The 68,001-nt window shown below is 39.8% G+C and overlaps 1 protein-coding gene and 1 long non-coding RNA gene across 2 annotated transcripts; one reads left to right on the top strand and one right to left on the bottom strand.

Annotated features, from left to right (window-relative positions):
- Positions 1–18,258: 18,258 nt before the first annotated feature.
- LOC309809038 lies at positions 18,259–20,725 on the bottom strand. The gene is made up of 3 exons (XR_014294796.1): positions 20,479–20,725; positions 18,446–18,573; positions 18,259–18,327 (listed from the first exon to the last, which is right to left on the bottom strand). It is a non-coding gene; the product is annotated as an uncharacterized lncRNA (long non-coding RNA).
- Positions 20,726–23,118: 2,393 nt separating this feature from the next.
- CCDC83 (coiled-coil domain containing 83) lies at positions 23,119–63,570 on the top strand (the record flags this gene model as incomplete). Its single annotated transcript, XM_082627745.1, is given in 12 exon segments — positions 23,119–23,213; positions 28,309–28,393; positions 34,588–34,729; positions 34,732–34,749; positions 37,941–37,996; positions 38,000–38,117; positions 46,189–46,280; positions 49,025–49,093; positions 54,489–54,610; positions 58,126–58,205; positions 58,869–59,068; positions 63,409–63,570. Coding segments are annotated over 12 exon segments (1,239 nt in total).
- Between the last annotated feature and the right edge of the window lie 4,431 nt (positions 63,571–68,001).

Raw genomic sequence — 68,001 nt, 5'->3', positions numbered from 1 at the left:
GCATCTTAGATTTTGTATATTAAGTATCACAGGTGTTCAAGGATATGTAGATCTATAAGCATTCCAGGAGTCAAAAAGGGTTTCAAGAAAGAAATCAGATTTGTGGTTCCCAGAGGTGGGAGGTGGAGTGAGGGGAATTGGATGAAGGAGTCAAAAGGTACAAACTTCCGGTTATAAGATAAATAAGTACTAGGGATGTAATGTACAACATGATTAGTATAATTAACACTGCTGAATGTTACATGTAAACGTTGTTAAAAGAGTAAATCCTAAGAGTTTTCACAAGGAAATAACATTTTCTTTCTCTTCTTTTGTATGTATATGAGATGTTGGATGTTCATTAAAGTAATTGTGGTAATTGTTTCACAATGTATGTAAAACAAATCATTATGCTGTACACCTTAAACTTACAATACAGTGTGGTATGTCAATTATATCTCAATAAAACTGGAAGAAAACAACAAGAACTAGAAAAAGGGCTTCAAGGGCAAGGAGACTTGAGCCTGGTTGAAGGAAGAGTAGGATTTTAGAGAGAGGAGGAACAGGAGGGGCAGCTGGAGGTGAAGCACCCAAGGGGGAAGGAGAAGCTGTGATGAGAGACACAGCTCTGGGTGAGACAGAAAGGGGGAGTGTTAGGAAGCAGAGGGAGCTCAGTGGCTAAGAAAGTGAAGTCAGATTCTGAAAGGCCTAGAAAACTGAACAGATGATGCAGTTAAAAATAAGGAGCAACTAGGCTTCCCTGGTGGCACAGTGGTTGAGAGTCTGCCTGCCGATGCAGGGGACGCAGGTTCGTGCCCCGGTCCGGGAAGATCCCACATGCCACGCAGCGGCTGGGCCCATGAGCCATGGTCGCTGAGCCTGCGCATCCAGAGCCTGTGCTCCACAACAGGAGAGGCCACAGCAATGAGAGGCCCGCATACGGCAAAAAAAAAAAAAAAAAAAAAGATACACACACCTCAATGTTCACAGCAGCACCATTTACATGGAATACTACTCAGCCATAAAAAAAGAATGAAATAATGCCATCTGTGGCAACATGGATTGACCTAGAGATTATCACACTAAGTGAAGTAAGTCAGTCAGACAAAGACAAATACCATATGATATCACTTATAAGTGGAATCTAAAATATGGTATGAAAGAACTTATTTATAAAATAGAAACAGACTCACAGACCTAGAAAACAAACTTATGGTTACTAAAGGGGAAAGGTGGGGGCGCGGATAAATTAGGAGTTTGGGATTAGCAGATACAAACTACTATATAAAATAGATAAACAACAAGGTCCTCCTGTATAGCACAGGGAACTATATTCAATATCTTGTAATAAACTAGAATGGAAAAGAATATATATATATATACATAAAACTGAATCACTTTGCTGTACACCATAAACTAACAAAACACTGTAAATTAACTAGACGTCAATAAGATAAAAAAGGAAAAAAAACCTAAAAAAAAAACCCCAAAAGATTATAAGCTTCCTGAAAGCAAAGAATGAATCTTAGCAGCACAGCAATGGCTACATAGAAAGAATGTTTAATAAGTGTTTACTAATAAACGAAAAAAAATCCAACATATTCCAGAGCCTATCCCCAGGTAAGGCTGAAGTTATAGTCTATACACATTCTCATTCTTACTACTCAAAGGGAAGTTCATGAACCATTGACATCACCTGGGCTCTTCTTAGAAACACAGGATATCTAACCCCCGCCGAGGCCTAATGAAGCAGAAGACCCATTTAGGCCTGATCCCCAGAAGAGTTGTTTACACGTTACACTTTGAGCAGCACTGCTTAGTCAGGAGTAACGGGAGGGATGAGCAGGCCTGAGTCTCCTGTTGGAAGACATCTAGTGGCTCCAGCTGGGAGGGACTGGGGGAGGTAGGATCTGTCAGGTAGCATCCAAAGTGATTTCTTAAATTGTGACCTCTGTCCGTCAGGACCTGCGCAGATGGCCAGGCTGCTCTGCATCAGAGGAGCTGGGACCTCAGGCTGGCTGGGCAGGGGCGGTCTGCAGGTTGCATGAAGGTGTGAGCAAAGGTGGAGTTTCCGAGCCTCAGCCCGGGCTCGAAGGCAATGAATGTCCAGAGGTCAAAGAGACAAGAAGTCAAGGCCAGGGGTATCAGGTGAGAGAAGCTAAAACCAGTTATGCTGGTCCAGAGAGCCAGAGTCTAGAGAACAGAAACAGACGGTTCTACTAATACTTACTGAGCTGCTGATGGGTAAGACGGCTGATGGGTGAGCTCTCCTTTTAGGAAAGGCTGCTCTTTGCTCAGGTTTGTAGCTCACCCCCTTCAGTGAGTAGTAAGTGGGTGTGTCTTTGTAGCTCTGTGTCTGTAGTCCATCTGAGGGGGCTCAGCACTACAATGGAGGCAGGGATGAGGCTTGCTGGAAGGTTCCTGTCCTGCCGACTTAAAGAGACAACAGTGTGGGAAAGTAAGAATTCCAGAGACTATTTCTGAAATTTTTGTGAGAAAATGGGCAGAAATTCCCAGGACCTTTTGCTCACACCATAACCCTGTGTGTTTCCCATCAGAAGTGGGCTGCTTTTCAGGAGATAATAAGCCGATGCCCCCAGCCACCCAGACAGCATTCTCTCAGGGGGAACAACATGGAATCCTATTATCGGAGGAGAGGACCTGGTAGTTTTCAATCACTTTTTTAATCCCTGTCTTCTAACACTATCTTACTCAGATCCCTAACATTTGAAATGGATGCTAGCAAAGGTGCTCTCACTGAAGCAGAAGTTGGAGCCCAGAGCCATTCCCTTCCACCCCGTACTCCACAAGGCCCTCTGAGTTCCCTTGGTAGAATGCCTGGGCTCCGTGGGGCAGTTTGAGAAGCTCCACTTGCTCTGTACTGGTGCTGTCATTATACAAATGGGAAGGAGGCCCATGCAGACAACGTCTTCCATGACCTGGCATTAGTTCACCTCGCCATGGCCACTGTGGACTTTTCTTCACATACTCTCTCTTCGGGGCCTTTCTATGCGCTATTCTCTCCATCTGAAATACTCTCTGCTCCCTTCGTTGCTTCGTTGTCTTCCCAGCCCTACTTTTGCCTGCCTGACTCCTCTGGAACCTGAGGATCTGTGCAGAGGCTTGTCTGTTCTGTCTGCTGTGCCCAGCACAGTGTCTCACCAATAGTAAACGCTGTGTGTCTCCTTTTAGAATGAATGAAGGAGACCACTTACAAGAGCCTTGCTCCACAGCTGCTTCGCCAGCTCCAAGGCTCAGAAATGCTGATGGCCCCCTCTACCTGAATATGGGCTGGTCGTGAGAAAATGCTTGTCCGGTCTGTGCTGATTCCCTCTCTGGGAGTTCTGATTGGTGTACAATAGTGTCAGGTTGAAGATCCAGGTAACTGGAAAACTGTGTGTAGGAAAAGCAGAGTGAGACACCCTTAGAAAATGTTGGTAGGTCCATGTGGTAGCTGCCTTCAAAGGGGCTGTAGGGATTGGCAGATTTGGCAGATTGGCAGGTTTTTATGATGACAGTTTTCAGACATCATCCTGACCTTCTGCTACACTGAGGGTTTAGAAATAAAGAGGTCTTAAATCAGACTACCTTCTAACCCCAGTAACCATATGTGACATTCGCAGTAGGTAATCTTCCAAAAGTTCCACAAGGAATTATTCACTACTTCCCTGGTGACAAAATACAGCCGTAAAACATAGTGTTGGATATTTCTCAGGCATCTCTGTGGTAGATGAATAAATCTCTCCCAAAAGACCCATCTGACAGAAAAAACAAAAAAAAAGCCAAATAAATATGAATTAATGTTGTGCTAAAATTTTTCTGAATATGCAAGAAATCAGAAATGCTAAATCAGCCTAGTCTAAAATTGGCTCTCCCTATTAGTATGTGGTCAGTAAATTATTAAGGAAAACTAATTATCTTTTGATAGTATTACCTTAAACATTACTTTTACAAGCATTGTAAAATGATTCAACAGGCTAACTCAAGTCTGCTTAAGTGTCATTTTATTTAAACTAACACTTCCTGGTAAACAAGTTTTTAATTAAAAAGAAAAATTATATTTGCATCCCTTGAAGATAAAGAAGAAACTACATTTTTTACATCATTACTAATGATGTAATCATACATTACATCATTAGTAATATTTAACTATCTACAGTTTCTGTCTATCTCTACTTATATTTGGCACCAGTTACAAAGGAAAACTACCTGGAAGGATAATTTCTCGCACAATAATCCCTTCCAGTGAGACAGGACTTAGCAATTTATAGTGTTGACATACATGATTTCATTTGATCCTCTCAACAGCCCTGTAAGTCAGGTATAACAAGAATTAGTGTTAACTTCACTTTATAAATGAGGATGCTAGCCCGTGGAAACTACATGACTTGTTCATGGTCACCCTGGTAGCAGGGTTCAGCTAGGTCTTGAACCCAAGGTTTGTGATCCCAGGTCTATCTCAGTGTTCTTTTTTTTTTTTGCTGTACGCGGGCCTCTCACTGTTGTGGCCTCTCCCGTTGCAGAGCACAGGCTCCAGACGCGCAGGCTCAGCGGCCATGGCTCACGGGCCCAGCCGCTCCACCGCATGTGGGATCCTCCCGGACCGGGGCACGAACTTGCGTCCCCTGCACCGGCAGGCGGACTCTCAACCACTGCGCCATCAGGGAAGCCCAATCTCAGTGCTCTTATCACGAGGTAAACTATGGCTAAGTCTGCCTGATGTCTTAGATCATATTCCAGAAGGACCTTGAGGGTCTTCTAGAGCAGTGGTTCTCAAACTTTATTTCTTAGAAACCTAAAGGTCCATGGTACTTAAGAAGCCACCATAGGGAAGTGAGAAGACAGGGTCCTGTGTTACTATCCCAACTGAGCAACTTTGTTTATGTCCCATATACTGGTGTTTCAGGTAAAATTTCTTTGGAATTCCACAGCTTTAAAAAGAAATCTGAAACTCCAGAATACTAATCTAAACTACGCATTTGACCGATTGGAAAAGATCCATAAATATCACATAATTTACCCAACTAAGACTAGAAACCAGTCCACTACTCTGTGATTGGGATAAAAGTTAATTCTCTCAGTACACTATTTTGTCTACATTCAAAGTTGTCCAACTTCAGTGTGTTATCAGGAACATCTGCAGGGCTGGTCACAGAGTTCTGGGCCCCACCTCCAGAGGTTCTATTCAATAGGGCTGGGGTGGGGCCTGAGAACCTGCATTCCAGGTGATGCCGAGGCTGCTGAACCAGAGAACACATTTTGAGAATCACTTGTCTACAGGATATAAAACAACAGAGAAGTCAACTGAATTGACCAGCTAATTGTACATTTCATCAATTTTATTTCATGCTGAGAAAATGGTAAAAGGAAATTCCTCCTTCAGAATTTATAAACCCATTGCTTTAACCACACTTCTACACATGCCTCAACAGCTAGCACTGATATTCTATCACATCAAAGATCCTAAACTAACCATGTAGCAGATGGCATTGGTGTTCCAGCCCATACCTGCTCATCCAGCTTCTGAGTTTACCTGCAATTGCAGTGGGCGGTTTCCATACACACTGCCAGCTTCCCATTTCAATGGCTGACATCTCTTTGTGTCTCTGAGGACTTTCTTTAGCCAATAAGAGCTTGCTCAGCCCACAGGCAGTGTGTGTGTGTGTGTGTGTGTGTGTGTGTGTGTGTGTGTGTGTGTGTGTGTGAGAGTAATTCATGTCCCCACTTTCCTTCAAACAATGAGGCCATGACTCTGCTGAAAAATACTCCAGAGTCACTATCCCTCTGTGGGACAACTGTGAAGCTTGTTCAAATGACTCCTCAGAGGGTCCCTAGTGAGACTGAACCCCAGTCTCCCACAGCACCAACTTGCTCATTTTTTAAAAAAATAATTATTTTATTTATTTATTATTATTATTTTTTGGCTGTGCCAGGTCTTAGTTGCGGTACGCGGGATCTTTTAGTTGCGGCATGAATGCGGGATCTAGTACCCTGACCAGGGATCAAACCCAGGCCCCCTGCATTAGGAGTGTGGAGTCTTACCCGCTGGACCACCAGGGAAGTCCCCTCAACTTGCTCATTAATGCACCTTTTATTGGTATTTCTCCCTTTCCTGTTCACTTCTCTCACTTCCTTATTTGTGCTTCCAGGGATCACTTCTTAAATAAACTATCCGAATCTCAGGCTCTTGTCTCAGAGTCTGCTTTTGGGGGAACACAAACTAAGACACTCCATCTCCAAGTTCTTCATCAAATTCATGGAAGCATCACCTGCTGGCTGACCCACATCTTCTCTTTTTCACCTTTCAATTCTATGCCCTGGGGCTTTATTCGCAGGTCTTTCGGTTGGCTAATCCAAGTTAGGTGTACTCAATGGGTGTTAAATAAATAATACAATGATTGTTGCTGCCATAACAGTAGCAAAAATACAGACTGTTGCATCATGTGCAGATACTCATGATTTATTAATTGTGTACTTAAGTAGTCACTCTTCAGAAAGAGGCCCAAGTTCATTTAGTATCAGATCTGTGAAGGACAACAGCAGAAAAAAACTGGCATTATGGGGCTTCCCTGGTGGCGCAGTGGTTGAGAGTCCGCCTGCCGATGCAGGGGACAAGGGTTCGTGCCCCGGTCCAGGAAGATCCCACATGCCGCGGAGCAGCTAGGCCCGTGAGCCATGGCCGCTGAGCCTGTGCGTCCAGAGCCTGTGCTCCGCAACGGGAGAGGCCACAACGGTGAGAGGCCCGCGTACCGCAAAAAAAAAAAAAAAACACTGGCATTATGCATATTTTTCAGGCATCACTATAAAAAGCAACCATCAATTCTGAAATGGATATAAGTTTCCTTTTGTACTGTCAAAGCAAGATTAACTTTCAGCAAATATTTACATTTAAGGAGTGCAGTTTCAGCAGTGATGTCATTGACATTTGTCAAACTGCAGTTCAAATCTCAATTAAAAAAAGAACTGTCTGAGAAACAATTAAATTGTCCTCAGATTGAAGCCAAATAATGGAGACAGATCCCTTTGGTTAAAAAAATAATTAAATTAATCAAACTTCATCCTAAATAATAGAGCTATTTCATGTATTTAATTCCACTCATTGGTGGCTTAATTTTTTAAAGAAAACAGCCTGATTGTAATATAACTGACATATAATAAACTGCATAAATTTTGACATATGTATGCACCCATGAAACCACTGTGCTGGCTTATTTTTGAAAGCAATTCTACCTAGTTTCAAGTCTATATCATTTTAAAATCCACTTTCTGGAATAATCCATTAATTATCACACTTATGCAGTGATCCATTATGGGCTAAAGCTCTTTACATTACTCCTTATTTGAAATGGCTATATGAGAATGTTCCAAAGTGCATCCATGCAAAATAATAAATATATTCTAATCCCCAGAAATTATGAGGCATGTCTTACAAATAGTAATAAAAGCTACCACTTATTTAGCATCTATCATTGCCAAGGTCTATTTTGTAACTTTTTAGATACATCATTTGTAACCCTCACAACAATCCTATGAGATCAATATTATTAACTCTATTTCACCAGTGAGCAAATTGAGGTTAGAGACATTGAGTGATTTAGAGACATTTACATAGTTAGAACATGACGGAGCTGGGAACTAGATTCATCCCACTATGCTAATATTTTCCAAACTGTTAATTTATTCAACAAATATACACCAGGCTCTAGGTTAGATGTTGGAGATACAGTAGTGAAGGTCATGGCTTCCAACATCATAAACTTTACAGGCAGGGGTAAAGAGATATGCCATTTCATTGAAATATGTCTGACATATGTATACACCTTTGAAACTGACAGCACGCTGAAGATTATGAACGTACCCATTACTACCATAAGAGTCTTCATGATCCTGTGTAATTCCTGCCTCCTGACCCTACCCTGCCCACGACAAAGCAACCATTGATCTTTCTCACGCTATACATTAGCTTGCATTTTCTGGGGTTTTACGTAGATGGAATCATACATATGTATTATTTGCCTGGATTAATCTCTGGGTATATTTGAACTTTATTCAATTTTTAAAAATCAGCTTTATTGAGGCATAACTTACAAACTCACCAATTTTAAATGTAGAACTTGATGAGTTTTGATACATGAATATCAGCAAGTAATCACCACTACAATCAAGATACAGAGCATTTGACGAGGAATATTTCAAGTTTAGACAAAGTTTTACCCTTAAAAGCACAGAGTTTATTAGTTTCAGAGAAAGTCAAGTGCGGTACACATGGAACATTCGTGCATTATCCCAGGAACACACCAAAATCAATGCCACTTTGCCTCCTTTTTAAACCTACACAGCTATGGGAACTTGCATTCTTGATTGTTTACAGGGAACTTTTATGATTGCCTATTACTCTTCTTACAAACACCCCTTTGGTGCTTTAGGAAATAACTTCAAAGAGAACATAACAGGAAGGGGTATACTTTGATTCATTCACCACAGTGATTTCTCTGTCCCCAATCAGCCTAGTGACCCACAGTGGAAAGTTTCACACAGCTCAAAAGTTTCTGTCAGCCACGCTGTCTCAGGCTTATTTCCTCTCTTTTCGTTCCCCAGTCTCTTCCAGTCTCTTCCAGTCTCTTCCCATTCCATCCCTGCCTAAATATCACTGTTCCATTCATTTTTCTAAAGTCTTGCTTTTGGCATGCTGGGAAATATTCCGCGGCTCTACAGTGCTCACAGGATTAAGTCCAAGCTCTATAAGGCCACCTTTGTATGCTCCACCTGTTTGCACTCATACTGATGAGCAGCTGGGAGCCAGCTCCCAGGGCTGAGCCAAGCTGCTGCCCAGCCCCAGCAAAACGTGTGGAGCGTCACATCTTCCCTGGACCCAGCACAACGTGTGGAGAGGACCTGGGTCTAGAAAAAAGATATCGGGACTGTATTTGCTGCAAAGGGATAAAAATGAACATCCTAAGCTTTATTTAGAAAGCCTAGTAAGGCCCTTAATTGGCATTGTTAAGAAATTTCAGTGATTTATGTGAATATAGGGATTCAAATGTAACAATAACTTAGAGGTTTTTTTTGCTGCATGTGTAATTTCTCTGTCAAATACAAAGCATGCCGTGACTGGGTTACTTTCTGAAAGGATCACCACATTTCATTTATCCACACATTCACTAAATACCTCTTGAGCACCTATTACATATCAGGCTCTGTGCTTAGCCCTGGTGGTATATTGGTGAAGCAGAGAGGTATCATCTGCACCCTTATAGAACTAACAGATTAGCTGATGGGTCACTACAGGGTAAAGAGAGCCACAAAGCAGAGATAAACTGCTTTCTGGGAGCTATGGTAGACACTATTGCCCTGCCCATATCCCTTAGCACTCACCAGGCAAGCCAGAGCCTTCTTCCCACCGGGGATTCTCAGGTTGAGTGAGAACTTTTCTGGCCCAGGGGAACAGAAGCTCAGCCCTTGCGCACAGTGCAGGCTGTGATTGCTGGGGAATCAGTGCCTTCAGGTGCAGCCTAAACTAATGGCAAATGAGGATTGAGAGTTAACTACCCGGCTTCCACCCAGAGCACCCTGGCAACTCTGAGGTTGTTCCATGCTGTCTTAGCTTGAGCTGCCATTAACAAAATGCCATAGACTGAGTGGCTTAAACAACAGGAAATTTTTTTCACACAGTTCTTAGAGGCTGGACGGCTGAGATTAGGGTGCCAGCATGCTTGGTTTCCGGTGAAGTGTCTCTTCCTGGTTTGTGGGCTCACGTGACCTCTTGTGTGCCGAGACAGAGACAGAGAGACAGAGAGACAGAGAGACAGAGACAGAGAGGCAAAGAGACAGAGAGACAGAGACAGAGAGACAGAGACAGAGAGAGACAGAGAGACAGAGAGATAGAGAGAGAACTCTCTGGTGCCTCTTTTTGAAGACTCTAATCCTATTGCATCAGGCCCCACCCTCACCATCTCACTGTAGGGCCTGCTTGATGTTTAATTACCTCCCTATAGGCTCTATCTCCAGACACAGTCACATTTGGGGTTAGAGCTTCAACATACATGTTTTGGGGGAACACAGTTCAGTCCATAGCATACACTGTCTCCCAGAGTTCTCCACTGAGGCTGAGCCCCAGTTAGCCATCTCCCAGTAACTTGTTCATCAATGCATGCTGAATTGGCTTCTTTTTCTTCCCTCCTCATTTCCCCATCCTCCTACCAGAGCTCCCTGAGACTACCTCCCAAATTAACAACTTGCACTCAAATCTCAGTCTCAGGGTGTGTTTCTGGGGGAACCCAACCAGTGACTGGAGCACATAGCAGGGAACCTGCCCTAGACCTGGGGGGCCTGGATTTTAGAAAGCCTTACCAGCTGTGTCAGTAATTCTTTCCTGAGGGCTCTGTGGGAAGCCACTTAAGGTCTTAAGCAAAGGAATGAATCTCTGGAAGAACGTGGAGAAAGGATTAGAGGAAATAAACAGTAGATTCAGGGCAACTAGTTGGGAACCTATTTCTTCAGTCAATAGGAGAAAACTGTGACCCAGATTAAGGAGAAGGCAATGAAGACGGAACCTGACATGGTGCTTAGTTCAAAGCGAGCTGCTCAACAAATATTTTTGATTAAAATTAGTGAATGGGTTCAATCTACCGAATTTCTAGGTAGACTGACAGAACTCGAAGGTTGATTAGGTCTAGGGTCTGGGGAAAGGAAAGAGTTGAGAATAACTCCCCATCTTCAGGCTTGAACAGCAAAGTAGATGCTGGTGCTACTGACTGAATATGGACACAGCCTCGAGGAGAAGGGGCAGGTTAGAGGGGGTAGGAGATAATGAGTTTGGGGCATGATGTGCCTGTGATACCTCTAACTGATGTTGAGTAGGCAGCTGGGTGTACAGGTTTGCAGCTGGGTCAGAGATGCATATTTGGGTCCCACCAGACCAGCCACATGGGAAACATGACCCAGAAGAGCTCCACTTTTCCTACTTTCTGGCATTCCCTCTAAGATAATATTTTAGAAGGAGTATGATGGAGAATGAATATTTATTGAGAACCTCCTATGTGCCAGGAATTGTACCAGGCATTTATTTAATCTTCCGAACAGCCCAGAGAGGTACGCAATATTATCTCCATTTACAGATGAGGAATTGCGGTGCAGAAAAGAGAAGTAACTTATCCAAGGTCACACAGCTGGTAAGCAGCTTCAGAAAAACTCTGGACTTACTCCAAATTTCATGTTCTTAAAGAAAATAAGCATCAACAAAGCGTGATTCCGTATCCTATGTCTCTCAGTCTCTCTAGACACCACAATGAGCAATTCGCAAAGTCAAGTGCGTTCACTAGAAGGATCTTTCAATTTCAGCACCCAAAGACTTCTCTCCGCAGCGCCCTGTTGAGGTACACATCCCTCATTTGGACAGTTCTCTCTCCAAGTGGTCCCCCTGCTGGTGACCCTACTGTGTACAGCCCTAACTGAAGTCTCTCAATTTTCTTTTCTTTTCTTTTTTTTTTTGCTGTACGCGGGCCTCTCACTGTTGTGGCCTCTCCCGTTGCGGAGCACGGGCTCCGGACGCGCAGGCTCAGCGGCCATGGCTCACGGGCCCAGCCGCTCCGCGGCATGTGGGATCTTCCCGGACCAGGGCACAAACCTGTGTCCCCTGCATCGGCAGGCGGACTCTCAACCGCTGCGCCACCAGGGAAGCCCCCTCTCTCAATTTTTGTCTCTGGAGATTTGCTTTTTCTGGAAATATCTTCTGAAAGGAATCACATAATGTGGTCTTTTGCAATGGTTTTCTTAGCTAGTGTGCTGTATAAAAGGTAAAATATTTAGTATTTTTCAACACCATACGAAGTTGTAGGGAGTAACCCAAAACCTCATTATTTCTTTTCATTTAAAAATACAGCACACTACCTTGGATGTGCTAATATTGATTTATAGTCCTGAAAATGTCCCAATTATTTTCCCTTCTGCAAACAAATACTTTTTTTGTAGATCTGCATTAAACTTATACATCTCTTTGGAAAGAATTGACATTCTTCAATGTTACATATTTTCTCTTCAGGCACGCATTTCCTTTCCAATGCAATAGCTAAGTCAAAACTTTTGAGAACTTTAAAAAAATTATTATTTAGGTTTTGAACATATGCTAGCAGTATGTAGTTAAACCCTTTGTTCTTTTTGTGATATTTTTATATGACACATTTTCCCATAGTCTATTCTAAATCAGTGTTTCTGATAGACAGGAAATCTACTGAATTGTGAATTTAAAATTTGGAAAAAAAAAGTATGGAGGTTTTTCAAAAAATTTAAAATAGAGCTACCATAGGATCCAGCAATCCCATTTCTGGGTATTTATCCAAAAGAATTGAAATCAGGATCTCAAAGAGATATCTGCACTCCTGTGTTCACTGCAGTATTAGTCACAATAACCAAAATATGGAAACAACTTCAATGTCCATTGATAAATGAATGGATAAACAAAACATGGTACATTCATATAATGGAATATTATGTATCTTTAATGGAAGAAGAAAATACTACTATTTGCAACAACATGGATAAACTGGAAGACGTTATGCTAAGGGAAATAAGCCAGTCACAGAAGGACAAATACTACATGATTCCACTTATATGGAATATCTAAAATAATCAAGCTCATAGTAGGGGGAAATGGGGAGCTGCTATTCAACAAAGTTTCATTTATGCCAGATGCATAAATTTTAGAGATCTGCTGTTAAATATAGTGCCTATAGCTAACAATATTGTATTATACACTTAAGATTTTGTTAAGAGGGCAGATCTCATGTGTTTTTACCACAATAATAAAAAAATCAAGGGAAAAAAATGATATGAATACAGTTCTTAAAAGGTAGAAATTATTATCTATACTGCCCTATTCTCCAGATATGAGGTAGTGTTACTCCATGAGAGAGTGGCACGGACATCTATACACTACCAAGTGTAAAATAGATCGCGAGTGGGAAGTAGCCGCATAGCACAGGGAGATCAGCTCAGTGCTTTGTGACCACCTAGAGGGGTGGGATAGGGAGGGTGGGAGGGAGATGCAAGAGGGAGGAGATATGGGGATATATGTATACATATAGCTGATTCACTTTGTTATACAGCAGAAACTAACACAACATTGTAAAGCAATTATACTCCAATAAGGATGTTAAATAATAATAATAATTCCTTTCATATGTTTGCTGGAGGCAGAGCTTCATAGACTACTTCCTGGTGTGGAGGTAGGCATCTCACCTGAGTCATAGAAGGCTCCAGAGATTAGGCAAGCTGATAACTTGAGCCAGGAAGATGAGGTCATTCTTTTTGCCTGTCGCTGCAATCTGGCAAAAGGCAGATCCTGAGACATGTTTCTTGGACCAGAAACTAGACCTAAGGGAGAGGCTCTTAGGCAGAAAAAGATTAGAACTGTGGTCAGTGGAGTTCATCCTGGAAACTGTCCCCATCCTGACCTCTCCCAACGTCCTCCACACTGTGGCCAGAGTGAATATTTGTTACATAAAAGAGCGTGGTTCAGAGGACCCATCAGGACCTGCCCCTGCTTGCTTCTCCAGCCTCCCCTCTCACCCCTTTCTTCTCTCTGGGACCCTATGATCTAACGTAGTAAATTTATTTCAGCTCCATGAGAAACTCGTCATGTTCATTTTCACCCCTAGGCCTTTGTACATGCCCATGCCTCTGTCCCAGCCCCTCTCACACCCTCCAAACTGACTCATTCCTGCTCATCGTCAAGACTCAGTTTAGACCTCACTTCCTCTAGGAATTTTTCCTTGACCCTCAAGGCTGGGCTCGGTTTTCCCTTAGCACTCTGCTTTTACCCCTGTTCCAGGGGTTATCCAGCTCTGTTGTGGTTGCCTATTAATTTGTCTGCCCCTCCCTCTTCCTAGACTGAAAGCTCCTTCAGGCAGAGACAGAATCTGTCCAACATCTGCCCTCATGAGATACCCCAAGTTAGAACTGCCCAGTCAACTTGCTCCTAAATTCCTGATGCATAGAAACCGTGAGATAATAAGTGATTATTGTTGTCTTGAATCACTAAACGTTGGGGTAATTTGTCATATACCGATGGACAACTAATGCACTATCAAAGCTCAGTGGCTTAAAACAACCGAATCTCAGATTCTGTAGGTTAGTAACTGGTGATCTCTTGCTCCTTGTGGCATCAACTGAGATCAACTCAGCAATACTCAGCTGATGCATGGGCCGGTTGGGAGGATCCAAGGTGGTTTCACTCACAGGCCTGGCACTTTGTGGGCTGGAAGGCAGGACTCATTTGGTTAACCACAGAGCCTACACGTGCTCTCTCTAGCATGGTCGTCTCAAAGTAGACTTTTTACGTGGCAGCTGGCCTCTCTCAGAGCAAGTATCCCAAAAGAACCTGGAAGAAGCTGCATGAGCTTTTATGACCTAGCCTTGGAAGTAACATAGAGTCATTTCTGCCATACTCTCTTGGTTGAAGCAGTCATAAAGACCACCCAGATTCAAGAAGAGGAAACAGAGACCCCATCTCTTGATGAGAGGAGTTGTCAAATAACTTTAGCTATTTTTAAAATTAACTTTTAAACATATAATTTATATACAACAGAATGCACCCATTTAAAGATAATTTGATGAGTTTTAACAAATACATACACCCTGTAACCACCACTGCAATCAAGTTATAGAACATTTCCTTCATCCTAAAAAGTTCCCTCCTGCCCCCTTGTAGTCAATCCCCTCATTCCCCCCATCAGCACTAGGCAACCAGTGATCTGCTTTCAGGATTTTCTACAATTTCATGTGACATAGTATATAATTTCTCACACTCGGCTTTTTCACTTAGCTAAGTTCTTCTGAGACTCATCATGCTGTTGATGATGGGTCAAAACATAATCTCCTCTATGAGTTTGTCACCATGCCTGCTTAAAGGTGATGTAAACTTTTCCCCTCAAGCGAATATTTTACTTTATGACTTTTTTTTTTTTGGCAAAACACCAATTTAACTGTTTCAAATTTGTCAGGAACAAAGTTTTTGGATAAGAAGTTATAGCAGGGCTTTTATATTTCTCAAAAGTAACTTTGGGGCTTCCCTGGTGGCGCAGTGGTTGAAAGTCTGCCTGCCGATGCAGGGTACGCGGGTTTGTGCCCCGGTCTGGGAGGATCCCATGTGCCACGGAGCGGCTGGGCCCGTGAGCCATGGCCGCTGAACCTGTGTGTCCCGAGCCTGTGCTCTGCAGCGGGAGAGGCCACAACAGTGAGAGGTCAGCGTACCGCAAAAAAAAAAAAAAAAGTAACTTTGCTGTCAGTAAAAGCTCTGATTTACTAGAAGTTTGAACTGGTTTACAAAGCCAATGGGTTAATCACTAGCTTGTGTTCCTAAAAATTATTGTGAGATTTAATATTAATACATTTAGTTGATTGCCTTATGGTCTATTTGCAGAGGTAATGAAAATAGGTTTTAAAGTATAAAATGCTTAGCAACAGAACATACCAAACAAGTTCTTTGTGTGTTTGCCAAAATCAGACAACATATTTGGCTTTTTCTACCACAGAAACTCTCCTGCCTCTATTTCTGCCTCATTCAACATGGCAAGGCTAACAGAAAATCAAGGTCAAATGAGGAAACTCAGCAAATGGTTTTTATCTGGCTTTACTGTTTGACCACAAGCTGGCAAACACCATAAGAAAAACTGCACAAGAGATAAATGATAGGGTAAAAGTACATTTTTGACCATGGGCCCAGGCTCTAGCAAAAGAAGCTGGCCTAAGATTTATAGAAAGTGATTTAGGAATGAATTCAAAGTACTGAAGAATCACAAAATTGTTTTTCCATTGAACAGCAACAAAAAAAATCCCCATGCTTTAAAAAATTCGTGTGATAGCTTTTTTGGTCCCTCTTGCATTGAACTCTATTTAATAATTTTACCCCATATCCCCACCTGTTGTTATTATAATTGACACTAAAGAAATATATAACACTAATAGAATAAAGGGCGGTTCGAATGAGGTAGGAGACATAAATGACCTCAAACTGGCTAGGTTTTGGACGACTTTTTATTGATGAGAAAAACTACCTTAACCAAAGGTAATTAATATTTTTATTCACTGCTTCAGTTCCCTTCCTTAAGTTCTTAATATGTATTAATGTAACAGCATTAATCATAAAACATATGAAAATGTATTTTTTTAAATCAAATTCAAGAATGCCAAACAGGAGACTTATGCAGAGAGTGGAGGCCCAAGAGAGCAGCTAATTTTTGTCTACTGGGGACAAAAGGATGAATAATTGACTCTAAGTGCTCTCAGGATGTAAGAAATTGTCTTGAGGCAGAGAATGAGAACGAACGCAGATGAGGAAAAGAGGAACGTTAAAGGTTGTAGGTGTGTGATATTTTTTCCTCCTGAATTAGGAGAGAGCTGCCAAAAGTAGAAAGAGAGGGAGAGACAAAATCCATACTGGTTTTCTTAAGGTTTAGAAGCAAAAAAGTAAAACGAGAAAGAAAACAAGCCGGATCAAGGACTTTTAAAGCTGTAAGTTACCTGACAAGCATTTAGTCCAGGGGTTTGCACTTCTGTTTGGAGTTAAAAGAACTCTTACACAAAACGAAAGTAGACAGGAGAAAAGCTGCCCAGGTGGAAGGGTCGGGTAGGGGTGGCGGGGGCGCGCTGAATCCCCGTTACGCGCACACGTCCCAACATCGTAGGATGCTACGCGCTGCTTGAAAACCACAGACCAGTCCTGACGTCTCATTTTACAGGGGAAGAAACAAGTGAGCCGCTTACGGTCACAACAGAGCCCGGACGTCAAGTCTCTACACTTCTCACCACTTCCCGGTTTGCCACTAGAGGGAGGCAAGGTGGGCGAGCGCGTCTTGTGGAGTAAACTGGGTGGCTTGCGGCGGTGACAACCTCGCGGAAAGAAAGTGGGAGGGCGCGGTACCCGCAGGGAGGCTGCGCGGGACCTCGGCCTGATTGTTCCCCTTGCTGCCACCAGGTGGCGCGCCTGGCCCGCCGCTCGCGGATGTTTGGTGGTGGGCGGGGGAGGCCCTAGCTCGCCGGTCGCCTTGGAAACGGAGGGCGCCGCGGCGACGGCTGTGGAGTGAGTGGGCCTGGTCCGCCGGCCTGACGCGAGTGCTACCTCCGGACCCGTTACTGTGTATCCGCACCTGGAAGCCGTCGAGGGGAGGTCAGAAGGCTGCCTAGCCTCCTCGCTCTGCCCCGACTCCTTCCAGTCTGACACTTAAGACTTTACGAGCATCTCCGCCCCACCCCAACGGCCCTGATGCTTACTCGGCCACAAAATGGTCCTGGGGTCCCAACCTTCTGGGGTCCCGCCCCGGGCGAAGTTCTGGGCGGTTAGGAGCCGCTGAGAAGGATTCTCATAGGCCGACCCCCTCCTTTTCACCCAGGAGACACAGAGGGAGGAAGAACTTTTGATCTGATCGGAATATTAACCCATCTCTTTTTCCGCTTTGCCATAGAACCCCTGGATACATTGCTTATTTGCCTTTCTAGATTTTCAGATCTGAATTTGATTCAGGTTTGCCCTCACAGTCTCTAGCACACAGTAGATGCTCAGTAAACTAATGCCTTCCATTTGTATGGGGCTTTATCACTTAACAATCTTCCCAAAGCATTAGAGCCTCATTAATAACTCCGACAGGAAGTAGGAAAAATGGAAGAGAAACTGAGGGTCAGAGGGGGTTAGAGACCTGTCCGAGGTTATAAAACTCACTGGTGGAGGAACCAGGTCTAGACTCATCTTCTTAGTGCTCTTCTCACTGAATTCCCCGTCTGAATGCCTTTTTTTTTTTTTTTTTTTTTTGCGGTACGCGGGCCTCTCACTGCTGTGGCCTCTCCCGTTGTGGAGCACAGGCTCCGGACGCGCAGGCTCAGCGGCCATGGCTCACGGGCCCAGCCGCTCCGCGGCATGTGGGATCTTCCCAGACCGGGGAACGAACCCGTGTCCCCTGCATCGGCAGGCGGACTCTCAACCACTGCGCCACCAGGGAAGCCCTGGTGAATGCCTTTAGAATGAGTACCCCGCAAACCCTGGAACCCTTCTCCATACCAGCACAGAACCCCTCCCACTAAAGGTACCCTATAAGTGCTCCGTGTGGGCTTGATGGCCTTTCACCCTCACCCACCCAATGCATAGGCTGGTTTCGGCTTTTTGCCCTGGCTGCTGGCAGCATCCTTCTAAACAGGACACTTGGTTTCTTTCTTTTATTAACTTGCTAGATTTGTATAGCGGCCTATTTGTTTCCTCATTCCCCTTCTTACCCCATAATGCTCTTCTGGGTGGAGAGACTTGAGGAAACCGTTAGGAGGTGGGAGGAGATGTCCCATCTGAGACGGAAGAAAAGGTTTCTGTGAAGGCAGAGAAGGAAAATAATAAGACTGGGTGTTTATCAGTGTGTAATAATTGCTCATGGATTTCCTTTCCACCAGCCCCAAGACCCAGCCCCAGTTGGTCGTCTTTATTCACCGCTGCTCTTTGAAGGAGAGAAGGCTTTTTGTTCTCCTCCACCAACAGAGTGTAAAGGTACTGCATGTATTTCCATTATCCTTACAATCTTCTCTTCACAGTTATGTTTCTTTTGTTTTTTGACACTTCTAAAATTGAAGGACAGTAGGAGTTGAAAAAAATGTAGTTCTGGTTGCTAGAAAAGTTAGTATAATATACTGCATTTCCAACTATTTGTTATTAGCAATTCTGGATCAAAAGACACCAATTTTTAAGCTAAGAATCCAATATAATTTGAGATCTGTAGTTCAAAAATGTGCCACTAACCAAAGGATTTGTATTGGTAAAGAAAATACATGCTAATGTAATGCACATTGTCAGTCGTGCAAGTGAAAGTTGAAAATGTCATCCATCTAGATATTTTTAAATACCTTGATTTGAATGTATAGTTATTTATCATATCTCCAAACTGGCTCTATCTTACATTTTAAAGCTGTTTGGGGCTATATATACATAATCTATACAAAAAGAGACGGGTCTGAAATTTTGTAAAACTAACTGTTAGGTGATATCACTACTAAGAGGCTTTAAATGCATTCAGGTTTTTTTTTGTTTTTGTTTTTTTTAACATGTGCTGGAGAGCATTTCTAAAATGTTTTCAATTGTATTGAAAATATGTTCTAGCCGAATTGAGAATTTGAGTTTAAAAGTTATTTTACTTTCCAAATTCAGGGTCTATACAATGTTATGAGCAAATAAATAGGGCCACTAGGAAAGAGAGTGAGTATGCATTATTTGCCAGTCAGTCATTCACATCAGACATTTATTGAACATCTAGTTTGTGCCCATGGGAGATGCTGACCTATGTGCCAACATCTGTGTTTGAATTCCCAAAGATATGAGTTGCTGAAATAGTTACTATTCAGTATTTAAGGAGTTATGTTTTGTTGAAGATGAGTGCCTTGATAGTTAGATGTGTGCCTTTTAAGTTAGATTGCTCTTTAACAAAGGCTCTTGGAAGTACTGCATTATTATTTTTGTTGTTGTTAGATTTACATAACGTTATAGCTTGTTAATGACAAAGCCATGACTAGACTTTAAGACTTCCGGCACCCATACAGAGACCTTTTAACTAAATCGTGCTGTCAACCCCTGATGGAATCTTATTCAGAACTTTTGTCATTACTAATGCTATTAAGTAAACATCTTCCATTTTAATCTACATTTATATAAAACATTAGCTAACAAACATCAGGATCCATTTCAAACGTCTGGAAAGGTATTAGGGCAGAATTGCCATCCCTCCCAGCCTCCACAAAATTTGAAAGGAGTCATTAGGAGGCTTCTGGATCTTCATGGCTCCACAAAGTCATGAAAAAAGTCATTAGGAGCTTTCTAGGTATTGAGCCAGGATCCTGAGACTGTGCAGGAAGAAACACACTCCTTGTTTTTTGGGTAATTTTGCAAAGTCAAGTAAAGCATTATGGGATAACAGCTCATTTGAAGAAGATGGCTACTATATGTCCCTTTTTACTAAATAGACTTCTTACTTTTCACTGAGAAGCATTTGGGGAATATTTTTTGAAACATTTTCTGACAGAAAATGATTATGAAATAGTCTTTGAAAAGGCTGGATACCTGAGTCCTTCAAACCCACCCTCCTCACCTGCCCTCACTATATAGTGTGTGTTATTGATGCCCAAACAGAGTTGGGAGAGGAAAAACAGACACGCACAAAAGGTCATGCCCTGGGCGAAGATCTCTCTAGCATTCATTACTTGTATGGTTTTCTCAAGCCTTTTTAAGTTGCTCTTTTTTTTTTTTTAGGTTCTGCTGGAGTATGCTTCTTTCTTCCTATCAGTCTGAGTAGAGATCTCACCTCTTCTACGTTTTATAACCAAGGGCCAGGAAAATTGGCACACAGAGAACAGGCACTAAATAGATGTTTGAAATTACTGACAAAGCCGATTAGGTGTCTGTCAGGAATTATTTTAAGTGAAATCTTCCTGGAAGATAATTACGTTACTTTGTGACTATTTTTCTAGAATTCTCACCTTTTACTGAGATAGAAATCCGGGACTTCCCTGGAAATCCAGTGGTTAAGACTTCGCCTTCCATTGCAGAGGGTGAGGGTTCAATCCCTGGTTGGGGAGCTAAGATCCCACATGCCTCAGGGCCAGAAAACCAAAACATAAAACAGAAGCAATATTGTAACAAATTCAATAAAGTCTTTAAAAAAATGGCCCACATCAAAAAAAAAAAAAAAGAAGACATGCTGAGATAGAACTCCTCTAGGTGGTCAGGAACTGTAAATCCTTGTAAATGTTTATTAAAATCCCCATTGTTTGTAGTACATTAATGCAAAAGTACATTTTGAGGTAATGTCATTAGCTCATTGTAAAAAGGCAGCTATTAAGCAGGCAATCCAATTGGCTTACTAATTTTCTGTAAAGTGTGTGAAACAATGAATCTTAATATAGTTTATACACAAATCATTTGTGCTTAATGGATCTACATTTTCACTCATATTTTATTAAAATCGTCTGCCGTGAGCTGCAGTTAGGTAACTAATTGTACATTGGTCAGAGAGTTGAAAACATTAGAGCCAGGTAACTGAAGTAATTGAGCAAGATGAGGTCATTTTTCCTCCAGCACCAGATGGGTACCATAGGTGGGAACCATAACTCTTGATCTCTTCTATATGACTCAGAAAGAAAATTAGAAATTAATGTTGCTTTAGCTTTTAAATAAAATATTTTATTGCAAAAGTTTTTGTTAAATACTAAGTTATTATAAAATGAAACACTTGACAACATGCTATGTTTTTGTGCAACAGTCAATTTAAACATTCTAATTCTAAAATAGAAAATAATATAAAAATTCAATTCTGCATCTGAAACAAAAGAAAGCAAATTTTTTTCCTAGCTGATAAGTTTCTGTGACCTGTGATGGTATAATGAAATATTTTGGTATGTAGCATATAGAATTATTCTCAATACTTTCATATCTGAGAAGATATCACTTAATATATTACCGTGTCTTAATATATTAAATCTTTTTGATGTGTCACCTTTGTGATTTTCAGTTAAAAAGTATTGTAGTATATTTGCATGCATGAATACTAGAATCTATTAGGATGCAGAGATGAACATGCTTGGCTAGAAAAGAAAAGTCTCAGCCACAAAGACTGAGCCTTGCTGGAGGTCTGGTTATGTAAGCAGCATGTCTGCAGGGGAAAAGTATGTTTTCATTTCAGAGAGTTTCTCCACTTTGGATCTGAATGACCTATGTAGATTGCCTATTCAGTGATCCAAATCAATGATGAAGGCTGACAGTAGCAAACCACATGGATTAGTCTTTACACCTCTCATCATACTTGGCAGCAGGCAGACATCCTCTGCTTTAGTTACCTGAAATTTAAAGAAGCATAATCTGGAGCCATAACTAAAGGGGCAGAATGCTTATTAAGCTCTTTCTATGTCAGACACTATGCTAGGTGCTTTAATAAATATTAACTTATTTAATCCTTACTACAGCGTTTAGAATAAGATTTTTGTTCTCACTTTAGGAATGATGGAACTGAAGCTCAAAAAGATTCAGTAACCTACTCAAGGCCACAGAGGTAAAAGATGGTGGATCTAGGATTAAAATATGTCTGCCTGATTCATCCACCTGTCCATTCATTCATTTGACAAGGACTGCATCTACTGTGCTAGGTGGGGAAATACAGTAATGCACAAGAATTACATCATCCCCACTCTCGTGGAGTTTCCAGCCATTTTAACAAATAATTACAAAGGTTATGTTCTTTCTACCACACCCAACTACTAACACACTGATTGAAGGTTAGGCACTTATTTTCTTGAGATTAATAAAAATCAAAAGATAAAAATCTGTCAAGGAAGACTGATCTTAAAAGATGTGCATTAGTATCCATACCAAATCCACAAAGTTATTTCTGCTTACCATAAAAATCTAAGAACCTTGGGCCTGATTTTCTCGTTTAAAAAAATATTAGTTTTGATAGTTTTTATTATTAGTTACAAAAGCAATTAGTAGCTGATGAACAGTTACTGTTAATGATAACATTATTATTATCATTCTTCTTCTTATTTTGCATTTGTAAACCTCTTAACCATTTAAAAAACACTTTAATGTGTCCTTTTATTTGTTCTTTATAACAATCCTGGCCAAACCTAATTCTTTTGGATCCCAGTTCTAATTCTTTTGGAGCCTAGTCATAGAAAGCTGTGCTTTTGTTTTGTCTTACTTTTTAAAAACTAGAAGACATATATCGAGCTGCTGTTACATGTGGTGCGCTCTACCAAACATTGTGGAGCCATTAAATATTGAAAAAGTTTAGCCCTTGCTCTTAAAGAAGCTTGACAGGGGCAACAGTTGTTGATGGATAATATAAGAGAGTGAGTCTCAGACAGTTTTGGGTGGGGGAATGCTGCACCTGGGCTAAGCATGGAACTCACCAGACTCAAGAATCCAGTTGATTCATGAGGTCCCAGCATTGTGGTGGATGTTAGCTCTTGGGACGTGGAAGCAATCTGGATGGAAGAGCCAGTTTTAAATTAAGTCCCAGCAGTGCTTTATCTCATAAACACAAGTAGAGGGACAAAGAATTTATTTATTCTTCCTATGTCTCTTTTTTAAACAGGTATTCTTCTTTCTAGTTAAGCAACACAATGGAAAACACGTCGAAAACAAATAAAAAGGATATTCAAGATGGACTGCCAAAAGAAGTCAAATTGCCTATCGGTGAAGCACTTCTCGACTATCAGTAAGCTTAGATTATGAAATCCCAAAGTTCCCATACATAAGTGGCAATCATTGCTGCTAAGACTCATATGACTCCAATGGAAAATGAAGTGCTCAAAAGGTATCAGATAAGCTGGACTGGAGGTGGATTGGAGGTATAATTGCACTCTTGTGCTATGTGCATATTTTTTAAAGTTTTTGCACGTTGACTATAACACAAGCCAAGCAGTAGCTATGAAACAGCATTCATAAATGGGTTTTGGCTCCCTCCCTCCCTTCATTGTATTATTGGTCACTCCTCCACATATATACAGCGGCTTGCAGGCTTACCTCTTCAAATACAGCATAGGATAGTTAGTGTACATTTGTAGAAGAGTAAAAGAGGACATTTCTTTATTTTTTTATTTCTAGACATTCCAATTTGCATTATCCCCAAATACCTGTAGATCAAACCCAAGTGATTTAGAGAGAATTTTTTTTTTTTTTTTTTTTTTTGCGGTAGGCGGGCCTCTCACTGCTGTGGCCTCTCCCGTTGCGGAGCACAGGCTCCAGACGCGCAGGCTCAGCGGCCATGGCTCACGGGCCCAGCCGCTCTGCGGCATGTGGGATCTTCCCGGACCGGGGCACAAACCCGTGTCCCCTGCATCGGCAGGCGGACTCTCAACCACTGCGCCACCAGGGAAGCCCCGAGAGAATTATTTTTAATAAGAATATTTCTTAATGTCTCTGTCCCAGGAGATGGAGACAAAAGTAGGGGTGATACATATCCTGTATTTATGTTTTATCCAACTAACAGAGAGGAAGCCCCTTGAGAGCTTTTGAACCTCAACTTTGGGCCCAGGGTAGGTGTTTTAATGTGTAACGCTTAGGGAGTGAGTGAATAAGTGTCAGTCTTTTTTCAAATAAGAATGTACTTCATGCATATTGAACAAGTATTTGAATGTTTACCAAATACAAGGCAAGTGCTGGGCACTGGAGGACACAGTGAACAGGACCACATGGTCCCTGCCCTAACGAAGCATGGGAGATGGACATTAAATACCTAGTCCAGTCTTTTTTAAAAATTACACAGCTCTAAATAAGATTCTATGAAAGAAAAGTGTAGGGTGCTGGGTAACAGTGTAACTGAAGGACTTGAAATAGATCAGGAAAAGCTTGCTTGAGGAAGCGATGTTGAGCTAACCTCTGAAAGAGGAACAGGTGTTAAGCAGACATAGAGTGATGGACAGAAGGCTTATGGAAAAGAGGCTGGGGAAGGGAGAAATGGCAGAGTGAGGGAGAGAGGGCAGAGCAGACTCTGGGGGTTTAGGCAAGGGTCAGAGACGCAGACCCCTGTGGAACACTTGGGCTTTGGAAATGGGAAGCCATTTATTGGAGGGCAACAAGGTTGAAAGTCAGGAGTCCACACTGCTGGTGACTAGGCCTTTGTTTAAGAGAATTGTTTTTAACAACGTTCAGGGAAAATCCATCTCCCTGCAAGACTCCAAATCTATTCATAGGTTCTTTTTAGAAGATAGTGAGTGAAAGGGTCAGAACACTGAGAGGGGAACATCCATGGGAAGGGACTTCTAACGAAGTTCCCTTTATTTTCTAGATAACAATTAAGTGATGACCAGATTGTACCTGTACTCATTTCTCAGCATAATTGAAAACTTCGCTCATCTTGTCTTAGCAGAGGTGGACAAAAAGTCCAGCTCTGTGATTACAATCTGGTCTCTAATCTGCTTTCACGGCTCACAGTGATGACATCCAATTACAGCTCCTTCTCTCTCTTCTGGGTCAACCAGAGGGCAGTCTTTCTCTTCTTTTTTTTTTTTTTTTTTTTTTGCTGTACGCGGGCCTCTCACTGTTGTGGCCTCTCCCGTTGCGGAGCACAGGCTCCGGACGCACAGGCTCAGCAGCCATGGCTCACGGGCCCAGCCGCTCCGCGGCATATGGGATCCTCCCAGACCGGGGCACGAACCCGTATCCCCTGCATCGGCAGGCGGACTCTCAACCACTGCGCCACCAGGGAGGCCCCAGTCTTTCTCTTCTTTAACAGAGGTTTACAAAGAGGCACACGTTTAAAAATTCTCATGATCTAGCGAGAGACACAAGTTGAACATTCCCATGCTTTTGTTCTCTTTCCTTCGTTAAAACTAAATAAATAATCTCATGGACTGGAACAGCCTAGGCCTTACTGTGCTCTTCTGGTGACGCTTTACTCATTCCATGTGTTCTGAGGTGGTGACAGGACTTTTGTCACATGACAAATAGCCAGGACACCTCCCTCCACCATCTGAGGAAGGATTATTCAAGGGTCCCCTGGCAGCATCTTATATTTCTCTTATACAATCTCAGCTCCTGACAAAGAGCTGAGGGCACACAGTAGGTAGTCAATTCCAAACAGTTAATTTAAAAAAAAAATCTATCTCAAGAAAATAAAGTCATGAACCTATATGGTTGTTTGTGAAAAGCTGAGACTGCCAATGTCAAACCTATAGATCATCTCTTAGTCTCCCCCAACCCCTTATCCTCAGGGATTACGGTCCTAGACTCCCAGTGGGTGCCTGAAATCACAGATAGTACTGAACCCTTTATATACTATGTTTTTTCCTATACATATATACTTAAGATAAAGTTTAATTTATTAATTAGGCACAGTAAGAGATTAACAATAATAAGTAATAATACAGTAGAACAATTATAACAATATACTGTATTAAAATTGATGTGAATGTGGTCTTTCTCTCCCTCTCTCAAAATATCTTATTACATAATGCTAAATCTATAAAGTGATCATCTCTAGGTAATGGTGGTTTTAATTTTTTCCTTTATACTTATTCCCCCAAACCCAGTTTTCTACAATGAGTATGGACATAGATATAGAAATAGGTGTGGATATAGTTGTGGGTTTAAAAAGTAGATAAAATTACAGATTCTTTTTTGGAATCCAAATTTGTTTTCTTGCTCAGAATTTTCAATGAAATTGCATGGAAGAAGGAAGCTGACACATTACTATGTTGACGCAAATACTCAATAAACAACCTGTAATAAAAATAGAAAAGAGTTTTATTCAAGCCAAACTGAGGACTATAGCCCAGGAGACACAGATTCAAGAAGCACTTGAATTGTGTTCCACTGACTATGAAACGGGGAGGCTTATATAGGCAAAAAACCACAGTTACACGTTGTTTGTCAAGAATTAGGATTGGAGCTTGCAAGAAGTAAGGGTGCTTGTTAAGCAAGGATAGGTTGGGGTCCAAAATCATCACATAGTTATAAGGGGAGACCTTGAGACCATAAGGTTGCAGCTGGCAGCTGCTGGCAGATATCGTTTTGAAAACATCTGGTGGTGTCTTTGAGTTTGATACAGTTCAGAAAATTCAGGTTGTCAGGAATGTATGTGAAACCACATCCACAACGACCACCCAACTCCGTTTTGAATGCCTGAACCACGGTTACTTCATTTTGATTTTTAAATGCATTCTTTTCTGTCATGGTTAAAGCAGATGTACAATGCATGTTTGACAGGCCACAGGCTGTTCTAGTTAGCATAAAGTTCAAGCCAAAGCATGTATAAGCCAGGATGACTTCCCCGTACCTCAATATGTGAACATTTCTTCCATCAACTAACAATTTAATAAGGAGGGAAGGGGCAAGGTGACACATTGCATTACTATTAATTTCATATCACTGTTCTTTAGAACAGTGTGATACCCTTTTCAAAGCACTTTATTGTATATTACCTCACTGGTTTATCATCCCATTTGCGTCAGCATTTAGTGTGACGTGTGGGTTACTAGGGCACTGAATAGATAAGGGAGATGTGAAAAGGAAAAATTATATGGAGAGCAGTGAGGCTTGAATCCCCACAGTAGCTAATGGTGTGGAGCTCTGAGGTTCAGCTTCATCTGCGTCCTGGTCAACCCGTCTCTGAGGCCTGAGGAAGCTGAAATGAATTCCAAGGGGAGGCTAGGTGAAGTTACACCTGCAACTACCATATGCTCCAGAGGGGGCCTGATGAAGCAGCCAAAGCCTTTAGGGCCTCTCAGAATCCACCCCACCTCCAGACTTGCTGATGCCACTCAGACCTTTCTGAACTGCTTCCTGCAGGGGGAACACAAGACAAAGCCATTGCTTGCTTCTAACTTCTCATAGGGGAAAGGGTGGCAGGCTGAGGGTAGGGTTGCCAGACCTAGCAAATAAAAATACAGGATGCCCAATTTAATTTTAATTTTGGATAAACAACAAATGACTTTTTAGTATAAGTGTGTCCCCTGCAATAGCTGGGCCTGATACTGGATGTAGTCTCCAGCCTGGTCTTTGCACACTTAGGCATCCATCACCAAGGCAGGCTCTTGGCTGAAGCCAGGGAATCACTCTGTGAACCAGCCTGTTCAAAGATTCAGTTTCAACCAATGGAGACCACACACTTGTGATTCATTTATCTGCTTCCCCCAACCCATGCAGAAAATTGGGATCACTGTATTTATAATTACAGAAATTATGTAAGTAATTAGCATGCATCTGCATAGGCTCTTTTCAGATAATTTTCATTTATAACATTTTATTTTTCCCCTTAAAAATGGGAAGTAGAGAAGGCTTGTTGGGTGTTAAAGAAATGTATTTGTGTCAAGAAAGAAGCTTTGAAAAATGAAAGAAAGAAAGAAAGAAGCTTTTACTATTTATAGAAGAGATGGTATACTAATGAACTTGAACCAGTAGGTCAGCCTGGTTTACCTTACTGTTTCAAGAAGCTGTGCTTGCCCCTGTAAGTTCTTTGTTTTGTCATTTTTGTATGAATGTTTTTGGAATTCTAGAAAACATGTTTTCTGGATGCCCTTTCCCTTTAAGCTGAATTATTTATAATGAGAAAGTATAAAAATTATAACTATAAAATACAAATGGGGATTGATTTTTTTAAAACTTGAAGTTATCTCTCTAATACATATTTTAGTGAGTAAAATGTACTCAGAAACACAAAATCACTTAAGATTCTTATCCCTAAATGGGTCTTTATAATATGTTTGATACTTTATTTCAATTCTAATTAATTTAGATTAATTTTTAAATTTTATCTCATTAGTTTTTCCTAAGGCAAATAATCGTAAAATACATCTTGTCTTTGTTATCAGCTGTCAAATAAAGGAAAATGCAGTAGAACGATTCATGGCTCAAATAAAGAAAATTAGAGAAAAGAACCAAAAATATCATGAAAGAGTAAGTATAAAATTTAAAGCCACTATCTAGTCATTAAACATTTACACAAATGCTTTAAAAAATTGTGAGTTATGATGAAATGAACTCTAGGAAATTATCTTCTTTAGCCCTTGGAGTTGATAAATTTCTACTATATTTAAATATATTTTTGTACATGGGAGACAAGAGGATACTGCTGTTCTTATTATATTAATTATAACGTCAAAGGAAGTCATCTTGAATTGTGTTATTTAGATCATGCGGACACTGAATCTTATGTTGAAAATTTTAAAGCTCTGCAACCACATTTATCTTTTAATTTCTTATTTAACCGCACTATAAAACATTGGTTCTCTATTTTAAATTTCTGTATCTGTTTTCCTTTAGATTTTCAGAGTGTGTGCATATGTAAATATTATCTGAAAAGTACAATCTTGGTTGTTAAAATGACTAATTTATTGTTTAAGTGATTTATTTTTATGAAATTAGAATAAAACGACTCTCAAAGGGGTGCTGTATATGACTATCAGGACCAACAGAAATAAAGTTGGGAAGCAGTAAATGATAACGCATACAACTTAGCCCTTAAGGGGTCTCATGAGTGAGGAAATACTGAGGGTGTCTGCTATTAAAACATTTATTTTATATGTACCCTGAAATTTCCACACTTGTTTTATTTGGCTTTTGTCTAAAAAGACTATATCTACAAATTTTAACAGAATTTGGGTCAGAGACCTAAATTTGCATCCTGACTGTACAACTTACTGCTGATGTCATTTTGGCCAAACTGGTGTAAGCCTCAATTTCCCCCTTGTAAAATGAGGATTCCTGTCTTCCTTATAGGGTGAATTTGTTCATTTGTTCAGCAAATATGTATTGGGCAAGAAAAGCCCTGGTGGTGATATAACTGTGACCCTGACACTGTCATGATTCTGAAGAATCAGTCACTTGAAATAGGACCTAAGAAACTGAAAGTCTGTGGATGAGAGTGGAAAGGGGAAGTCTGGCTTAGGCACTTGGAGGCAGGTTCCACATGATGTGATTCCAGAGCACATGAGAGTGAGCCACCATCAAGGGACCTATGCACATCCCCTAGTGGTCAACATGGGAACTCCCAGGCCAGTTTTGGGATTTCCATTTGGTTGCGGAAAGGACAACAGATCAGGACTAAGGAATCACTTTCCCATAACCCATCAATTGGAGCCAGAAACAAAGTTCTTGTTTCCATGAGGATTAGCTCAAGAATGAGATAGGTCTAAGTCTGCTCTTGGAGTCATTAGTGGACCCAGCAGTGAGGAGCATGGTAATGCAGACTCTAGCTCAACCATATGTATTTATTTCTTTCCATTTATGCTGCTATTGCCACAGTTTAAGCCACCATCATCTCTTACCCATCCTTCCTCTAACCAGTACATTTTCCACAGTGCAACCAGAATTACCCTTGGAATACGGTAAACTTTGGTGCTTAAAACCCTGCAGTGGCTTCCTACTGCACAGAAAGTAAAATCCATAGTCCTTCAAGGCCCTGCAAAAGCTGACCTCTGCTCACCTCTCCAGTCTTTTCTCCAGCTGCCCCACCCTTTGCTTACCCCTGCTTCTTTTAAATATTAGAAAACCCAATCTTTTTCTTGCTATGGTACCTTTACAACAAAAAGGCTGTTTCCTCTTCCCGAAATGCTCTTCTCTTGGCTAGCCCCTGTTCATTCCCCCCATCTGAGCTAGGATGTTGTGTAAAAATATTTCTCCATTATTCAGTTGAAAGCCCTTTAGGCAGCAGCAATCAAATCTTATCTTTGTTTCTCCAGAAAGGCCCAGCATGAGTAGATGTTCAACAAATATATGTTGAGTTGATTCACACAAACACCAGTGGGAGGAAAAAAATTTCTGAGGTCAAAAAATATCTGAGGTCAAAAAATATCTGAGGTCACAGATATTTAAATTGCTAAGTTAAACATGACTCATGAGCAAGATATATTTTTCTCTTCAGTTATGTCGAAATCGGAAATGCCCCTCTTCCTTCCTACCCATCATCTCTTCCTATGTGTTTAGTTCTGTTTAGATGTTTATTATCTTTCTTTCTCTGTTTGCATTCATTGCTCCACTACATCATTAGATATTTCATAGTTCAGTGTGTCCACATCCATCCTTACTTCCCGACACATACTTTCACTCCTGCTATTCCCCTACAACCACTCTAGCAAAAGTTGTTAATGACCAGTTAGCCAGGTTCAATGGACTCTTTGTAGTCCTTTCTTTACCCCTTACTCCTTCAGCAGTCACTCCTGTCATCTTGAAACTCTTTTTCCTTTGGGTTCCAGGATATCACTCTTAAATTTCCTTCTACTTCTCTGATCATTTCTTCTTGGTTTTCTTTTTTTTTTTCCCTAGAACCACCCTTTAATTAGGGTATTTATCAAGGTTCTGATCTCAATCCTTCTCTTTCACTCTAAACTCTCTCTGGATCATCTTATTTAACATCATGGCTTCAAATGCCATCTTCATGGTGATACTTCTCATATGTATATGTGACAGAATTCATAATCCTATTGAAAGGGTTCCCGACCCAATTCCAACTTGTATGTGTGGAGGCTTCCTCTCACCAGCAAGAGAATCTCAGACACAAACAGGGTGTCTGAGAGTTCAGCTCAACTCTGACACTACCTACCAGGAGATAGAATCAGATTCCACAGGTAAAGGGCTCAGTCCCACAAGACCACCCTCCACTTCAGACGCCAGCTGCAAGTCCAGGTTGTTATTTGTGCTTCTGACCGACTGGCTATAAATCAGAGGCTCGCACAACCCCTTCCTCAGTTTCAATTAATTTGCTAGAATGGCTCCCAGAACTCAGGAAAACCCATTCACTCACTAGATTACTGACTTATCATAAAAAGGATATTAAAGGATATGAATCAAAATCAACAGCCAGATGAAGAGATACATAGAGCAAAGTCCTAAACAAAGGAGGTTCTGTCCTTATGAAGCTTGGGGCCTAGCACAGTGTCACATGGAAGCTCTCTCAAAACGGACCAAAAGACGCTCCTTTTTCTGGTTTTAATGGAGGCTTCATTACATAATCATGATTGACTAAATCATTGGCCAATAGTGGCTCATTCAACCTTAAGTCCCTCTACCTTCCCTGGAAATCAGGGGGAGGGAATGAAAGTTCCAACCCTCTAATAACTTGGTTGGTTCTCCTGGCAACCAGGCCCCTTCCCTCTCTCCCCACCTGTGGGATTCAAAAGTCACTTTCATTAACATAAACCCAATTGTGATGGCAGAAATTCCAAGGGTTTTGGGCACTGTGGACCAGGAACTATGGGTGAAAACCAAATATAGCTAAGAAATATGTTTTAGTCATCTGAATGACCAAATAAATATATTTTTATAGATTACAATATCACAACTATACACTAAAAAAAAAAATTTAAAAACTGGTGAAATCCAAATAAAGTCTCTAGTTCAGTTAACAACATTGTACCAATGTCAGTTTGCTGGTTTTGATACTGTACTATCATTAGATAAGATGTTATCATTGGGGAAAGCTGGGTGAATAGTAGATGGCCACTGTGTGTCCTATTTTGGCAACTTCTATTCTTGTTCTTGTGAGTCTTAAAAAGTTTAAAAAAAGGCCATGAGATGGCCTTATAACAAAACAAAATTAATCCTTTCTTTGTAGCTTAATTACTAAATTTCTTTTCTTCTATTTTATAATGTGATAATTATTCTTACCTCAAATAATAAATGTACTTCACTTCGTGAGATAAATGTCATTTTTTAGCATATTGGTGGATATATTTAAATAAATTTTATTTTGGTATGTAGCTCAAAATAATTTTTCAGACATAGCAAATTTTATAACAAACATTGTCAAACACATTTCCTTTCTATTTGAAATTCATACAGGATTTGGGAAGTTTAATATAGATGTTATTAAATTTATATATATGCTCTATACATGCATGTGGCCTTTTAGATTCCCAGGACTATGTCAGAGCTTTCAAAGCTCTCTATGGACATCTCATCTGCAGCTTTCTTTTAAAGTTTTTTTGTCAGCTTGTTGTTTACCTCAACTTTTATTACCGCCTCAGGGAGCTGTAATGTTCAACAATTGTTGATTGTTTTTGACAAACATCTGCCTCTGATTGTTTTTGACCAACATCAATCTGGGAAAAGGCTGGTCACACATTGGGTAAGCTCTGACTCAGGTCAAATAAAGACAAGGTTTCCCAGTGGGATTTTGCAGGGAATTACCAGATAGGTCAAATAATGACTGTTATTTGAGAACTGGGCTTTGGAAGAGTTCTGTTCCCCTCACTTCTCTTCCTGACCCTCAACCCCAGGCTGCTAAGTTGCTGGTTTTTACGATAACCATGGGGATTTTGGTTCTTAGAGCAAGTTAAAATGCCACAAAGCTCACTGTCCTTACCAAGATTCATTTTTCTTGAATAAACACTCCCTGGAAGTTACTGCAAAGCCTTTAATTTCAAGAGTTCTGAAAAGTTGATTTTGACAATTTTTGCCAACTTTTTCTCATTGCTTTTATGAAGCAGAGGATTTTCAGAAGTCTTACTCCAACATTCCTGCTTACATCACACCCAATATTTTACACAGAAGGAAAGAGATTCAGTTTTCAGATATATCATATTATGAACCCTTCGGTACTAAAAATTCTTCAGAGACAGAATTATGATACTTTAGAATATTACAAATAAAAGATCAGAGAAGTTAAACCACCGAATTTTGAATATCATATCTTTTTCATCTTTATTTCCATTTTTTTAAATCACTCAAAGCCTGTCCAGTCCCAGTCTTTTTTTTTTTTTGCCTATATTTCTCAATACTGAGCATCATCATAAAGTTAATTGTCTGTTGCTTTCTTTCAGCTTATCAAAGTTTTAAATTAAAATTCTAATGCACTGAAATGGCAATAATGTCACGCAGCCTGTGGAATAACTTAAAGAGCACTAAGGTTACATAATCCTGTCCAGGGAGTTTACTAAACTAGAAATCAAATTTTTCAGCCCTCAACTTTAAAGTTTGTTGGATTCAGTGTTAAAGAATTGAGTTTTAGTAGGCCATAGCACTATCAATAAATCACAGATATTTGGATTACCTGAAAGAAGTTTGCTACCCAAACTATGGGTTGTGGGCCAGCAGGGTTGGCATCAGCTGGAGCTTATCAGAAGTGCAGGATTGCAGGCTTCATACCAAACTTACTGAACAAGAATCTGCATTTTAACAAGGTCCCCAAGTGTTGTGTATACACATTGAAGTTTGAGAAGCACTGGCCCAGAGAATCAATTTTGGGAAAGAAAATACTCTTACAGTAGAGTATCCATGTAGGTTAAGAGGATAAAAGACGTGAATATCAGAAATAAAATGTTGAAGAAAGCTATAGTAAAGAGAATGTTAAATTACAGGAAAAATAATTTTTAAAATAAGTATTAGAATATTTTAAGTATATGCATTTCATTAGGTTTAAGAAATTGAAGGAGAGACACCAGGGGAGTGAGGATTAAAACTTAAAGGGAGGCTAAGAAAATTACAAGGAAAAGGTATTAAGTTCACACACCGTAAAATATCTCTACATATATATAATAAGCTAGCAAGAGCAAGAATAAACTCTAAGTTGATTAAGTAAGAAACTTGGAAACATAGGTGGGATATTCACAAAAGGAACACAGTCCATACTTCAGGTGTGGAGTATTGAAATAGTAACCATCACCCCAGAACAAGAGAATTAGGGTCATTTGTGAGAAAAACAAAGAATAATGTAAATTCCACAAGAGCAATACTTTTGTCTATTTTGTTCACTGATATATTCCTAGTGTCTAGAAGACTACCTGGCATATGGTAGATGCCCCATAAATATTGACTAAATGAACGATGTTTCCTAGAAAAGAAAGGTGTTTGTGGGAGTTGAAGAAACTGACCTCTGAAATCTAATTTTAATGTTCACCGATCCTATGATAGGGTGATAGACTGGCAGATTAATAACGCAGGTTTTAATATGTAACTTTCTCTTCAGTGATTACTGTATTGATGGGTTTAATTTTGAGTCTTCCATATTCCTTATGTTCTTTAGAGATATTATTGAATAACTTATTTCATTAAATATCTCTCATTTTGCAAACCTCAATGTGTAACTCTATTTGAGGGAAATCAATGGAAATACTTCAGCAGATGTAATTAACAACTGTTGATATTCATGACAGAATAAACGCTTAAAGGATGAACAGATTTGGCACATAAGGAACCTACTAAAGGAACTGAGTGAGGAGAAGTCAGAGGGATTAGCAGTTGTAACAAGAGAGGAAGTTGAAAAAGCAATGAAGGAAAAATGGAAGTTTGTAAGAGACCAGAACAAAACTTGAAAGGTGATTTAGAAACTTAGAAAATTATCATAAAGCTGTATCAAGTTATTTCTTGAATGTATTAATGCTTTTGTCTCCTAATATGTTCAAAAGGCTGTGAACACATTTCAAATGACATCATCACCACAACCACAAACACATATAAGTAAGTGGACGAGAGAGGGAAATAAAGTGGGCAGAGATACTGAAACCAAGCGAGGAGGAGTAAGGTCAGTGATCAAAAACAAAGACAGGGCTTCCCTGGTGGCGCAGTGGTTGAGAGTCCGCCTGCCGATGCAGGGGACACGGGTTCGTGCCCCGGACGGACCGGGAGGATTCCACATGCCGCGGAGCGTCTGGGCCTGTGAGCCATGGCCGCTGGGCCTGTGCGTCTGGAGCCTGTGCTCCGCAACGAGAGAGGGCACAGCAGTGAGAGGTCCGCGTACCGCAAAAAAAAAAAAAAAAAAAATCCTAGCTCTTCATCATAAACATGCTGCTCAGATTTCTAAAACTTTTGCCAGAACCTCTATAAATACCATCTCAGCTAGGAAGCTGGAAAACAAGGGAGAGACTTGAGTGCTCTCAGGAAGCAGTATTAGAATCTGAGAGGCGAAAAAAGGAACTAGATTTTCTTGAGTTTCCCCAAGCATTTTAGAGAGCCTCCTTACCCAAGCGCTTGGCACAGAGCAGGCATTCCATTTGTAGATATTTGTTATTTTGAAAGAAATAGTTACCAACACCAAAGGTCAATCAGCACATTTCATTTTTAGGGGGTCTCTAAAACTTTCCCATAAGCATCCTCCTGCCAAGTCCCTGTGTGGGCAACAGTGATGTCATGAGGTGGTAGATGTATTTTCTGGTCCGGCTCCTATCTAGGAGAGTTCTGCTTATGTTTGGAAGGAATGCTTTAAGAAGTCACACCCTTGAGATGGGTGTGAGACCAAAGCAGATACTTAGATGTGCTCACTAAACCGCCTTCAGTGGGAATGGGCCCGGTTAGTTAAGGTGTGCCTGTCTGTGGTTTGGGCTGAGTGCTGGGGTATGTGTGTCCTACAGGACTGGGGACGTGCTGGGTGACTAAGAACAGGAGGGCTGGGCATGTGCAGTGGTCCAAGGAAGAAAGAAGCCCACAGATGCTGAGGAAGAGAGGGAAAGAAAGAACAGATGTGTCTACAAAGGATCCCTGAGGCAGTGACATTTAGTACCAGGTAGTCAGTCACTTTCAACTCAATTTGGTCCGTGGAGCAGCAGCTGGAGCTTCACCTGGCAGCTTGTGATAGTACAGAACCTCAGGCCCCCATCCGGACCTGCTGAATCAGAACCTGCATTTGGATGGGAGCCTAGGGGAGTCCTGTGCACAGTAAAGTTTGAGAGGTGCTGACAAAACTCCCTTCTTCCAATGTTTAGTTAGGATTCTTTCAGTTGCAAGGATAAAAATCCAATCCAAACTAGTCCAAGCATAAAGAAGATGTTAATTTTTTCATGTAACCAAACAGAAAAGGCAGGGTGCTACTGACGTGGACCCAGAGCCTCACATGCTGTCAGATCTCAGCAGTTTTTTTGTTAATTTCCCTCTTGCCCCCCCCTCTCCCCCTGCATCACCCTCCCTCTTTTTTCCCACCTCCTCCCCCTCCACCCGCTGCTCCTCTTATGCATCTTCTCTCTCTGCCTTCCCCCTGAAAGTTGGCTCCTTTTTCTGAGAATGTTCTCCCCGTGAGGCTGGAATTCTGACCAGAGACACCTCTGAACTTACATCCTTATAACCTCAAAGTGGAGACAAAAGAGACATGTTTTCCACCAGTCAAAATATTTCTAGGGGAGGACTCCGAGCATTTGCCCAGCTTGGGGCACCTGCTCAGCCCTGGACCAATCCCTAAAGCCAGGAGAAGGGGCGACTGTAATCGGTCTACTTATATGACAAGGGATAGGAGACATGTGTTACTAGAAGGGAAGGGAGAGAGGGGCTCTGGGAAAGTAGAGCAACAGCCACTACACCCCCCTCTCTTTCAAAAGCTTCAGTGACATCAATCAACCCTACCCACAAAGACTGAACATGGTGCAGGGCTGAGACAGCAACAGTCTGCCCACATCAGAGGACAGCTGATCACTGGGGTGCAGTGTTCTTAATTGTTTAATGATAATAACAAGTACCATTTGTTAAGGGAGTTTAAAATATATTATCCTATATTCTTAATATATTAAGTATATATTAAAATATATGTATTAAAAATATATTATCATGTCTTGGAAAAAGACACGTCTGGAGTCCTTCTGGACCTTTGGACTGAAGAACACCTCTCTGGCCTGAATGGAATGCTTCAGGCATAAACATCGATTGAGCACCAACTAATTGCCAGACTCTGTGCTAAGTGCCAGGTTGACAGAGATGAATAAGATGTGGTCTTGCCCTCAGGGGCTCTCAAACAAGATGGTGCATGGTAGCAAGCCAAACTGCCATTCAGTTCATTGGACCTGGCTTTTTGTAATGCTGCCTTTTCCAGAATATTCAGCAGCATGATACTCAGCCTAAAGACTGAGTAGAATGTCATGTGTAGGAAGTACACTAGGGCAAGCTGAAAGTTTATATGATTGAGAGGGCTCCATATTTGTACACACATAACTGGGGAACTTATCTTTCACTCTGAAGTCTCACTGTGTGGGATTAGGGAAAGGCAGGTTATTATGACTATCATATGCTATCATTTCACACAAGGGAAGCTCAAACAATTGAACTTTAAATGATGGAATCAAACAACTTACCTACAAAATTGGTCGCCAAGTACTGTGGCAGGATGTTAAGTTGAAATCACTTTGCCCAGACACATAATGACCAGAAAAATGACAATTTACTAATAAAAAGTATACGCGACATAATATATTGTACAAAACAGGACACTTATCAAGCTCTCACAAGCATAATTTAAGCTTGTGGGTCCCTAGGCATATAGGCTGATTTCATGTTACAGCTCTCAATCACAGCCCCAAACCACACAACTACTTTATAATTAGAAGTTTAATTTTACTTAGATTTTGAATCATGAGGGATAGATAAACAATAGTTTGAATAGTTTAGATTTCCCTAAATTATAGATATAAAATAGTATTTATGACTTGATATTTTCATATCAGACCTTAACTTCACAAAAACAGATTGCAACATATAATGGTTGCAAGGACAATAGAAATGACGGAAAGTCTCGATTTTCTTTCAACAGATATGTGCATCCAAATAAATGACGCTGAGAAACTATTTCTTGAGAAACTCAAGAAATAGTCTGAGAAAGAATATTGGGAGGAGTACAAGAATGTAGGGAGTGAACAACATGCTAAACTCATTACCTCCTTACAGAATGACATCAACAGAGTTAAAGAGACTGCTGAGAAAATGTCAGGTCAGTTTCAAGAAAGCTGGTTCAGATTCAATAAAAAAATCTTTCAGAGGCAGACATTTGGTGGAAGAAAGAAACGGGTACCCCCTGAATCATCCGTTACTCTCAGCTGTCAGCACAAGCACTATGCGTCTAAGGATTAGGTGAAGGGAGGAAGTAAAGAAACTATCCCAGGACCACCTATGGAACTGAGAAGGGGAAGTAAAGGGATGGGAGTGTGTGCCTCTGTGTGTGTAGAAACCCTGCAACTGACTTTGAGAAAGAAGCTTCATTCAGTGGGTGGGTGTCTACCTGCGCTCACACCTGGGTCTGGGCCAATTCCACCAAGGTGGGAGGGTCCTGGGAAGGGGTTATATTAGAGAAGGAATTCACCTGAGGCAAGCTGAGGCAACCCACCCAGGCTGGACAATAAGAATCGTTATAGAAAAATGGCCAAGTAAATGCTAAGTTGCAGTCGGGGGGAAAAAAGCTGGAGAACAAACATGAGACAGGAAGTGAAGAGGGTATGGAGCAGGGCGGCCTCGGGCATAATGAATCTTACCTGGATCAGAGCTAGGAACCATGAAGCCAGCCAGCTGTCTGTCACTGAGGCATAGTGGCTTAAAAGAACACCAGACACTCAGAGACAAGAAAGTCCTAGGGTAGAACAAACAGGAGAAATCTGGCCTGAAAGAACACTGTGGGTGGATGGCAGTTCTGAGCCCAGCTGGTAATGGTACCCTGTTTTGTGGAAGGAGCGTTCATTTGGGGTCATTCCCACTATCCCCTCTGAGGCTCTGTCCAGTCAGTCTGCTTCTAGACCAATTCTTATGTAAGTTTCTCAGCTCAGGGCCTCTGTACCACAGTGGTAGTGTAAATTTGACCCCAAATCAGTTACAATTTTTCAAAAGGTTCTCCTCCCCAAAAGAAGAAAGTTAAGAGTGACACCCTCCTACCCCTGTCAATCCCCCAGCCACTGAGATCCCTTCTCTAGACAAAAACACTATTACCAGTTCTTTATGTAACCTTTCAGAAAGAGTCCATGCATGTTTCAGTATGTACATATATGTCACAAGCAGCATGCCACAGATGCAATTTTTCACTTGCTCTTTCAGGTAACAATATGGACATCCTTATAGATGAGTACATATTAATACTTCCTCATCCTCCCAATGGCTACTTTGTTTTGTTGTACCATAATTTTTTAAAGTCCCCTACTCATAAGCATTTAGGTTGTTTCCCATCTTTTACTATTACAAATAATACTGCAGTGACTATCCTTACACAATCTCATTTTACTACGATGAATACCCTTGCATGTATGTAATTCCATTTATGTGTATCTCTAAAGGGAAATGGCTGGCCCAAACAGCCTATTCATTTTTACACTGATAGGCATGGCCCTACAGAGGTTGTATCAAGTGTACTCCAGCTGGTGGTGGTAAGGATGTCTGTTTTCCCACTTCTTCAACAACAGGGGATGTGATCGACCTCTTTGTTCTTTGCCAGTCTTATAGGTAGAAAATGGTATCTCACTGTAGCTTTAATTTCCATTTCTCTTACTATAAGCAACAGTGAATATCTTTTTATAAGTTCAAGAACCATATGAATTTCCTTTCTGTTCACATCTTTGCCCATTTTTCTATCATGCTGTGGAGCTCTTTCCATTTCAAGGAAGTTAGCTCTTTAGCTGTGATATAAGATGCAAATATTTTTCCCATTTGTCATTAGTCTTTTGTTTATGCAGTGTTTGTATGAGGAGATTTTATAGTTTTATAGTGCCCGATTTATCACTTTGATTTTATGATTTCTGGTATTACAAATACATTCTCTAATATTTTCTTCTAGAATTTTTTATGGCTTCATTTTTATATTTAATCTCTGACTTTTTTGTGTGAGATAGGAAACCAACCTTATTTTTTGCCAGATGGCTTTCCAGTTGTCCCAACATCACCTGTTAAATAAGCCATTTTTACCCTATGATCCAAAATGCTAACTTTATCATACTTTCATTTCCCATGTGTGTTTGGATCTCTTTCTGTCTTTTCTATTCTGTTCCATGGATCTATGTATTTGTGCAACAATACCACACTTTAAAACTTGTTACTGTTCTAGTATGTTTAAAATTTTTAAAATAATTTTTCCAGCATTCCTTTATTTTATGGTTTTTAAGTAGGAAGAGTGATCTTCTCATATAAACTTAACCCATTATCCTGATTAGAAATTTGGATGATTTCTTTGAGCTGAAAATTTCATGCTATTGTATCCAACTTTGCGGTGGGGGTAATAACATTTATATGCTGCTGGTTGAGCCTTGGCATATAGCCAGTTTTAAGTGTCATGGGATAATGGCTGTTATGGGCTTATCTTATTTGCCATTAGTTTTAGGCACTTCTCCTAACCATGCAGCAGCAATTCTGGCTGGGGATGATTAAAGCACCTTGGGGGCCACTAACTGGGCACAATGAATATGAGTAGAACTCCTAAATTAATTTATCTGAAGTCTTACTACCACCATCTCTTCTTTTCCTCTCACCTCTCTCCTTCTTCCATGACTTTTCTAGAATTCTCCTCCCACACCCATGATCATGGAGTTTGTGTTAGCTAGACTGCTTTAATTGCAAGGAACAAGTACTTTAGTAGAAAGGGGCTTTATTGTAAGTGAAACATGATATTAAAATGAAACTTTTTTAGTCTCAGTTTAAACCTGGTTGTCTATATAATGGATACCACATTTCAAAGTAAAGTGAGATATCGCCAGGCAGACTGCCAATATGATGAGGCAGAAAACTGGTTTCACACCTTCAACCACTGAATTCCAGTCTATAAAAGAAGTTGAGGAAGCCATGAAAAGACTGTTGGAAATAAGGAGACAGTTTTTGGAAAAAGCTCTTGGTGTGCTGTAAGGTGTACACAGTCCCCCAAAGGGGCAGGTGAAGGGTAATTCCTCCTTCATCTCAAATCAAGTCGGAAGGTCTTTAAAGGAAATTCTTCAGATTGTTCAACATGTGTTCCCTGCAGTTTGGGGTGGGGGGGTGGACATTGAGATCTAGTTTATGACTCATCCCTGAAAAAAATCTATGGGATAAGTGGCTGACTAGGAAACTGTTCTAACATCAGAGCAAAGAAGAGGTAGGCAGCTGCTGCCCTGGGCTGGGCCTGTGTCTTAGTCCATTCAGGCCTCTATAACAAAGTACCATAGACTAGGTGTCTTACAAATGACAGAAATTTATTTCTCACAGTTCTGGAGGCTGGGAAGTCAAGATCAAGTCACTGACAGATTAGGTGCCCAGTGAGAGCTTGCTTCCTGGTTCATCGATGCCTTCTTTTTGCTGTAACCTCACGTAGTGAAAGGGCGAGGCAACTCTCTAGGGTCTCTATCATAAGGGCACTAATTCCATGCATGAGGGTTCCATCCTCCTGACCTAATGACCATCCAAATACCAGTACATTGGGGATTAGGATTCAACCTAAGAATCTGGGGTGGGCGTGGGTGGGGGGTCACAGACTTTCAGCCTGTAGCAGCCTGCACTTCCAGAGTTTGTTGTGGCAAAGCGAGAAGGAGTGTTTCCTGTGGACCAGTTGTGAAAGAGAGCTGGTACGCAGTCCTGTTAAATCTTGCCTGAGGGCTGATGAGAGGGGCCATGGTGCCCCCAAAGAGAAACAGAAGCCTGTCTATGTGGGAGGAAGGAGGAAACTGAGGCCCAAAGGTCAAAGGAAGAGTCATTAGCCAACCTCCAAGGGCAGTATTTCCCCTGTATCAAGGGCATGCAGGTGAAATATAACTAGCAATGGGGGAGGCAGTCCTCTGGAGAACGTACAAAAACCACCCCCAAGAGAGGAGAATCAATCTTAAATGCTAACTAGACCCAGAAAATGGGACATCAGCTTGAGATAGTATCAGTCAAGTGAGTGCTTTCCTGTCCCTTTCCAGGCTCCCCTTCAGCCCCGAGGGAGAAGGCATAGAAGTTCAAGTCAGAGGAAATGGTAGTAGGTTTAAGCTAGGAAGGGAACAGCCATAACTTTAAATGAAGCTTAACATTTCGATTATTATAAAGACTAGACATATTAATTTCTGATTGGAAGATATTTTGTTATCACAAAGGAACCAGAAAAGTCATAGGATTGCCATGTATCTTACTGAGATCTACTAGCCTCACAGTATGAATTTTAAAGGCAAGAGAGAAAAATAAGGTTTCTTGATGTCCCATGATCATGTTTGTTGGATGTAACACTTGTACTGAAGAATGGGAGGACTGGAGATGGAAACAGAAGGCCATCAGATCAGTGGTGGCTCTAGGGATGCTCCTCCCTACATTTGTCACTCATGGTCTGTGACTGTCCCTCTTGTGCCACCTCTGCTTTGCTCTTTGTGCCGGTCCCCATTCTCTTCTTGCTTCCCACAGACCAATTCTTGCAGTATTCTCCAACCCAGGTTCTGAAAAGAGCCAGTGTGATCACCTACCTAGTCAAAGGTGACAAAAGACCTTCGTCCATGCCTCCTCATGGGTCATCAGTTGGCCCCAGCACAAACCATTCTTTGGTCAGCTGTCCAACCTATCTTATTCAGTAGCCACCCTGAGCCCTGGGGGCATGGGGAGGAAGAACCTGGAGCTGCTTCCCTGAACTTCAGCTAGAAGGAGATGTCGGGATATTGGGTGTAGAAAACACAGTCACTGATATAACCAGGACAAGGCTCTTTCTCTCTCAATAAAAGGAAAGGGAACCTTAGATTAGGCCCAGGAACAGAGAAAGTATGGGGTTATTACAAATCATCAGATATTAGAGTCACAGAGAGTTTTTAATTTTGTCCTTGACCAGGTGCATGGGACAGGGATCCTGAAAATTTTCTTTGTACACTAACAGTGAGTTAAAAGACTTGGGTTCAAGTCCACCTCTTTGAATGCTAGTTTCCTCACCTGTAAAATGAGAGTACCTCAGAGATCTCTAGAGAACTCACAGTCCCAGCACCTGCTTTTCCATACCTTATCTCATCCGACTCTTACAAGTTCCTTTGAGTTGGATACCACTGTGCCCAGTTTAAAGATGAGGAAACAGAGGCCTGGAGAAGTTAATTGCTTTAACTAAACTCACAGATTTAGTAAGCAGTGGAAATGGGATTTGAACACAGGTGTGTGTCAGACCCAAACCGTTGTGCTTCAAATAGTCCTCCCAGCTCTGTGATGCAGCGAGGTAGGGAGGGCTCTCTAACATGCACTCGGCCTGAAGAAATGCTACGTGGCCAGTGTTGCCACCTGCCCTTGCTTGGTTTTCTCCAGAGGGGGCTCAAAGGAAGCCACTGGCACAGTGAAGCTGTGTGACACCGGGAAGTGTGTGAAGAGTGAACAGACTCCTAAAAAGCCGTGGAGCAGAGCCAAAGCAGAGCCACACACAACAAGGAAAAGAAAACAATGCAAAGCAAGCTTCAGCCTCTGAGAAGTGTGGTCAGCTTCTGAGAAGTGACCATATTAGACCGGGCATCTGAGCAGCCAGGAGTCTAAAGGCACATAGTCATAATCTCCCAAGCTCCCATTTGCAGTGTTCCAAACTTTTCTGGGAAGGAGACTTTTACATACTCCCAGTTTCTATGGCCGTATTCACAAATGCGTGGTTAATAGTTGCTACCTGAAGCATCATCTGAATTTCAAAGGATAACAGGGATATTTTCACATCCTCCCTTGTGCTAGCTACTCTGCTTTTAAGAAGAAAAACAGTCCATACAGTCGTATATGGAATTTGGAACAGAGTTGGATGTTATTATCGCTTTTTCAGTATTAACATGAGGGAGAGCTACAACTTTACCCAGAGCATATTTGGTAATCTATTTTTTATGATTTATAGCAAATAATTAATATATAATGTTATCAAGCTCCAGTTTTTATGTTTTCTTTCAGATGCTAAGAATGTAAAATCCATTATAGCTCAACTCCTGATGCATTGCAACTTTTAGATTGATTGTTGTATTTTGTGTGGTAGAAATTTTAAATAAATATCTAGCATTAGTCTAGTGGACTAGATCCTGAACTGAAAAAAAAAATCCATCAGAAATGAGATTGGAATGATTAAAACATTCAAGCAATTACTTTGAATGAGATTAAGAAAAATACAGGTTTTATATATATAGATAGATACACACATACCTACATATACATACACATATACATATATATACATATCCATATATATATACATATATATGTGTAGGTTGGAATCATGAAGATGTCCATTTTCTTATTCTCCAGATGTCAAGTTAGACTAGACCCAAAACCCAATGAACTCTTGTTTATAAACCTCAGCCACTCTTGTTCCAGCTCTGTTAGAGGTAGAAACTGATGGTTCCCAGCCCCCTTTCTGGCCACTCCACAGCCTGGGAGAGCTCGCCCCTTCCCTCCTTCGACTCTCCCTTTCCCTCACCAAAGTTGCCATTGTTTGCTTCTTCTATCCTGGCGCTGAAGGCTCAGATCACTGCCCACCAAAGACTTGCAGTTGGCCAAAGTTCATTTTCTTCAAAATATTTTTCAGTTGTGTTCCAGGGACTGAGGTAATAGAAAGATATGGAAGAGAAGTTTTTACACTCTGCTCAGAGTTTTCCTTGAATAGGGGAAGCAGTTATGCCAGTACAAAATACAAGGAGGTCTGAATAACTCCTGCCTAGCTCCCTGCCCTGCTTTCCAGAGCCTTAGATTGGCTCTAAACTATGGAAAGATCAGACCTACAGATCTTCTTCCCTGTAGCCTAAGATCCTCGAGAGTTCTTAGAATTGGCTTTGGTTGACTTGGTCTGTGAAGAAATTCTTCCATTTGAAACAGTGTCTTAAATGGCAGCTATGTTCCACAACACTCTCAGTACAATACTATTGTTTCATTATAGAATAAGTTAAATGGGTCTCTGTGGACCAGTCCAGAAATCTAGCAACAGTAATTGTCAACATCATTTGTATGGGAAAATACTTTCTGACTTCCAAGTAATTATGCTTCAAATGTTATAAATAAAACACATCTAATGGGGACACATAACATAGATGTTATCATAAAGCACAACTAACTTTGGTGATGCTTAGATTTGGAGGGTACACTGCCCTCCTGTTGCACACTGCTGACTACCTCACTGTATTCAGTCTTTGCTCAGATGTTACCTCCTCAAAAAAGCTTTCTCTGATCACCCTATCTAAAACAGAAAATTTTAGTTTTTCTTCATCACACATCTCACCACCTGAAATATTATTCATTCGCTTCCCCATTAGGATGTACATGTCATAAGGGCAGGGGTTTTGTCTCTTATTTGGCAATATTCCCAGCACCTTAAATAGTGTCATGCACATCAAAAGAACTTGATGATGATTTGTTGAATAAAAGAATGAACAAACTGGACTCATTTATTCAGCTTTATTTCTCTCCACTCTCTAAAGCAGCCTTCATGTCACTACATCTTGCTTCCCTTAAACAGGAGTGTTGATTATATGATCTCTCAGCATCTTTCAAGGCCCCCAATTTTACAATCCTTTGCTCTCTCAATTCTGACATTTATGATGTAAGAAAATCTGGAGAGGATAGAGAATCCAGCGCTTCTTCATCTCAGTTCTCCCTTCTTGCTCTGAATCCAACTCAGAACAGGTCTACTGACTTTCACAGCCCCTCTCCTACTCTCTCTGCTTATTCTGTCTTTCCTGCCCCAGGAAACGCATGCCAAGAATATTGGAAAATTAGTTAGAAGGAGTTAGATGTACAGGATGCCACTCAAGTGTGTAATCAAATCTCTTCATATTTATGTGGTAGAATCAGAAGTTGTGTGATATGAAAGGTAGACGGCTGCATAGGTACTGAAGTGTTAGAAATTCTCCCTTTGGAGAGACAATCCTTTAAAACTATGACTATTCATGAGAGAGATATCATCATAAACGAATTCACATTAAGGTGTTAGTAAATTATTGGAGCACTTCTTCTAATTGGAGGTACTAGATGCTTCAGTAAGAATGTACCTTGAAAATTCAGAAAAGAAAAAGTACATAGAAAGGAGAGGTGGGGATCATGGAAAATAAAATTTATAGCTTCATAGTTTACCTAGGATCTTAAGGTTTCTAATTTTCTTTTTAAAGAACAGTATAAAATCACCCTGGAAGATGATAGAAAGAGAATAATCAGAGAAACTTTGTTGCAACTGAACCAAAAGAAGGAATGGGCCACAGAGGTATATCTCAATTTTCTTTCTTTCTTTTTTCTGATAGTAGATTTTTATTCTTCTCACACAGAATTTCAAAATTTTAACTGAAATGTAGTTGATGTATAATTCTTCTCACACAGAATTTCAAAATTTTAACTGAAATGTTAGTTTCAGGTATACTACCTAGGGATTTGACATTTGCATACGTTATGAAATGATCATCATGATAAGTTTCATAACCATCTGTCTCCATACAAAGTTATTATTGACCATATTCCTTATGCTGTACATTACATCCCATGGCTTATTTATTTTATAATTGGAGGTTTGTACCTCTTAATCCCCTTCACCTATTTCACCCATCCCAAGCCCTCTCCTGTCTGTATTTCAATTTCCTTAAAAAACAAAGCTCCCCCCACCCATTTCTTTCTCATGGTGTATTATAACGGTCAGAAACTTGTGTTTTGAAATTAGGCAGTTTAGTTTAAATCACAGTTCTACCACTTACTGGGTGTATAAACTGAATTTATACTTGACTTTTCTGGGCTTCGGTTTCCTAATCTATAAAAAGGGGACAATAATAATATTTACCTTTAACGAACAGTATGAGGATTGATAGTGCCTCATAAGAGCAAGAGCTCAGTAAATTAATATTCAGGTATTTTTAAGTATAATAATAATGGCTACAACAAATTATTAAATTAGATTTTGGATGAATTATAGGATGAAATATAATTTGTCTAAAAAGTACTTTCTTACATATGCAAACCTAAGAGAGTATACTTTACATTGCTGGAGCTTTAAAAATTGGGGATATAAAAAAATGTTTGAGATGTAATTTCCAATTCATGTTTTCTAATCTTTGTTTTGCCCCTAATGCCTGACTTTCTTTCCTTTTCACTGCCCTTCCCCTGTCTCCAGACTATCTCCTAAATCAGTGAGGTCCCTGCTGGGATTGTCTCTTTATCTGCAACATCCTTTCTTCAGTCATAAACATCTGGTCTTTTCTTCACTGAATTTCAGTTGCTCTTGTTTGTTGCTTCCCTGTTGGTTCAATTGTTCTTTCAGTGTTACTATTCTACTGCATGACTTTACTGATTAACACAAATACAGAGGATGTGGAGAACTGACCAATGGTTTTGTCTGCCCATGCAATTCAGCCCCTTTGTTACTGAATATGGTTAAATGGTGAAATCAACAATCAAGTAATCTGATCATAGTTAAGATTATTAAAAATGCATATGTAGATCAAATATGCTCTCAGTATGTACATTCAACATATAATGAAGACTGTTCCCAATACTGTTCCTAACATTTTACATTAAGGTCTCTCAACAATCCTGTTAAGGGGAAGACTTACTAATAAAAAGACAGAGGCACAGAGAAACTTTGTAACTTGCCCAGAACATGTATCAGAATAGAGAGTTAAGATAGCTTCTTCAGATCACTACTCTTAATCATTACATTGTACATTTTCTTTTCCCCACATACCGCCAAACACCCACACACGTGAACGAATTTTCCTCATTTTCTCCGGCCATCTTATGTGTTAACTTCTAAAATCTACTACTTTTGTGCAACCTTGGCTGCTTATTGGAGTCACCTGAGAAATTTGTTTAACCCAGGCGGGTCCTGGGTACCACCCACAGAGATGCTCATGTATTGGCCTGGGATGTTGCCTGGGCTTTTGGATTTTTCAAAATATTCAGGAGATTCTAATGTGTAGCCAAAGCTGAAAACACTATTGTTAGTGAATTAAGCCATTAGTCAACAAAATTCAATTATGAGTGACTTCCTACTTTTGTTCAAAGAAAAGTCTATGTTCAAATAAACTTTAGACTTATCAGTTGGAGCTGAAGTATAAAAATTCCTGGTTCCTAGGAAATGGAGTTTCACTCTTAGGTCAATTACCATGATTTAAAGAAAAGAAATGTATTGCACATCTTCCTACTTTAAAGACTTACACAAATTTACCCTTAACATAGTTTTAAATTATTTCAATCCATGTTTATGAACCAGAATATTTTTCTTAATTTTTCTTCTTGTGGTTATGTCCTTCAGTTCCTGCATTTGTAGCACGGTATCCATATAAAAGTACCTCACATGTAAATAGAATCTGTCATCCATTATAAAGTTCCTTTGGGTGAAACTGTAAATATCCTAGTAACTGAATATGAATTTACATCTTAAGACTCTACTGATAAAATAAGGATTTTCCTGTTTACTTTGTCTAAAATGCTTTTCTCCAGGAGACTATCTAGCTACAGCCTGCTACCCTGAAACTATTGGCTATGAGGTTTGTAAGTATGTATATTGTTATTATTGACATGCAGAAATCTTTCAAATTAAAAAGGTAGTTATATAATTTATTCCTGCCTTTGCTATATGTTGAATTATGTCTGTGACCATAAACTTGAAGGAAGTTTGATCACTGCAGTTTAACCATCTTAATTGTGAAGCAGATCAATTAATGACTGATTTCACCACAGCAGTCAGATTCAGTCACAATAGAGGCCAAATTGAATGGACAACCATTGTCCAGTTCTCTCAATCACCTGTGTTAGGCAATGTAAATCAGTAAAAACAATACAATAGGATAATAAAGACAGAACAACTGCACCAAAAGTTTTTAGGTATATTTCCAAAGTAATTGCAAAACATAATTTTAAATGATCAGATAAGTTGATTGTGTATCCCCATTGCTAAAACTCTTAAATGCTATGTGGCAGCTCTTCTTTAATATGTTTTTTTTTTTTTTTTTTTTTTTTTAGAATGCTATAAGGTTCATTGACAAGGGCAGCTATCGAGAGATCTGGGAGAATGACTGGCTCAAAAAAGAGGTAAGTGGAATTTTTAGAAACAAAAACAATTTCTTCTTTCTCATTTTTTTGAGCTGGAAATGACTTTTATTTATGAATTATGTCATGGGAAAAGCATGGAACCATGACTGACTGAGGTAAAATGAAATTCAAGTGGAGTACTAATCTTATTACAAGTTGTTACTCAATGAACACCATAAATAATCTCAATAATAAACAGAAATCATTTTTGGTGTTACAATTCATACAACATACTCAAGTGTGCAAAGCTTCTTTATGTCCTAAAACTGATCTGGGCTTCCTCTGGACCCTACTTCCTCATGGGTGATGGGAGCAAGGTTTAAGGATCATTTTAACCTCATCCTCTGCTGTTTTAAATTGCCTCTTTAGGTATTCAAACTGGTAGGGAAGAGGTAAAGTTGTCATTATATGCAGATGACATGATACTATATATAGAAAACCCTAAAGAGTCCACACAAAAACTACTAAAACTGACAAATGAATTCAGCAAGGTAGCAGGATACAAGATTAACATACAGAAACGGGTTGTATTTCTTTACACTAACAATGAAATATCAGAAAGGGAATGCAAACAAACAATCCCTTTTAAAATTGCACCAAAAAATAGAAATAAAATACTTAGGAATAAACCTCATCAAGGAGGTGAAAGACATATGCTGAGAACTACAAAACATTAATACAGGAAACTGAAGATGATTCAGAGAAATGGAAAGATACCTCATGCTCTTAGATTGGAAGAATTAATATTGTTAAAATGGCCATACCACCCAAAGCAATCTACAGACTTAATGCAATCCTTATCGAATTACCCATGACATTTTTCACAGAACCAGAAGAAATAATCCTAAAATTTATATGGAAATATAAAAGACCCAGAATTGCCAAAGCAATCCTGAGGAAAAAGAACAAAGCAGGAGGCATAACCCTCCCAGACTTCAGAAAATACTACAAATCTACAAGAAATCTAATCAAAACAGTGTGGTATTGGCACAAAAACAGACCTGTGGATCAACGGAACAGAAAAGAGAGTCCAGAAATAAACCTACACACCTGTGGACGATTAATATTCAACAAAGGAGGCAAGAATGTACAATGGGGAAAGGACAGTCTTTCAGCAAGTGGTGTTGGGAAAGCTGGACAGCTGCATGTAAATCAATGAAGTTAGAACACACCCTCACACCATACACACACACACAAAACTCGAAATGGCTTAAAGACTTAAATATTAAGACAAGACACCGTAAAACTAGAAGAGAACACAGGCAAAACATTCTCTGACATAAATCATAGCAATGTTTTCTTATGTCAGTCTCCCAAGGTACTAGAAATAAAAGCAAAACGAACAAATGAGATCTAATCAAATGTGTAAGCTTTCGCACAGCAAGGGAAACCACAAACAAAAAGAAAAGACAACCTACAGACTGGGAGAAAATATTTGCAAAAGATGTGACCAACAAGGGCTTAATTTCCAAAATATACAAACAGCTCATACAATTCAGTAACTGATTTCCACATAGATGTCGCAAAGGCACTTCAAACTCAACATACCTGAAGCATAATTTATTAAATTTCTTCTTAGATATTCTTTTCCTTCATTTCTTTTTTTGCCATCTGCTCAGACACCCGAGGTAAAAATGTCACCATCAGCTTCTTTTCCATCTTCCTTGCTCCCATTTGACTGAAAAGAGTTGGTTAGTCTAGGAAACAAAAGAATTTAAAAATCAATATGCTTTCTATGATATTGACAATTATCTTGAAATTGCCTTTATAAAGTCATGGTGAGTAGGAATCCATTACTATTTCCAAAACTAATCAAGATGAATCCTCAATTTTAAAAAATAAGTATTAATTTAAAAAACTCAAGGTGAGCTCAATAGTTAAAGAATATTAGGGAGAAACTTGGTTCTTATACTTTTATTAAATATAACAGTATGATCCTAGTGATAATAATTTAACAATTCAAACCTTAAATTTTATAAGGTATCATAGATGTTAGGTTCAGAGAAAATAACTACAAAAGTTTATATTCGACTGAAAAGAAAGGCCATTTTGTGCCTTGGTCCTTCCTACTAAAGCCACAAATTACATTTTGTTTTGTTTTATTTTTTAATTCTCATAATTCAGTGGAAACAAAAGACAGAAAAAATGTCAAGTTTAACTGAATCATGAACAAAAAGAGCTCACTAATAAAAAACAAATCATATAATTCAATATATTTAATTTCTCTTTATTTCAATATATATTCATTTTTGCTGTCATTAAATTTACTCACAAAATTAATTAAAACCAGTTTTGGTTATAAGTACTATCACAAGAATTGAAAATTGCCTGGAAATAGAACAATGTATGTCAATTAATTTCTTTGAGGAAGGCTTAGAATGAGTAACAAGGAATATTTAACAGTGGAACTCCCCCAAATATTTCTCCATTTAACTATCTTTCAACAATAACCAAAAACTTACATCTCTGGGAAGAATGAGATGTCCCATTGCGTGACTTTTATTATCTGGTTTTATTTAGCATGCTTATTAGGAAAATGAAGAAAATTCAAATTTCCAAATAACCTGGACTAACAACAAATGTAAAGCTGGAAAAACTAGGCAAAGGGATTCAAAGAGGTTAGCAATCAGAGTTTCAAACGTGAGGAGGCATAAAGCTAACTTGGATCTTGCAGGGGAAAATTTCAAGGGCATGCATTTTATTCAGGATCCTAGGTCCCTGACTTAAAATAGTTTTAACTAAATTATCTTGCCCAATTTCTTAAGTACATTTCTTGGGTATCTGGGGAGAAGCAGGGGTGGGGAAGGAAAAGAGGTCTTCTACTTCCTTCTTTATACTTTCTTACCCCAGAAACTAAAGGTATTTATATGGCTATAAAAAGGAACTAGTTTTCATTTCCCTAACATTTCAAAAGACTGGGAGGGAGATAGCAATTGATGAGAACCTTACTTAGCACTCTACAGGGGTAGGTGATGTCACAGGATATCCATAGCTTGAAAGCTTGGACTTAACTCCCCAAATGGGCCCTCATTCCCAGCTTTGTCAGGAGACCAAGAATTGTGTGTGCTGCCTCCCAAGTATGCCAAACCCTTAGTCACGCATTCTATTAATTCCTTCTTTTACAACCTCTAACTATGATTTTTTTTCTCATCCTTTGACATCTGAAAATTATAAACTTTTCCTTAAGGCATTCAGGCTTGTAATCAAGCTGATCATCTCTTGAAAACATGAGATCCTAAAGCACCAACACCTAGCTCTTTAATGTAGAATTATGGACTTAAATGGTTTTGTGAAATTGTTTAAGGCTGGTAAATAATATATGCTTTTCTTTCCACCTCTAAGCCAGCAGCAATATTTGAGCCTTTTCTATGACACTGGTACTGTTTTATATTATAATTATTTGTATATTTGGTCACCAGTTTGTATACTTGTTCCCTCTTTTGAGGGAAGGAGCCACACTTTATTGGATTTTGTATCCATCTACCTCTAGGACAGAACCTTACCCATGGTAAGAATTCAAGCATTTAATAAATGACTTATGTGAAAGGGATATCCATCTGGTAATACACTGAGTGCTTCCAGATTCCAAAATACAATAATTTCAATGACAAATCAAAAATGTTAGTCATCTTTTTCTAAGTACTCATCTCAGTTATGCTCTTGGCAACTCCTAACAAGAGATACTGAATCGAAACCCCTACCCTGTGCCTTTATTTCATCATATTCCCTGGAGACACGTTACTTTTTCCAGTTTATCATTCTCACCAGCCGATCACATTCTATTTTATAGTCTTATTTCTAATTCTTCTATTATCCTGACTTCTCTGCATGAGCACCTCTCAATCCAGCTCATGCTGTTTTGGGGGGCAGAGAGGGAAGGTGGGGATTCTATCTAGTCACATTCTTCTATATATTCTTCCCACAATCAAGCCTTCTTTAGACAAAAGTTATCAAAATACATTTCTTAAAGACTGACGGGAACTCTATCAACAGAACCAGCAAATTTTGCTCATGTTTGAGTTAGCCACATTTCTTCAGTAAACGTTAATTAAGCCTGCTATGTCTATGAAGGACCTTCCATCACCTGCGAGATAGAAATCAGACTCTTTAGCATTACTTGGCTCCTCTAGTTGTCCAGTTCTTCTACTTCTCCCCGTTCCCATTTTATTTCTATCCACACCAAAATGTGGATAGAAGGCACATGTGCCTTTATCCATGTGGCTCCTTCTGCCTAGAATATATCCTCTTGTCTGCTAGAGAATCTCTACTTGGCCTTCAAGATCCAGAAGAGAGGTCATCTCTTCCATTAACTCCCCCTTACCCCCTCACACCTGGCGGACATAGGGTAAACCTCTATCTCTCCCACAGTCCCTGGATGGCTTCCATTATGATTTTATCGCACTATTTTCTGTTGCTATCCCTCTTTCCCATTAAACTAAGAGATCATTGAAGGTTACTGTATCTTATTGATCCTTTGTTCCCAAAGTGTACTATAGTTTTTGACACACAGTAGGCATACAGTACAATTACATGAATGAATGAATAAACAACATTTCATCTCTCTGATGTTTCTCGGAATGACTCCAGCACACTCAAGAGAGAATATAATTGTCCTATAGAGGCTGATAGAAAGGGCTCCTAGGCCTGTATTTCTCTTTTTTAAATGCCATAATAAAGATTTTTTCCCAGTGTTATTAGTTTTCATTGTGTTGTTTATAATTAACCTTAGATAGAGCTTCATTTAGCTACTAACACCAGAGTGATAAATTAGTCTTATATTCTTATTTATCTCTGCCTCCAGCTCAGATAAATCCAGTGATGTTTCTGAAGAGTAGGAAAGGACTACTCCTGCCATTCAGTAATAACTGCCTAATCATGCAACCAAGTTCTGCAAATGACCAGGAAAAAAGTCCCACCCGTTCCTTCTTAGAGCAAACCCAGTAATAAATATTACAGGATAGATCTTCCCCTCAGGCAAATGCATTTAAAAAAATTAATTAATTTATTCATTTTTGGCTGCTGTTGGGTCTTCGTTGTTGCACGGGCTTTCTCTAGTTGTGGCGAGCGGGGGCTACTCTTCGTTGTGATGCGTGGGCTTCTCACTGCGGTGGCTTCTCTTGTTGCGGAGCACAGGCTCTAGGCGCACAGGCTTCAGTAGTTGTGGCACACGGGCTCAGTAGTTGTGGCGCACGGGCTTAGTTGCTCCACGGCATGTGGGATGATATTCCTGGACCAGGGCTCGAACCCATGTCTCCTGCATTGGCAGGTGGATTCTTAACCACTGCATCACCAGGGAAGTACCACAAATGCACTTTTAAAAGTTAAGTTTTTTATAGAGAACTAGATAGAACTAAGTCCATAAGTACTAACACCCATTCTCTTTTCCTGAGAATAGATCGCAAATCACAGGAAGGAAGTGGAAGAACTGGAACATGCTATTCGTGAGCTGGAAGGAGAAAATTTGGTGCTTATTGATCAGCTGTTCAACTGCAGACTTGTGGATCTCAAAATACCCAGGTGAGAGTCGTTACATATCTAGAAAGTATTTTTTTAAACATTTGTATCTGTAAAAAGTTATTTTTTTAAGATGACAATTCTTTAATAGTTGAAAAGAAAGGAACTCACAAAATGGCCATGGGAAAGGTATAAGATCATTACAACCGACCACTGGTCCAGTGCAGAATTCGACTTGCTTTTTCTAACAATGCACTGTGGTCATAGTAGCAAACACTTAACATGAATGTCACAACTGCTGTCCTTCAGAAGCCTCTGGGCCAGCAGGGGAATTGGGCATAAAAATAAATGCATAACAGTACAGCGGAAGAGGTACGGGGTTTGAAGCCAGCACACAGGAGGGAGTGATCAACTTGATAGGAGCTCCTGGAGATGTTCTGAGCATCTGGTTACCTTGTGGATTATAGAATGGTTTCCTTTGACAGTTAATGAAAAAGGCAAACTACTTTCTAGGCAGAGAAAATAGCCTGGCATTCCAAGTCACATTTATTCCTGCATGAGATAAATCAAATATGTATATGGCTTTTGTAGTTTAACAAATATTTTCTTCGTAGTTTATCTCTTTTTCTTACCTGACAAAAAAAAGTCTTAATATACCAATCTTGATGGAAAATTAGAGCCCTGGAATGTGGTATTAAAACCCAAAGTGGCATTCATAATTTGGACAAGTAGTCAGAAACAAGAAATAACCTAAATAGTAACGTGCTTAGAAAGATTGAGGAATTAAATCACACAAATGTAAGGTGTACATGTGCAAGATGGGAGAGAAACATCTGCGTCTGGGCAGAGAAGTTCAACATGGTGGAAGGGTCAGGAAAACATTTCCATCTGAGTAGGTCTTGCTTGTGTGGCGTGGAAAAAATACTATTTGAGACATAATAAAGTATTCATTGTTGGCAAACTTCCTAATGTGCTTCAAGAAGGGTGGATACAAGTTGTGGGGTGTTTGTTTGCTGAGCTAAGTGATGGGTGTCGGGATACAAGATTGGAGAAACTGGGAGATGGTACAATGACTTTATAGGCTGAACACTGGGTGGGGCAGGACAGGGAAAGAGGCCACCTGCCTCCCTTCCACAGTCTATGTGTGCTGCCCTGGAGCCACAGATACCAGTGTAAATGAGGTAGGCAGTCAGGCTGAATGAATTGGCTGATTACTGGACTCCTGTACTTCCAGTCTCTTGAGCTGATGCCCTTGAGGGTCCCTAGGGGGTGAGGGGCCTCACTGTCACCCCAGCAGGCAATGCTCTCTTTTGCCAGCCTCCCTCCCTATGATCGGGTCCCCAGCTCCACACTCTCGTCCCACCTCTACCCCAAAGCACCTGCTGCTGCCACCGCTTTCTTTGTGATCACGCCCAATCTCTGCCAGCTGTGCCTTCTAACCAATGCTCCACCTGTTGTCTGCTATGTTCTTTTTCTCTCTTCTGAACCAGCCAACCCTTAGGAAAGAGCTACCCTGTAAACTGCCAACCCCACTTCCTGCTTTGGTCAGCTCAGTCTAGTGCACCTGATTTGCTGCTGATGTGGATGTGAAGTGCTCATTATAATAAAGGGGAAATCTTTCATTGGCCAGAGAGAGCTTGGCAAGGACAGGAAAGGGAGATGAGAAACTTTTAATGGCGATTTTCATTAAGTTGTTTGCTGTATTGTATGCAATTTAAACCTATCCTCTAGCTTCCCCACAGAAATCTTCAGTAAAATCCACATTGTTCATCAATGCTTTGTGGGTTGGTTTTCTTTAGTGAGAGACCTGAGTGCTTAGTTTTGCTTCAGAGATGGGAGAGATGAATTCAAAATCTGTCCGAGGGAAAAGAAACAGCATGGGTGACATTTATAAGAACTGGGTTAGGTGCCCGGTATACGCCTCCATGGCACACTGAACTTTTCCTTTGTAACTAGCATTTATCACAGTAGTGACTACTTTTTAAACATCTGCTTCCTTGCTAGATTGTCCTTGAGACAAGTGTTTAGGACATCTTAGAAAGACCTGAATAAAGAAACAGAGAAATGTGTAAACCCTCAATTATCTGTTACAATGCTTATCCAGAAGGAAAAGTTCAGGAGCTTTTCCTGTATCCATTTTCAAGTCAAAGAAATGTTAACACATACTGTGTAATTTATGGTAACTGCCCTTTCCACCTCTTTGTTGAGAATTTCGTCCTGTATATTCTGGTAGGGTGAGAAATAGACATGAACAGTACCCAGTAAACATATAAAAACTTCCCTATTTGGTTGAAGAATGGGGTATTCTACCTAATAGAGTTACTGCATTTCCCATCCAGAGCTCCCCAAACTTCTTTCCTTCCTGACTCCCATAGAACGTCACAGTATTTGCCTGATACATTAGATGAGCTGAATGAGCTAGAGGTGACTGCCCAGGGACTCCCATGCCTCAGAGCTGAGGCTAGGTGGACGCAGTACCTCAAATCTAATGCTAGTTTCATATGATAACGTTCTGTAAAATATTTTCTATAACAAGTGTTGCTGCCCTGTGGTGGTACAAAAGTGACAATAAACTAATGATTAAGAGAGAAGCCAGACTTCAGAAGGCTACGGCGTTTAGTAAGATCTTAGTTATTCAAAAGAGTAAAACCAGGAAAGAAGAGAACTCTGTGGCCTCAGACTTGTCCACCTGCAGACCAGAGCTTCACTAAGTTAACTGTTAAGAAGGTTTTAAGATATAAATATTGTATGTAGTTACAGTATTTGCTGGAGCTTTAAGCATCTCAGATAACACTTCCTTCATGGTCTTTAAGTAACTGACAGCCTGTAATCCAGGGGATTCACTCTGGTTGCTGAGTTGCTAAGCATGAAGTGTGGCTGGCGCATCTGCAAGGGGCACTTGCTTCATGCTAGCTTCAGGCAAACTTCATGGCAATGCTGTACGGAGCTTTCAAGGTATCATGTCTTCTGACTGAAAATTCCACTGGCCTCTGCAGTGCAGAGAGTTGCAACAGCAGACGCAAACTCACCAGGCTTGTAGCTGGAACACGCCACTCAGCGAGAGCCAGAACCTAGGTGTCATCTTGGATTCCAAATGCTCACTGTCTTTCTCTTTTTCTCTTTATCTCAAATCCCATCCCATTCCTCATCTGGATTCCCTGCAACAGTAACATAACTGGTGTCATGATCACTCTCATTTCTGGGACTTTAAGCCTGTTATTTCCTAATCATGGGATGCCCTCCCCTCACCCCAAGCTCTTCCCTGGCAAACAGCCCCTGGTGTTTCAAGACTCAACTCAGGTTTCATCTCCTCCTGGAAACCTTTCCTTACCTCCTAAGGCTAAATCCGGTGCTGCTTCTCTTTGCCCCGTGGCACTCCTGACACTATGCTCCTCACATAATTACCCATCATGGTACAAACCATCACCATAAAACACTGTAAGCCTGTCTGCACCCCCACCGGGCCTGATGCCCCTTTTTCATCTGTGTCTCCAGCACCCAGCAGAGAGGTAAGACACTACTGAGCAGGTGGTACAATATTTGCTGACTGACAGGCTACTTTTCTTATTTGTTTTTAGGCGACTATATCTTGCTCAAGCTGTTGGACAGGAAGTGCCACATGAAGAAATGCCTTTAGAGTTGCCAGAAACATATATAGGTATTATTTTATTGTAATGGTGATTTTTTAAAAGTTGACAAACACTTAATTGCGCTTCTTATTATGGACAGGAACCTTATATCAGAGAGCTATTCAGGGAATATATGCCTGCCAGCTCCTCCATATTTCTCTGTTCTTGCAGAGCTTACGTAACCCATCTCCTTTCTCTAGTCTTATTTTCAAATCAAAGTCACCATGTGTCACAGTGAATTAAATAGACACTGGTAGAGAGGGATGGAATGATGTCTACACTGGCATGGTTTGTGCTCCAATTTAGCCAACCAACCAAAATACCAACACACTCACAGGTCCCCATGTGATTATTATAACTTATTAGCTAACAGAAGGAAATACAACCTAGATATGGTTTCTAATAATAGGACTCATTTTCACTTTAATACCTAGATTCTACATTTCTAATTCTCAAATTCTTCTCCTCCAGGAGATTCTCAAAGGTCTTTCAAATTTAAAATGTGACAAAGGAGTGTATATATATATATCTGAATCACTTTGCTGTACACCAGAAACTAACACAACATTGTAAAGCAACCATATTTCAATTCAAAAAACACTAAAACTGAAAAAAAAATGTGACAAAGTATGTATTGTATTTTTAATCTGTTCAAAAATTGTACATAATTAATTTCTTTGCACTCATCCAAGAAAAGTTACAATTACAACCTGCAGAAGTAAAAAGTAGAGACTTGTTGAGCTTATCACTTGGGAGCAGTGCTTTACATCTTAGTCATGAGGATAGCAGCAGATACGGCCAGCATCTGAAGATAGATGAAGAGAGTTCAAGTATAGAGTTTGGAGCCTCTGATAGAAAATACTTACTGTATGAGGATGAGCGGGATTTCAAGGTAAGATTCATGAGAAAACATCTTGACTACTAGAGAAAATATTGCTTTATTAGTTAGTGGAGAAAATTAACCTGAAGTATGGATGCTGAAAATTTCTATTTGCAATTATTAGTGAAATTTGCCAACCATTCATGTCTGTCACTAGATACTATTTTCACTCCTACCCTTGCCCAGCTTACTACATATATTCATTTATAGACATCCATTACTAGTATACCATGTAAGTTATCTAGTGCTACGTAACAAATTGCCTCAAGAATTAGTGGCTTATAACAATAATCATTTATTCTCTTTCAGGGCTTCTGTTGGTTAGAAATTTGGGAAGGTCTCCAGTGGACAGTCCTCACTTGGGTTCTCTAGAAGGTGCAGTTATATTTGGCTGAAGCCTTGATTTGGGCAGGAAGATCCACTTCCAAGGTGGCTCACTCACGTGGCTGGCAAGTTGATGCTGGCTAAGCTGGGGGCCTCAGTTCTTCTTCACATGGGCCTCCTTACAGGGCACCTTTATTGTCCCTTTGTTACAGTATCTGGCTTCTTCCAAGCAATCAGTCCCAGAGGCCAAACGTTTCATATGACTTAGCCTTGGAAATCTTACACCAACACTTCCATCATATTCTATTTGTTGATGTAGCTACAAAATTCCACCCAAAGAGAAACAATGCAGCTCCTGCATCTTGAAAGAGGAAGGTCAGCATCATATTGTAAGAAAAGCATGTGGGATAGGATGTATATTAGCATGACCATCTTTGGAAAGTACAAATAGTCACATATACCATTAGGTGAAACCTAGACTATCAAGCCTTTTAATTTTAAAACCTTTTGGTACATTTCAGTCACTTTCACATCCACCCCTTGCTGTTATCCCTCTTGATACTACCAATAACCTTGAAAGTTCTCCTAGAACTTAAAGTCTGGTAGGAGAAAGAGTGATTAAGAAAGCAAAAGAAACTGAATAAATCAACAAAAACCATTTTAACTAAGTACAACTCAGTCCTGCTACCATCAAGTGATAATTTAAAGACTAAAGCTCTAGTCTCTATAACACTCAAACACCCCCATGAGTATCTTGGAATCATGATGCCTTGTATGTTACAATAACCTCACGCTAGTGGACAACTGTCTATAAAATTCCAAATTTGCATACCATTTGGATAAATGAAAAACCTTCTTACTTTTTATTTTTTTGCTTTTTTTGGCATATTTTTATATGCTTTTATGTTGAATTTATTTATTTAAATTTCTTTTTTATTTAAGTTGACTTACAATGTTGTGTTAATTACTGCTGTACAGCAAAGTGACTCAGTTATACATGTATATGTATATATACATTCTTCTTCATATTCTTTTCCATTATGGTTTATCACAGGATATTGAATATAGTTCCCTTTGCTATACAGTAGGACCCTGTTGTTTATCCATTCTATGTATACTAGTCTGCATCTGCTAACCCCAAACTCCCACTCCTCCCTTCTCCCACCCCCTCTCCCCCTTGGCAAACCACCAGTCTATTCTCTGTCCCTGATTTTCTGTTTCATAGATAGGTTCATTTGTGTCATATTTTAGATTCCACACGTGATATCATATGGTATTTGTCTTTCTCTGTCTGACTTACTTTACTTAGTATGATAATCTGTAGTTGCATCTATGTTGCTGCAAATGGCATTATTTCATTCTTTTTTATGGCTGAGTAGTATTCCATTGTATATATGTACCACATCTTGTTTAACCATTCATCTGTTGATGGACATTTAGGCTTTTTCTATGTCTTGGCTATTGTGAATAGTGCTGCTATGAACATAGGGATGCATGTATCTTTCTGAATTATAGTTTCGTCTGGATATATGCCCAGGAGTGGGATTGCTGGATCATATGGTAATTCTATTTTTAGTTTTCTGAGGAACCTCCATACTGTTTTCCATAGTGGCTGCACCAACTTACATTCCCACCAACCATGCAGGAGGGTTCCCTTTTCTCCATACCCTCCCCAGCATTTGTTATTTGTAGACATTTTAATGATAGTCATTCTGACCAGCATGAGGTGGTAACCCATTATAGTTTTGATTTGTATTTCTCTAATAATTAGCGATGTTGAGCGTCTTTTCATGTGTCTATTGGCCATCTGTATTTCTTCTTTGAAGAAATGTCTCTTTTGGCCCATTTTTTGATTGGGTTGTTTGTTTTTTGTTGTCGAGTTGTAGGAGCTGTTTGTACATTTTGGAAATTAAGCCCTTGTTGGTTGTGTCATTTGCAAATATTTTCTCCCATTCTGTAGCTCGTCTTTTCCTTTTGTTTATGGTTTCCTTTGCTGTGCAGAAGCTTGTAAGTTTAAGTCCCATTTGTTTATTTTCACTTTGATTTCTATTGCCGTAGGAGACTGACCTAAGGAAACACTGGTATGATTTATGTCAGAGAATGTTTTGCCTACATTATCTTCTAAGACCTTACTTTCCACGGAAGTTTTTGATGTGGTGGAAATGGTATTGTATGTGCTGAATTTTGTCCCCGCCCCTCCCCCAAATTCACATGTTGAAGCCCTAACACACAATATGACTGTATCTGGAGATACAGGCTTTAGGAGTTAATTAAGATTATATGAGGTCATGAAGATGGGCCCTCATCTGATAGGACTGTGACCTTATAAGAAGAGGCTTTGCTTTGTGAGAATGCTGTGAGAAGGCAGCCATCTGCCAGCCAGGAAGAGGCTCTCACCAGAACCCAACCATGCTGGCATCCTAATGTTGCACTTCCCAGCCTCCAGAACTGTGAGAAATAAAGTTCTGTTGTTTCAGCCACTCAGCCTGTGGTATTTGCTATGGCAGTTCAAGCAGACTAAGAGAGTCTATTACTTCAGACTCCTGCTCCAGATGGTTCTGAAATATATGGTAGACTTCCATCAATTTACTTTTCTCCTATCTCGCATTTATTGTAGCTCTGTAATTATGTATTTTAAAAGCTACATACAGTTATATGAATTTTTGAGAAATATTAATAAAACATTGCCTTCTTTTTTCATTCTTTGATTCTCCTAAATTCTAATAAATGTTTGTTGAGACCCTCACAACATGCCAGGTACTTGTTAGATGCTTGAGAAGTTAAGGAGGAGAACAGGAAGAAATGAAGTCTCAAAGATGCCTATGTGGCAGACCCTACCCTAAATAGTGTACATGCTAGTAGAAAACTGATAAGAAAATCATTGATTACTGTACAGGGGGAATGTACTACCTGTATCTGTCTCCCTGACCAGTCTTTTGCCCCAGCACTTGGTACACAGCCTGGCACATAGTGGGCACTCAGGAAAGGTTTGCTGAAGTGTTGAAGGAATAAAAAAGAAGGAGTTACAGCTTGGAGAGGCTTCCAAGAGGAAGGCCCATTGGGTAGGGCTGGAGCTGTTTCAAGTCAGTTTGGGGTTACCTGTGGGATTTCATATAAATTAGACTTCTAATTCTGTTTGTTGATATCTGAAACTATATTCAGTTTGACAGAATGTGGTAAGTTTTATATCTACAGTAGATCCTGTGAAATGTGCAAAACCCATGTAGATTTGCTCAATATTAAGGTATTTATCGTCGGGCTTACCTGGTGGCACAGTGGTTGAGAATCTGCCTGCCAATGCAGGGGACACGGGTTCGAGCCCTGGTCTGGGAAGATCCCACATGCCGCGGAGCAACTGGGCCCGTGAGCCATAACTACTGAGCCTGCGCGTCTGGAGCCTGTGCTCTGCAACAAGAGAGGTCGCGATAGTGAGAGGCCCGCACACCGCGATGAAGAGTGGCCCCGGCTCGCTGCAACTACAGAAAGCCCTTGCACAGAAACAAAGACCCAACACAGCCAAAAATATAAATAAGTAAATAAATAAATAAATAAATTTATTTTTTTTAAAAAGATATTAATCGTCAAAGATGTTTGCAGATCATTCATTTTGTTCTTGAATAATATAGAAAACTCTGCTGTGGTTATATCCTGGCCAGCAGAGGGCTATATAAATGCAGCCAATACTTCCTACTTCCTTTTACCAATTAAAGAGCTTGCAGAGAATATATCTCCCCACTGTAGTTGATGTTCCCTCCCTGGCTCAAGCCCCCAAAAGACAAGCCTACAAGCCTTGCTGCCTGCTCTTTGGGAGATTTGCCTACCATGCCCCCACTGGGTATATAACTTTACTGAGTGGTTTTTATTTACAGTAGCTCTCATATTTCACATGTTATACAGCATTCAGACAATTAGGAGGGCAATGAAATCTGTCATATAGAGGCCAACTATAGTAAATAAAACCTGATCTATGAAGGCTGATAACTTGCTGAATAACCTCTCCTATTCTCCTCTGTGTCTGTTCACCACAGGATTATGTAAACTTGCGCCCCCTGGAAGTGAAGCTCATGACTGTGGAGAGCAAGAAAATGCCCATCCATTTCCAAGAGAAGGAGACTCCAGTCAAATTCTATGACGATGTCAGGAGCCCGGAAAGCCACATCACATATAAAATTATGAAGTCTTTTCTCTAAGACTGAAATCTGCAAAGTAAGAACAACTTCTTATACATTTCCTTTGGGAACTGAGGTATATCAGTTGCCCATTTTATTTACTCTTTGGTCCATTTTTAAAGCAGTTGTTGTTTCTAAAGGTCATAATTATATTTAAAATCAAAGATCTGAGTATTCAGCTATTCATTTACTTGCGTGGCCTGAGTGACAAAAATGAAAGTACACTTTATATTTCCATATTCAAGTATACAGGAGCATGACAGTGGGCCAAGATGGTCTCTGAGGTTGCTTACCACTTAAAAATTTACCGATCAGGGGCTTCCCTGGTGGTGCAGTGGTTGAGAGTCCGCCTGCCGATGCAGGGGACACGGGTTCGTGCCCCGGTCTGGGAGGATCCCACATGCTGCGGAGCGGCTGGGCCCGTGAGCCACGGCCGCTGAGCCTGCACGTCCAGAGCCTGTGCTCCGCAACGGGAGAGGCCACAACGGTGAGAGGCCCACGTACCACAAAAAAAAAAAAAAAAAAAAAAAAAAAAAATTTACTGATCAGTCTAGGATGCCAATATGAAATAGTTCAATTAGGAATTTTCTGAGAAAATTTACAGGTTTGCATAGCACTGACTACACATCTTTCCCTCTGAGGGTGCTGAAAGATAGATAGCCAGTCCACAATTCAAGTCTACTCTTCTTTAACCTAACACTATAATGAAAATCAAACATTTTAGAAACAAATTTGAGGGTAGTAATTTCTTTTACAAAAATATTCCTTCAATAGGGAGGTCCATCTCCCATCAGCTATATCAAGTCTCAACTGCTGAGTCTCTATCCAAGGTCATTACTCCTTCCCTCTTATTGGTACCACAAGCCAAGGACACTCTGACTGTGCCTGAATTTGGCATCAGCTTTCCATTTTAAAGCTAGTTCTACTTATAAAGCTTTTTACAAGAAATGCCTTTTTTTTCTTTTTTTTGAAATACCTTTTAAATATAAGGCCACAGATAGATTGAAAGTAAATACACCATGCAAACATTAACCAGAAGGAAGCTGGTGTGACCAAACTATTCGACAAAGTAGATTTTAAGGTAAGAAGTGTTAAGAAAATAAAGAGAAAATGAAGAAATATATGTCACAATAATAAGCAGATTAATTCATCAGGATGATATAACAATTCTAAATAATAATATAATCTCAAAATATATAAAACAAAATTTACCAAACTAAAAAGCAATATGGTAAACCTTATGTATATTTTACCACAATAAAAAAAGAAAAAAGGCAGAAACAAATTCACCATCAGACTTGAAGGTCTTACCATACCTCTCTCAATAACTGATTAAAAAAAAAAACCAAAACCCCAATCATTAAGGATATAAAAAGTTAAACAACTGTAGATTATGCATACTTTTCAAGTATACCTAAAATATTTACAAAAATAGACTATATCCTGGGCCATAAAATATTCAAAAAGTTGAGATGCATGGAACGGTTCTCTGACCACAGTAGAAAAGAACTAAAAACAACAACAAAGCTGTAATTTTCAAGTAAGCAAGATACTTTGGAAAAGCCTATGTGTGAAAGGAGAAATCACAAGGAAAAAATACTCTGAATTATAATGAAAAATATGACATCAAAACTTGTGGGAACCAGCTGAAGTGATGTTTAAGGGGAAATTTATAACCTTTCATGTATTAAAAAGAAGAAAGGTTGAAAATTCAATCTTCTAAGTTTCATCTCAGGAATCTAAAAAAAGCAGCAAAAATAAACCCAAAGAAAGTAGAAGAAAGGAAATAAAGAGCAGAAATTAATTAAATAGAAAGTTGACATATAAAAGAGAAAATCAACAAAGTCAAAAGCTGGTTCCTTGAAGGGTTAATTAAAATTGATAACCCATAGTAAGACTAATCAAAAAAGAGAGGAAATAAATGAAAAAGAGACATCACTACAGAATTACAGACATTATTAAAAGGATAAAAGGAAATTAAGTAGAAAAAAACTTTCCCCATAAATTTGACAATTTAGATGAAATGGAAACATTTCTTGAAAAATATTTCTACAAAACAGAAGGAAATAAAAATTCTGATTTAGGCCTAGATATGTTTTTAAAAATCCAATCTGCATTTAAAAAATTTAAGAAGCCAGCTGTCTTGCTTCACTGAATTTTTCCAAACATTTCAGAAAGATACAATACCAAATATACACAAACTCAGAGAATAGAGAAAAAAGAAACACTTCCAAATTATTCTATGAGGTCAATATTATTCTAATACCAAAATCTGGCAACATGATTACAGGAAAAGAAAACTAAAGGCCAGTATTTCTCATGAAGATAGATGCAAAATCATTCACAAAATATTAGCTTATTGAATCTAGCAATATTATAATATATAATATTTCATGAATAAAGAATGCAAGGTTGGTTTAATATTCAGTAATCAGAGTGGAAACATGAATGAGATCAATGGATTATATCAATATCAATATCCTGGTTGTGACATTGCACTATAATTTTGGAAAAAATGCTTATTTTTAGGGAAACTGGATAAAGAGTACATGTGATCTGTCTGTATTATTTTTGTATAACTGCATGTGACTCTAAAGTTATCTCAAAATTAAAAAATCAAGGGTAAAATGAACAGAACATAGGTGGTAACTCATCATCTCACTAGATGCAGCATTTGATAAAATTTAATAGTGTGATAAAAATTCATAATAATATGATAAAGCTCTCAACAAAGAAGGAATATCTTTAAAAAAAAAAAAAGCCCTGTAGCTAAAATTGTACTTAATAGTGAAATATTAAACATTTTCCCATTGAGGTCAGGAACAAGATACATATTCACCATCACACTTCTATTCAACAGTGTTGACTAAAACTGGAGTGTTCTAACCAGGCAAGAAAAAGGAATTAAAAGCATAGAGATTAGAAGAAAGAAGCAAATTGTCTTAGAGATGTCAAGGTTTTGTATGTAGATAATCCAAAATAATCTACAAACTACTAGAATTTACAAGTGAATTTAGCAAGGTCACAGTACAAGGTCAATAAAGATCCAGTGTATTTCTTTATACTAGCAACAAACAATTGGGAAAAATAAAATAGAATCAATAACATCAAATATCAAGGAATTCATGCAATGAAATATAAGCAAATTTTCTATGCTGAAGACTTCAAAACATTGTTGAGAAAAATTAAAGAAACCTTAAATAAATGGAATAAACAAAGAGATACACCATTATCATGAAGTGAAAGATTCAAAAGAGTTAAGATGTCTGTTCTTCCCAACTTGATCTATAGATTCAGTGCAATCCAAATCAAAATTCCAGCATTTTCTTGTAGACGTTAACAAGTTTTTTGTAACATTATTATGGAAATTTATAACCTAGGCAGAAGACCCAGGGTAGCCAAAACAATCTTGAAGTAAAACAACAAATTGGAGACCTTAACACTACCAAACTGCAAGCCTTAATATAACATTTCAGTAATTAAGACAGTGCACTACAGGCCCAAAGGTGAAGAATCAGTCTGGTGGAACAGAATAAAGAGTCCAGAAACAAAGCCACACATTTACAGTCTCTTGACTTCTGCAAAGATGCCCCTATAATTCAGTGGGGGGCATGGTCTTTTTTAATGATAAATGATGCTGAGGCAATTGTATATCTGGGAAAAAATGAACATTGACTATTACCTCATACCATACACAAAAATCAACTCAAAGTTAATCAGAGACCTAAATATGGAAGGTAAAACAATAAAGCTTTTAGTAGAAAATATAAGAATATTTTCATGCTCCCCTGTGCACATCCAATAGATCCTCAAAGCCTATGCCTGAAATTTTAAACTACATCTGGTATGTGGGTAAATGTGGATTTGGTACTGTGCCACATGGCTCCATCAAGCCTACTGCTCCCTGTATCAACAACCTCCCTGGGAAAAATAAAAGTCATAAAAATAACCAATCATAAAAAGATTGATAAATTGCATTTTATTAAAATTAATATCTCTTTTCATTAAAAGACACCATTAAGAGTGTCAAAAGGCAAGCCACATATTGGGAGAATTTATTTACTATACATATATCCAACAAAAAAAATCATATTCAAAATATATAAAGAACTTGTACAAATCAGTAGAAAAAAAGACTTGAAGAGGCACTTCACAGAAGAATATATCCAAATGACTAGTAAGCCTAAAAAGGAGATCAACACTATTAGTGATGAGGGAAAAGCAAATTAAAACCATGATATAGGGGGCTTCCCTGGTGGCGCAGTGGTTGGGAGTCCGCCTGACGATGTAGGGGACGCGGGTTCGTGCCCCGGTCCGGGAAGATCCCATATGCCGTGGAGCAGCTGGGCCCGTGAGCCATGGCTGCTGGGCCTGCGCATCCGTAGCCTGTGCTCCGCAACAGGAAAGGCCACAACAGTGAGAGGGCCGCGTACCGCCAAAAAAAACAAAAAC

The sequence above is a fragment of the Mesoplodon mirus genome, assembly GCF_964341445.2.
Source record: "Mesoplodon mirus genome assembly, chromosome: 7".
In the NCBI taxonomy this organism is placed as follows: domain Eukaryota; kingdom Metazoa; phylum Chordata; class Mammalia; order Artiodactyla; family Ziphiidae; genus Mesoplodon; species Mesoplodon mirus.
Note: the sequence above shows the minus strand (reverse complement) of the source record. Positions and strands in the feature narration are given on the sequence as shown.